Raw genomic sequence first — 65,575 nt, 5'->3', positions numbered from 1 at the left:
ACTATTGTTAGATTTTGAAGCATCCGAGAAGAGTAAATCCCATTCCTGCCACTTAGTTCTTACTGAAGACAGGAATCTGTCATTGACGTCAGTCGAACTACGGTTGACGCCAATGTTCACTGATTTCTGCTGGAACGTGAGGGCCTCGAAAGGAACTGTATAAATGGGGATCTTAGAGAATTTAGTTAAGGGAACCTCAATATTATTTAATCTAACTAGACTGGTAACAAGATTTGGTTTTGGTCTTCTCAGCCATAACCGATTCACATCAACATGGGATTGTAATATTTGAAGCTTTGGGAAGATAGGGTGGTTTTCTAATTGAGCAACACGGAATAAATATCTATCAGCTAGATACTGACGACGAATCTTTAAGGGGGGATCAGCGCATTCTACTTGAAGCGCTCTAATGGGGGAAGATCTCATGGCACCGGTAACTATTCTGAGGGCTTTAGATTGGATCCTATCTAGTTTCTTAAGATCTTTTTTGCGACACGGCTCAATTATAATAGAACCGAAATCGAGAAGAGACCTGACTAAGGCGTTATATAATAATTTCTGAGAATATGGGTGGGCTCCCCACCAGGAGCCAGATAGGGCCCGGATTATATTTAAATTTTTTTCACACTTTCCAATTGAACTTTTAATATGTTCGATCCATGATAATTTGGAATCAAAGATAACACCTAGAAATTTTACATTACTATGGACCGGGATGATTTGAGAACGAAAAAACACATTAATAGGAGGGCAATTTCGGCCTCTGAAAAAGACTAGAGCTGAGCTCTTAGAAGGAGACAAGTCTAAACCATGGGCCTCTAGCCAAAGACCCAGAGAGGCGAGAGAATTGTTTATGTAATGGGTCGCATCAACGACGTTCCTATGAGCCGAATATATTGCAATGTCATCCGCATACTGGAGGATATTGCAATGCTGATTGATGGACTGATCTAAGTCAGAGGTATATATACTGTAAAGTAATGGACTTAAAACCGAGCCCTGTGGAAGACCTCTCCAAACAAGTTTTGAATTATCATGCATGTTAATTACTCTTAATGAAATTTTCCTGCCTGATAAGAGATTATTAATGAAAAGAACAACTTTCTCCGGAATTCTCATGGAACGCAGTTTCCTGCAGAGTACCGGGAGAAGAACATTGTCATAGGCAGAGGATATGTCAAGGAAAGCAGCAACAACGGCTTGCTTTTGAGAAAAAGCTATTCTGACATCTGTTGATAATAGAGCATGGCTATCAGTAACACTTCTTCCTTTTCTAAAACCAAATTGGGTCTCCGAGAGAAGCCCCGAGCTCTCAACATACCATTCCAATCTGTTTTTAAGCATATGCTCAACTATCTTGCATAGAACCGAGGAGAGAGCAATGGGACGATAAGAGCTGAAGTTCTCAGGATCTTTTCCCGGTTTCAGGATAGGGAGAATGATTTGAAGCTTCCACAATTCAGGGACATCACCTGACTCAAAAGTTTTATTAATTAAATCCAAATAGAAATTAAGGCACGCTGGGCCAGCTTTTTTCAAGAAAGAGTAAACAATACCATCAGAGCCTGGGGATGAGTCAGTTACTGCAGCAAGAGCCGTTTTGAGTTCATCTAAACTAAAATCCTTATCCAATAAATTGTCCGATTTGTTAAAAGAGTAAGTAGCTGGAATATCGAGCTCATTAGGAGCAGTAGGAGGAGCTAGTTTATTTAAAAAATCATTTGTCCAGTTGAGAGACGATCCAGAGGCTGTTACAGGAGCAATGCCTCTGCGAAATCTTCGTATATTCCTCCATACTGTCGTAGAGGGAGTGGAGGGGGAAATAGATTCGCAAAACGAGTTCCAACCATCAGATTTCTTGGTTGAGAGAATTTTACGACATTTCGCTCTAATTTTTTTGAACTTGATGTAGTTTTCAATAGTTATATTTTTAGCGTATTCTAATTCAGCCTTATTTCGTTCTTTTACCGCGGCAGAACACTCTGAGTCCCACCATGGTTGAGAAGGTTTATTATTACGACGGACAAAGGGTTTTTTGAGAGGGATAGATTCCTCTGCTGATTTGTGGATAGCAGAGACGAATGACTCGTGAGCAGAATTTAAGCTTGGGTGGGTGACAGAGAACAGGATCTGAATGTTGTCATCCAAAGTGGAAGAATATTTATCCCAGTCTGCTTTCCCTAGTCTATATTTTAGTAACGGAGGAAGAGAGGCTGAAGGATTAAGGTTTCCGGGTAAGGAAATAAATATAGGGAAATGATCACTATTGTGAGATAGTAAAGAGATATTCCATGATAATTGAGGGGCTAAATTGGAGGAACATAGAGTTAAATCCACTGCTGAGGAAAACTGATTTGGGGCCGTACGTCTAGTTGGTCTGCCATCATTCAGACAACAAAGGTTCAATTTATCCAATAAACCAAGTAAATACCTGCCATTTCTATCAGAAGTGCCTGAACCCCAACACGTATGGTGACAGTTCAGATCACCCATAATAACAATCGGATTGGGAATATTCTTTATTATAGAGTAGAATTCGTTCAGATTGGCTATAGAAGGATGTGGAATGTAAATTGAGACATAAGAAATATTATTAATGCTGGCTGCAACAATATAAATGTCGTTAGAGTGAACGGGAATTTGTATGTGGTGGAAGGGGATTTTGTTATGAATTAAAAGGGCGGAACCATCCCACCCATCTATCCTATCATCTCTTAGCGCTAAAAACCCCGGCAATTTAAAGAATTGCTGGGGTTTAAGCCAAGATTCGCTTATGGCAAAAAGCATTGGATTATATTTGTTGCAAAGGAATGATAATTCCGATTTTTTGTTTAAAATACTACGCGAATTCCATTGCACTGCCGTACACATCTTGTAGTCTTTTGTTAAGCAATACACACAGGGATTCTATTTTAGGAGCAGCGTGGAACGGTAAATTGTCTAAACTAAGGAGCATTAGCAAGGTAGTTAAAAGAGAATCTAGAATTTTGTCATCTAGTTGAGCTTTCCCGCGGAAAGCGTTTTGGGGTTGACGGATAGTCGGAGGAGAGAAAGAGTTGGCACTGTCAAAATGATTCTCTAGCTCTGCGTTCGGCTTTTCGCGGAGAGCGCAACCATTTACAGGATCAGGGATTCTGTAACTATTTATTAATGCTTGATGGGCTACCTTGTCATATCCCGGTTGAAGAGGAGCTCTGGGTTTCCTGGTGATAGTAACGGTTTTCTTGTAGGATGATGGAGTAGCAGATTCGGCAATTTCAGCGTAGGATCGTTTTGATGAGGGGAAGAGATGAGAGGCTTCACTGAATGATATGGCCTCCTCCGACATAGCAGCTTTGATTTTATGTTGACGGTTGTATTCTGGGCATTTTTTATCGTCAGCTGAATGGGCACCAGAGCAGAAAAGGCATACTACATCATTAAATGAAGTACACTGCGAACTTAAATGTGGCTGGCTGCATTTTGAGCAGCGGGGCTGAGATCTGCAGTGAGCCATAATATGACCATATCTGCAGCATTGCCGGCATTGGATTACCGGCAAATTGTATTTTTCGGTAATAAAAGAGTTGTGGAAAAGGTACACTCTCTGGGGAATTTTTTGTCCATCGATTGTTACGACTACTGTTTCCGTGGGGACCCATTCGTGGCCTTCACTTACCTTTTTTTTAGCATTGAGTCGCCTCGCCTTAATTATTTTTCCAAATCCTTCGGGCGTTATCATGCCCGCTACTAATTCTTCGATGGTCAGATCTTTGGGCACATGTCGAATGATAAACAATCTTGCCACGTTGAAAGTCGGGATAAACGCAAGGTAACGAGAGTTCTCTTTATTAACTATTTCTAGGAACCTGTTAGCAGAAACACCGTTAACAAAGTCAAGGCATAACCGATTCCTGCCCACCTTACGGATTCCCCCCTCAAGCAAACCTTTAACATTAATAGAGCACAAATATTGCCCAAATTTCACGGGGTGAAGTGAAACGTCATGTGTATTATCGGGAGATAGATCTGACTTCATTTGCACGTGAATCACATACGGACCAACGTCCGATTGGGTGTAGCACTGCCTACCAATGGGGGGTGATGCTGATGCTTGAATCTTCGAAGATTGACCTACTTTTGTTTTTTTAGGAATGTCAGACGAGATCTCTTTTAAATTAATCGCGGATCTTTTGAGGGAAGACGATTTGGCCATTACGTATTCTTCTTCCATATCAGGAGAGATTGATGCTTCACGGTCTGCCGCCGGAGGACTTTGCGGGGAGTTTGACGCAAGATTAATGGCCGCCATGGCCGGCCCGGGTGATGGGTTAGAAGAACCCATCACTCTGCCGGCCATATGAGAACAATCTGAACCCAACAAAATGCAATAAATATATAATAATTGGACAAATAAATAAATAAAATACTATTTGCATAAAATCCGCCCCTAGAATGAATAAATATAAAAATTTGGGCCGAAAATATTTTAAACGTCACTACCCTTCCCGCACTCCAAAATCGAATTCCTTTTCACAAGTTCTCACCCTTTCTTCTTTTTCTGCTACAGTGTCATGTCAACACGTCAATGTCAGGCGTTTTGACTTTGACAGTGGGTATCACAGATAAGATAGTCTTAAAACTTAAAAGCCATAACTGACTATCACACCAACGTCGCAGTGCGGTAGTCTGTTAAGGCTTTAATTATCCGGGCTGTAACATTTTTCTCTTTCACTCTTATTACGCCTTCATTTGTGTAAAAAAGAAAGATCCCGCAATTTGCGAATTCCGGTTTTTGCGGTAACCCCTCTGGAGCCCCCTCCACACTCGCGTTCGCGGCTTCGCCCGCGATTCACGCACAAAGTCTGGAGGGGGCTTGGTGTGGTACAACGCTTTGTCAGTAAAAAGCGGCAAATAAAAAAATAGACGCATGAATTTTAATTTTGCGATTATTCTACTGGCATGTTGGCAGATATAGCTGGTCAAGCAAATCGTGTCAATAAAAAAAGGCGCGAAATTCAAATTTTCTATGCAACCATATTCTTTCGCACCTACATTTTTCAATTTTTTTTATTATTATTATTTATAAAGCAGGCAGGCAGTTGAAATATAGATGGTCAAGCAAATCTTGACAGTAGAAAAAGGCGGCAAATTTGAAAAATGTAGGCGCGAAGGGATATATTATACTACTCTTTGGGGATATCGTCCCATAGAAAATTCGAATTCACGCCTTTTTTTACTGACAAGATTTGGTTGACCAGCTATATATACTCAAACACATCCAGTGCTGGCAAGCACTGGCTAGTAGTTTGTCAGTAGAAAAAGGCGCGAAATTCAAAAAATTATATCAGATATATGCATGATAGCCAATTTAGACTCTCGCGCGAGCCACGAGACGAGCCGCGAGCCCACCGCTTACACTCTCGTCTCGTGGCGCGGCTCGTCCAAAGAGTAGTATAAAGAGAGAGAGTTTAAAGTTTTAAACCGGCTATGATACTTGGATCAACCCTTCGCGCCTACATTTTTTAAATTTGCCTCCTTTTTCTACTGACAAAGTTGTTTGACAGACTATATATTTTGTTTGATTGTGATACATATTTTTCAGAATTGAAATAAAACAAGTATTATCAAACAGATTATTTATTGAAAACAGTATAAGAAATAAGCCCAGAGAGCAGAACACTATTAAATTAATGATCTATTAATATATTTATGTTATAAATTATAGCCTTTTCTTCCATATTCCTTCTTTTAGTTTATCTATGCGTTTTCGAGCAAGTTATTTTGTTTGTTTATTTGGAACCCTCTCTGGGTGAAGGCCTCCTCCAGTTTTTTTCCAACTTTCTCTATCTTCCCCTGTCTCCGTCCAATGTTTTCCGGCTATTTGGGTAATGTCCTAATGTCTTCAAGGCAATGATCTAATAATACCAAATTTAATACCAGGTGAATATAGTTTACTATTTTACAGTTTAATTATTAAAATGTTCAGTTAGCATAATATTAGCCGAGAGGGTGATAAAATGTCACTGTCTGCAACTATGTTCAATGATTATTTACTAAAATCTTTTTGTTCTTTGCAAACGTAACATTTTTATAGTATGACTAGGTTTTCATCAAATAATTTCCTAAAAAAGCACTAGTCAAATACAAAAATTAGACTTTATATATTACTATTAATTTCCAAGTACTTCAATCACAGACTTATTCAGACTTCCTTTCAGCCAATTTACATTTTGCTTCCTTCAGTTGTTCTTTCAAAGAAGTTACTTCGTCCTCCAACTGTTTGACTCTGTTTTGTTCATCCAGCAACTGCCTTTCCAAATTTTCAACATTGTTAGAATCCCCCGCGGACTGCAGAGCTTGTGTCAATACAGTAGTCTTCGCGAGGTCCTTAGCAGTTTCAGCTTCTCTTATTATCCTTTCTGATTTATCCAATAGCTCTGCTTGAATTAAAATCATAGTAACAAGGCGCCTTATGACGAATGCCAAGAAAATGGCAAAACCAGTGATGTAAAAGTTCCGCTGAGCTCTAAAGAGTTTCACATTGCCTTTCATTTCAGTGGAGAGATGCACGTGGCTATCAGTATGTGAGTATTTCCTCATCTCCCGGACCGCATCCATGAGGAACAAGCCGAGTACGCCGAGTAGAACGTAGAAGTAAAATGCGGCATGCTCGCGGAACATGGCGAACAGCCGCGATCTGAAGAATTGCTGCCATCGTCGCGGACTGGCGATGGGCAGCATCATTATCGCCACTATTGCAATTTCAAAGTACAGGTAGCCGGCGATAAATGTCCATTGAATAGACATGTTTCAAGTATTAGTAATTTCGTTTTCAATTAAACGGACACGATATTGAAATTAGGACACTTTAACGAATGAATCAAACTGCTCTATAAATCTGAATATTTCACAATATCGACTGAAAATAGAAAAAGAACTCGAACACAAAAATAGCATGTAATCATTTCAATAACAACCATAGACAATTAGACAACATTTAAATAATTTTATTGACATTGACAGCTGATGAGCTGATTCGTTCGTTTTTCATTCGTTCTCTGATTAAGTTACACACACACAAACTACTAAGAAGATACTACGTATCCTATACACCACCGGATTAAGCTGTAATGCAGAGTTTAATAGCGTAATACACTACCGCACCGCTCCAAGGTCACGTCACGGTTCGCCACACCCATAAGTGAGAGCGAGAAAGAGTTATTTGGGTGCGGCGCACCAAGGTTGGGGTGCGGTAGTGTGTTAGGGCTATAAGAATAAATTATATTGTCTATGACGTACTATGACATATCAATAGTCTATACGTAATCGCGAACTCTATGGCAGTACAAAAAAAAGTTTATTGAATGTTAGCAAAATTTCCAAAAAATAGTTTTTGAATAGATTATTTACAGAAAATAATGGCAAGTATAGAATTGGATATATGGAGAGGAGAATGGGGTCTGGCTTCGATTGATTCAGAATGTCTTAAAGTTTTAGTAAGTGTTCTTCACTCATTTTATAATAAACATTATAACCTCCCGTCTCGCGAAAGGCCGGTGTATGTGTAATAATTTAATTTCTCTTCGTCCACAGACCTATATGAAATTTATCGGAGTGCCAGTAAAAGTGCGGGAATCGAACAATCCGTTTTTCACACCCAAAGGCAGGCTACCAGTCATGCGCGATGGACGCACCGTCCTTACTAATTTTGAAGAAGTTGTTGATCATTTAAAAACCTTGGTAAGTGAAGGAATTATTTTAATAGAGAGATCTTAATAACCATAATTTCTAAACTGAACTTAAAATAGTTGATAAGTGGTCATTTTTATTGATCAATATTTCACCAGCATTACAGCACAGATGTCCACTTAAACACCATGCAGGCAGCCGAAGCCAGTGCCTTTACGCAGTACCTGAGCGAGAAACTTTACCCGGCATACCAGTTTGCGTGGTGGGTGGATGAGAAGAACTATGCAGATTTGACTCGGCCCACATATGCTAAGGCCTTGAGAATTCCCTTCAACTTCTACTATCCCTCCAGATACCAGACAGCAGCTAAAGAGATGGTTGATGCACTCTATGGAGAGCATACAGACCTTAGAGAAATAGAAAAAACAGTAAGTTTGTTTATAAAAACTACATTTGACCATTTAAATGTTGTAACAGAAATACTGGTAAAAATAGACCTTACAACAAGGTTCTGCCATTAGAAAAATTTGTAAGAAAGGTTGTAACTACATTTTACTAGATAATAAGATAACTTGTTTAAGATGTTATTAAAAATACAGCTATCACCATTGTCTACAGGCAATTGCCACTTTAAAATTTCACTTGACAATTTCAGATATACGGTGAAGCAGAAAAGTGCCTTAAAACCCTGTCAGACAGGCTCGGAGAGAGCGAATACTTCTTCGGTAACCGGCCGTCCTCATTCGATGCCACTGTATTCGCATACCTTGCTCCTCTGGTCAAAGCTCCCTTCCCAAATGCAACGCTTGCTAACCATGTTAAAGGCATTGCTAACCTCACTAGGTTCGTTGCGAGGATAAATCAGAAGAACTTCAGACATGTTACTGATGGTGAGTGTTTTAACTGTAGAAAAGAAATTGGATAGGCTAGAAGTAACTAGAGCAGCGGTCACCAATTAGTTTCTTCAGGGATCCGGTTCTTAAAATAAAATGACCATCTTGGTCCGTTTCTCTTTGAGTTTATTAACACATTCATTGCCACGCAGCCCACCAAGACATTCGCGCCAGGCCAGAAGAATGTCATGATATAGAGCTGTAGTCCCGATCCCGACTATCGGGTCGTCCAGCCTAGGAATGAAATCATAAAATACCCGATAGTCGGGTTTTCGGCACTTTAAATAAGCAAAAAAATAAGATAGGTCGGCGGGTCAGGATGCGGACTGCGGTCCGCTATTTGGTGACCCCTATATAGTTTGTTTACAACAGTGCTGCTCTATCCAGGCTCAATCCTCTAGCAACCCAGGAGCCTATAAAGGTCATTATGTAAAAATTAAAAACAGTTCATAAGTTCAATATAATTTTCAGAATACAACAGACAGAACGCAAAGCAGCAGTCAACGGGCACTCAGTCCGACCGCGAGGCAGCCAACTTCCCGCACCAGACCCGCAACAAGCTGCTCGCGGCGCTGTTTGCCGCCATCGCCATGGCGGGCTACGCGGTGGCCAACGGCATGTTCCAGGTTGGTTACATATACTAGCTGTTTACTTACTAATACCAGAGAGATGTAAATTAGCAAAGAGCAGTGCCAGATTAAAAATGGAGCCTTAAATATTTTTAGACCATAGCAAATAGGTTTTTCATTTGATCAATTAAATTAAATCTTGAATGATTTCTGAGATTTTTTGGGCCCTCCGAGGCAGAGAGCCCTAAGCAAGTGCTTCATTCGCTTATTGTGACAATATGAAAACTGACATTGCGCTTAGGGGCTGTTCATAAATTATGTCATGTATTTTTGTCGATTTTTGACCCCCCCTTAAAATCATCAAAAATCATGCTTCAAATAACCCCGTTTCCTCCTACGTCATTCTACCATCATCCGATGTCCAGACCCCCCCCCCCCCCCCCCCAATTTGAAATGACGTAATTTATGAATAGCCCCTTACTGCGTGCTTGTTACAGTGCGTATGACGGCAAAAAGCTAAAATGCACACAAAATAGATAACTGGGGTTAATGCTCTTTATTAATTTACTTTTTAGCCAATATGCCAATATATATGTACAAACAAAATGTTTTCTAGTTGTCGTAAAACTTTCCTAGAAATCCGATATTTTCTTTGTTCGCATGAATATTACCCCCCCTTCCCCCCCGCACTTTGCTCGCTTGCTTAAAATTGTATTAGCATCACACAACCGAGTTGTATTCTTATTCATTCTCACTTGTCTAACACGATGGCTATATCGGCTGTTTTTTGTTCAGGATCTGAAAGATTTCGAACACTCCCAAGACTACAGCGAGATGTTTGAGAATGACGAAGACGACAACTGACGCGCGTGGGAGCGCTAGCGGCGCCGGCGACGCCCTAGCACCCGCTCTTACCGCTCCTGCTGCGTTAGTCAACCTAGTATAATGGCAAGCCGACTTTGTCAGTAAACAATCGTCAGTAAATTAATATAAGTGATCAAATTTACCGCCACTTTCTACTTACAAAAGCTAGCTTGGTAGAGTACCTATAAGTTGAAAACTTAACAAGTGCTCTTCGTCTATGTCGGTCTTTACATAGACACGGATCCGCAAGGCACTACACACATAGCAAAGTTTCACTCGCACATTGGAGCAGTGTGTAATCGCTTAATCAGTGCGAGCGAGCGAGGTAGCTGTGCGCCAAAAAAAGGGGGTAAAATGCCTAACTGGTAAGAAAAGAAGACAAAAAACTTTTTTTACATGAGTTGCTAAAAGTGGGAAGTTGGGAACCACTGCCAACTCGAGGGTACAGAAGACACGCACCTCCAAAATTGCATGGAGGAATTATGATTAGGTACTATGAATATTATATGATACGATATGTAAGAATTCATTGATAAATTCGCCATGCACTTTTACGGCGGAACCTTTGTATGCTATTGAGGAATTGGGGATATTATTATAAAAAGTATCTTTTTTCTTATTTCAATGTAGAACGAAGGCACTTCTTAAGTTTTTAAGCTATTAAAGCTTTTGTCAACGATTTTGCAAAGCAATAATTGAGATAAATAGGATATATTATGTGTGATTATTATTAAAATGGATCTTTATGTTAAAAGTCAAATGGACAGCGGAGGTCAAGTCATTTTAGTTCCTATAATCATTAGTTTTATTCGAAAATGTCTTGTATTTATTCAAATTTTAATATTGAGAGACTGGTTTTAACGGAGATGACTTATCTGCCGTTACACTCCATATTTTTAACTGACTCAAATTTAATAGAAGGAGGTTCTGTATTCGGTTTGGTGTTTTTATTATTTAGTTGTTTGAAGCTGTGTCTTGATTGGCTCAAAAATATTTTAATGATGACTTATCTAACAATGCATTTATAATAGTTATAGACGTTGTAGTGTATTGGTACATGCCTCAATTATTTAACTGACATTTTTATTATACCGTTGAAATTATGTTTAACGTTTAGTGTGTATTTTTTTAATATTTTAAAATGCATATTATCTATATCTAAAGTACAATTAATGTTGTGACCACAATTGAGTGGTAAGTACTATTACATATAATCACCATGATGTTGTAGTACAAGCAGGGAAGCAATAACTATTTTATTTTTAATTAACAATATATTTGACCATAAAGTAAAATAAGTTATTTAGTACACAGATTTATTCTAAATTAAAGGAAACAATTACAGAATGGTGTTACATGTGTATTTCAATGTGTTTGGTTTGTAATGTACCTATGTACAAACCAATTAGTGTTTCTACAATTTAATTTTTTATTGACTTTAAAGGTATTCATTCCCTTGGAGGCATGTACTTGTACTATGTATGACTTCAGAGTGCTTTGTGTAGATGTTAGGAAACGTTAGATGTTATAATTTGAATGAGAAATATTGTTGGTTGTTAACTTATTCGATAACGCATGAATAAATACATGCACTGTTGACTTGGTGTTTGTATTTGCCCTTTAAACATCTAGAGCGTAAACCATTGCTTCCCCACTTGAACCAAACTACACTCCATATATTGAAGAAAGAATATATATTGACTGCAATCGCAATAAATCTACAACAATATTTACTTAGGTTCAGAGAGGCTCGCATCTACATATTATGTTCAATTAGGATTAATCCATAAAACAAAATATCTAAAATTTGCCAGTGAAATTATAACTATAAGTAAGAAACAGTTGATTGTGCTTTGTTTCAAAATTATAATATGACATGATTTTCGGTAACAACATTGTTGGATTTTGATGTTCCCATCGATGTAGAAAATAAACCAACTTATTTTTTCTACTCCAGCCTTGGAGGATATAATCAAACGGAGACGCCATGTCTGTAATTTTCTGTACAAAACAGTCTGCCGATTTTTGCGGGGGAGGGGAACGTCAAATGTATGCGTAACGTAAAAATAGCCATGTCAGATAAACGTCAGTCCATACATTGTGTATGACCGTTGGCCGCCTATTTTCGACAGAGGGGAAAGCCTGTTAATGGCTACTCCGTTTAGTTGTATCCTCCAAGACTCCAGCACTTAAATGTGTCAATTAAATGACTGACAGTGATATCTAAAGCAATGTCATTTGAATGCTTTGTCTATAGGCTCATAAGATGACTGCTAGCAGTCATCTTATGAGTATAATACAACTGCTTTATTTTTTTTAAAGATACAAGTTCCGATCATCTTGATTGAAAGAGGTATGTTTTCATTTACAATAATAACTCTTTTTTTTTTAAATAATAACTCAATTTTTTTTAAATAATAACTCTTTTTTTTTTAATAATAACTTTTTTTTTTTTTTTGCTGCAGCTGTCATAGAAAAAGTAATGTATGCAACAGCTCATAATTGGTTCTTAAAATTCAAGGGTCGAAGTTACAAAACGAGACGTAGTCGAGTTATTATATCACTGTTGCATATGTCCTTAAGTGGTTGATCTGTGTTGTGGCAGCGACTCGCGGGCTGGAGCTGGCGGCGCACGCGGATGCTGCACCGCGTGAGTGCGCTCAAGAAGCGGCTCGACCACGCGCAACTCAAGCCCAGAGCCAACGACGATGTCAAACCGCCGTAAATTGGACTAAGCGAACTCTCTGTCCCCATATAACAGTGCCAGTAATAGCCGGTTTAAACTCTCGCGCGAGCCACGAGACGAGCCGCGAGCGGCGCCACGAGACGAGAGTGTAAGCGGTGGGCTCGCGGCTCGTCTCGTGGCTCGCAAGCTCGTCGAGCTAATATAATTTAAACACTAACGGCACGGCATAAGGTTTATAACCGAATGACAAGCCGAACGCGAGTGTAAACGGTGGACTCGCGTCTCGTGGCACGGCCTGGCTCGCGGCTCGTCTCGTGGCTCGTGCGAGAGTTTAAACCGGCTATAACAATGTGTTGCACACTGAGCAAATTACCTATGTCTACTACGAATTGATAGTTATATGTATTGGTTATAAGAATTGATGTGAAGCTAAATGGAAGCTAACGATGCGAGTTCAAGTTGGCACCACTTATGTACTTAGGGCGCTTCCACACCCCGACTTTTAAACGCGCCGTTTAAATGTCGCGGTGTGCAAAGTCCCTTAATGTTTCACTTTCATAAGAACTATTGTTTAGTAGTAGACGTGTCTCCATTTAAGAAACGAAGTTGTTAATAAAAACTCGTAGAATACGACGATTAGTGTTTCTATGTTAACTAGAATTATACGAAGATATTAGATTAGGCAGATAGATAACTTTAATAATGTTGATTCTAAATTCATCCTGAGGGGTCATCCATTAATTACGTCACACGAATTTCTAGGTTTTTTGACCCCTCCCCCCTCCTTGTCACTCTTGGTCACATTTGGCAAACCCCTCCCCCCTAGTGTGACGTCACATTTTTTCTATGAAATCGCCAAATCGAATTAAGTAAGTACCTAAGTATTATTAATATTTTATCAAAATATTTTTGACGATATTAGTAATTTTATAACCCAAAACTGCTTAGGAAAGAAAATTAAACGAATAAAAACGATTATCGTTTTAAAAACTTGTTATTTAAATGTACAGCGAATAAAATAATTTAAATAAATTTTCGGTTACTGATGAAGTTAAAGTGACGTCACAAAGTTTGTGTCTCCCCCTCCCCCATGTCACAATAATTGTCACACTTTTTTGACCCCCTCCCTCCCCTAAACGTGTGATGTAATTAATAGATGACCCCTGAATAGTTTTTGCAGAATACGTCGGCTTAGAGCAGATCTGATATGGATCTGTTTAGCAGCATAGGTATTGAAAATGTTGTAAAGCTACAATTGAGCAATTTAAAAATTATAGATAAGGTAACAGATATATAGGAAAAGAAAACAAGTAAAATCGTACAATATCTTTTTATTTTCATTTCCATTCGCGTTGGGACCCTCGAGCGCAGTTATGCCGTACAATTTGCACTGGGAGGAACTGTCGACCGCGGCCCGCGGCCCGCGGCCGACCATGAAATGGCACCGTTTCACCATGGCGGGCATACTTGCGCACCCAGGGTACCCTACATTTCAACTTTACCGTTTATGACGACATTACAAATTGGTCCTTCCAAAAGCTTATGTAGAGCATCGAATATCATCTAAAGCTCTTCACACACCTTACTTAATTTAGTAACTGACAACATGCAGAGACGCAGCAATACATAGAGTAAGAAAGTGAGATACAGGTCTACCGTGTGACCGTGTCTAACGTATATTTGCGTCCTTGTCGTGTCAGTTATTGAATCAAGTAAGGTGTGTCAAGCGCAAAAAAATCTTAAAAATCTGTCGAATCGCATAATTCAAAGTTTGCGCACATTGGGCTCTATTTCAATGCCACGTAGATTCAAAATCATATATTTGCGGTTGACGACAGTTTAGTATACCTACTCTGTTGTCTGACGTAAGAGTTTGTTTAGAAGTGCAATGAATATATTCGATACTGACTACATAATTACAGTCACGTCTTTCGTAATATGTACAATATCTGCTGTTATACACTTTCCAATGATTATTGATACTGTTTTTTATTAAATAACAGACGATAGAATTATTAATTACATCAATATTTTACGTACAACTTACTATGCTACATAATATACAATTATACACTCAGATAACAAGTCAACAAGTTATTTTCTATGTTAATTCTATTTCTAACTTGGCGATTAGAAAACCTGGACCACAAAATTTACTTTTTTTGAAGTCCGTAACTTAATTTGTACATGTACATCGATGTTTTCGAACGTAAATCAATCTGAAATTGAATTTTATCTAGCAAACACAGGAAAAATATAAATCAAAGTGAAAGAAGGAAATTAAATGGAATTAAAGTGAATTCCGGTACAAATCTAGCCAAGTTAGAGTCGAGGAGCGATCGTAGAAACCATAGCACGGCTTCTTCAAGTCAAAGACAATTCTACAGGCAAGAACTTGACGCCCGCTTTCTCCCTTCGGTACTCTTTTTTTGTCTTCGTTATGAGTTTTTATTAGACGAATAAAAAAGAAGGCTGACTGTGTCGCGTCACGTAAAAAAGAAGGCTAAATTAGCGCCATCTATTGAACGGAAATTGAATTATTTTGACAAGATGTCGAACAAAATGAACGGAACTGAGACCTGCCCTAGTAGCACGGTCGCATTTTTATCGTTTATCACCATGCCTGTCACGTTCTAACAAGTATGTAAGTGCAAAAGTGACGGGCATAGTGATAGTCGATAAAAATGGAACCGTGCTGAGCCCGCTGCTGCATTAAGCTTTGGTTTCCTCCGATAGCGGTGCCGTCATATAGCGGCCGTCTCCATACAAATACTACGACATCCATATTTAGCCGTATTATTTAGTATGGAGACGGCCGCTATATGACGGCACCGCTATCCTAGAAAAGCCGATCTTTAGTGACACCATCTGGTAATAATAATAAGCTAAATATTGGAGGAACGCGACTTTGTATAGCCTCGTGCCGCCCAAGGTACATCAGGATGTACACTTGGTGAATTACAAAGTAGGTAGTATTTCATTTGTCTCGTAAAATTTTCGAACAAATGAATTTCAACCCAATTGAAAATACAACAAGATTCAAACTTCCTTGGCTGCAATTTTGTATGGTGGGCGGCACGAGGATAGAGGTTGTCGGTCTTCTTATTTAATTTGTCCATGATGCTATTTTATTTTCTATCTGATTCTATAGTGCAAGGCCCGTGGAACCACGCTCGATCCTCGAGGAAGTTATCATCAGTCCAAGAGCTGCCATTACTATAATAGTAAATTATATATTATATGTATACTAAACAACTAATTTTATTAGCGAGATGCCAGACTACATAATATGGTTGATTTGGGGCCAAATTTGACTTGAGAATGTAACAGCAGATGACTTGACTTCCATATTTCGTTTTCACATCACAACCGGATGTCAATGATATGGTAGCTACGTCACCTTCTATTTATCGAGTCAAATGGCGCCCTTTGGACCCCGACCATATTATGAATTTATGTTCGAGCCGGTCTCCATCAAATAAAAGCGGTATAACATTTTCAATTGTACGGGAATAAATGTCTTTGTATACAGTTTAGAGTCTGTGCGGAAAGAGAAGAGTCGTGGTATGTATGGGGCCCAATACATTCCACGACTTCTCTTTCCGAACAGACTCTAGAAGTAAACTACTTACTAAATCTGATTGTAATTTTTTTTAAATAAGAAAATGTTTAAAAAAGGCTTCTGAGAATATTTTTACTAAAAATTAATGAAAATAAAATGTGTTATTTCAAAGTGGATAGTACTTGTTTTGTGGATAAGACTTTAAAGGACAAATATAAGTAGTTTTGTACAAAAAATAATAATACTAAAGAAATATTGGTTTAGGTACAAAAAAAACCTTTACAATTGAAAATTCTTCATAACGATAACGTCGAGAACACACGGTAGCTGCCGTATTCACAACGTAGTGTTCATTACTTTATGATTATTTTAGGTTACATAAATATGTTATTATTAAAATACAATTAATACATTTCAATGGTAACAAATATATTCAAAAGAAATCTCCGAGACTAATGAAACTTTCCGACGGCAATTTTCGCTACAGATTTTACAAATAATTTACTCAACGGGGGCATTATCTATGAAAAGGGACCTTATTGTCGATGGCGCTTACGCCGCACAGCATCACGCGGCATTATATTTATATCGGAGCATCGTTAATAATGTCGTAAGCGCCATCGACAATAAGGTCCCTTTTCATAGATAACGTCACAACTCAGGTCCGATGAAACCCTAAATTGAAACATTATTAGTTAGGTGCATTGGGTTAACTTCGAATTTTCGAAAATCACTAATCTTGCACCTTATAAAACAAAGTCCCTACCCGCGTCTGTCTGTCTGTATGTCCGCGAAAATTATTTTTCTTGTAGAGTAAAATAGTATGCATAATAATGACCAAAATACTTAAAGCCACTTTTGGCTTTATTTAAATACACTCAGTAAGTCTCTTTTAATCTTTAACTATCTTTAAATACCTATAAGAAAATAATGGCTACAGAATTTACCATTTCACAAATATAAAAATATCACTATTTTGTTCAATGGAATATTACAATACAATCAATTCGTAACTTAAGATAACTTAAAAAAATAATTCACACTCGCTATAAAAACTATACCTAAGTCCATTATAGAACTTGTTAGAATTTGCTCTGTACCGATATGACAGTTTCTCTAATTTACATAGCTATATTATAATTCTAAGACTTTTTACACCCCTTGCTTTATGTACGTCATTGCTAAATAAAAGAATACACATATATCTCATTAAATTATATTTATATTCTCCTATCAAATTTTAATAAAATGGCTTATATACAAAAGTGTTCGTAAAAACAAACCGCTTGTTCTATAAAAGCATGTTAAACTGTAGGTCTGCAGAACGTTAATTTAATTCGTTATGAGGTTATGACGCTTTCTCAGGGCCCAGGGGCTAAGATGACAAACGAAACGCTATCATTTCCGTACATTATTTACGTTTATCTTAGCGTTTCGTAACTTGGTAAGTTTGTCGTTTTCTGCATAACTATGGTCAATTTGGTATATGTATACAACACGCTACCTTTTTGCAGCCCCTGCTAACAAAATAATAATACTAACTGAAATGGCGCTTAATATAAACTAGATACTGGAAATCTTCAGAGATGTGAAAAATACTTTATAAAAAGTATTTAAATACAAAATACAAATACTTCCTTGATATACTATTTCAAATGCAAAATACAAAATAGTTTTTGAATTTGTATTTAAAATACAAAATACGAAATAGGTATTTTCAAAATACTTTTTAAAAATACAAATACTTTACGATAAAAGGTACTCTGAATAGTGAATACCTAGTCTGAATTAAAAAGTATTACTCAGAATATCCGAATTGAAAAGACTCTATTTATTATTTGAAAACAGTGTGTCAATCAGTCCTCTATCTAAAGTGCAAATTTCTAGTTGTTTGCTCATATTAACCGGAAGGATGGATGGATGATGGTTTATAACGGACAATTTTTAAAAGCATTAATTTCGATTTTTAATGTTTTACAGCTAGTATAATGCCTCTCGTTAGTGTGATGAAAACGTCTCGTTTGTGTTTCATCAGGGCAGAAAAGTTTGTTCTCCTCTCGTACCTTGAAACCCTCGCAACACTCAAGATTCCACTTTTTTAACCACTCGCTACGCTTGTGGTCATGTGCGACGTTACTAAACAGATTCAACAGTTCCATGTTAAAAGAATGAGAGAGTTGCCAGGATTGTAACATCAGAAGAGATTGTAACTCCTACCTACATTACCTACTATAAAGTATTTTGTATTTTGAAAATAGAAAATAGGTCCCAAAAACTATTTCAAATAAAATACAAAATAGTTTTCTTCAAAAGGTATTTAAATACAAAATACAAAATAGGTATTTTGCATTTTGTATTTGCATTTTAAATACAAGTATTTCAAATAAGTCACATCTCTGGAAATCTTTTCGGTATTTCTTTGTAGTGACGAATTATAATTCTAGTTTATGGGAGGAAACGTCACTTTACTTTATTAAATGGATACAGGGCCAAAACATGACACAATTTTGGCACTTTCACCCCATCAATATAAATGACCTTACTAAGGTTCGTTTAAGGATCAAATTCTGTAAGCAACTAAGATGAGGTTACGTTGAATAAGTTTATATTGCATAATGACATCCTTCTCTATCTTTCGCTTATATATTCCGCAATCATGGAAATGTATACATAATACATAGAGCACATTTTGTAGCAACTTACAGGTAATTTGGGGAATTAGTCCGGGGCGTTCAGCAGAGACTGGGAGTCCAGGAGCTGTGAGGCGTCGATGAGGCTCACCTGTTTGATATAACAATGTTTGTACTTGATGGCATCTTTTCTTTTGGAGGTATTGTTGCAATATTTTCATACTGTCACTGCGACAAGCTACGACCTAAGCGCTGGTGGCCTAGCGGTAAGAGCGTGCGACTTTCAATCTGGAGGTCGCGGGTTTAAACCCCGGCTCGTACCAATGCGTTTCTCGGAACTTATGTACGAAATATCATTTGATATTTACCAGTTGCTCTTCGGTGAAGGAAAACATAGTGAGGAAACCGGACCAATCCCAATAAGGTCTAGTTTCCCCTCTCGGTTAGAAGGTCAGATGGCAGTCGCTTTCGTAAAAACTAGAGCCTACGTCGATTCTTGGGATTCGTTGTCAAGCGGACCCCAGGCTCCCATGAGCCGGCATAACGCGAGGAAGAAGACTGCGACAAGCTACAACATCAAATTCCCTGATTGTACCAGGAGGCCAGAAGTTACAAGGAGTTACCTGCATGCAGTCGAGCGTGCTACGCGAATTGCCGCGCGCCACGCTGAAGGGGAAGTCCCAATAAGGTCTAGTTTACCCTCTGGGTTAGAAGGTCAGATGGCAGTCGCTTTCGTAAAAACTAAAAACGTCGATTCTTGGGATTTGTTGTCAAGCGGACCCCAGGCTCCCATGAGCCGGCATAACGCGAGGAAGAAGACTGCGACAAGCTACAACATCAAATTCCCTGATTGTACCAGGAGGCCAGAAGTTACAAGGAGTTACCTGCATGCAGTCGAGCGTGCTACGCGAATTGCCGCGCGCCACGCTGAAGGGGAAGTCCCAATAAGGTCTAGTTTACCCTCTGGGTTAGAAGGTTTGATGGCAGTCGTTTTCGTAAAAACTAGAGCGTACGTCGACTCTTGGGATTCGTTGTCAAGCGGACCCCAGGCTTCCATGAGCCGGCATAACGCGAGGAAGAAGACTGCGACAAGCTACGACATCAAATTCCCTGATTGTACCAGGAGGCCAGAAGTTACAAGGAGTTACCTGCATGCAGTCGAGCGTGCTACGCGAATTGCCGCGCGCCACGCTGAAGGGGAAGTCCCAATAAGGTCTAGTTTACCCTCTCGGTTAGAAGGTCAGATGGCAGTCGCTTTCGTAAAAACTAGAGCCTACGTCGATTCTTGGGATTTGTTGTCAAGCGGACCCCAGGCTCCCATGAGCCGGCATAACGCGAGGAAGAAGACTGCGACAAGCTACGACATCAAATTCCCTGATTGTACCAGGAGGCCAGAAGTTACAAGGAGTTACCTGCATGCAGTCGAGCGTGCTACGCGAATTGCCGCGCGCCACGCTGAAGGGGAAGTCCCAATAAGGTCTAGTTTACCCTCTGGGTTAGAAGGTCAGATGGCAGTCGCTTTCGTAAAAACTAGAGCCTACGTCGATTCTTGGGATTTGTTGTCAAGCGGACCCCAGGCTTCCATGAGCCGGCATAACGCGAGGAAGAAGACTGCGACAAGCTACGACATCAAATTCCCTGATTGTACCAGGAGGCCAGAAGTTACAAGGAGTTACCTGCATGCAGTCGAGCGTGCTACGCGAATTGCCGCGCGCCACGCTGAAGGGGAAGAAACGTGAGACGGCCGCGGGACGTGTCGGCTCGTCGCAGTCGCCGTTGGACTGCCGGTTGCTCATTATCGACAGGGAAGACAGCTTCTCGTTTAGTCGTTGTATCTGCAAACAATTGGTCTGTTATAATGAAATTCACACAAGCATCTTTAAAAGTTAATATAAACTAAGTCTTATTAACATAACTTTCAATCTACTTTACGTATCTTTTATGCCCTTTCCTGACAAAATTAATTATTTGGGCCCTAATGAATTATGAAGATTTATCAAAAAGTCTATCAGCTTCTTGTCAGTGATCCTTTCCGCACCCCCTCATTTGGGCTGCCCAGCCCACTTTTTCTAAAAATTGAATTAGAAAGCCCTGGTATCCTGGCCTGGTTAACAAACATTTCTGTAGAACCTATAAAGGGATCAAAAGTAGCTCGTTCGTGTAATATTACACACGTTCGCTGCGTCGCTAATACCCTTTTCTTTGAACTTGGCTGGACACGCGACCGTGTGTCTAGATTGTACTTGGCGTATGGGTCTTCTGCTTTCATAAGTAATAGTTTTTGATTTTTAAAAAGCGTTTTTCAAATAAAAGACATGTCAAGATCGCTTACCTTCTTGCAAGTTCTTTCTAATGCTAAAAAAACGAACTATAAAACCTAACTCGGCAAAAAAACAAAACACGTGCGTACTTACCTGGCCGAGAACAGAACAGTTGAACACGTGGTACTGCACGGGGCCGGCGTACGGCGCGTCTAGTGGAAGGAGCCAGCGCTCGTAGCACTGCGACCAGAGCTCCATGCCGGCCACGGACGTGCAGGGCTCTAGCCGCTGCAGCTGCCGAGCTGCCGGCTTGCCGGGCATTGATGAGGTTGCTGAACAGAAAATATGTCAAATCTCATTTTTGAGGGTTCCGTACACATAGATTAAAAACGGGACCCTATTACAGGGGCCACCATCGGCGCCGAGGAGGGGGGCGGGGGGGGGGGGGGTTGTATCTGGTTGCTGCTGTTAGGGCTGAAAATCTGGAGCCTGGCTCCCGCGGGTCGGATTGGAACGCTTCGCGGGCCGGGATTGGCCCGCGGGCCGGGGTTTGGAGCGCCCTGCCCTATTAGATACTAAGACTTCGAAGTCTGTCCGTCTGTCTGTCACCAGGTTGTATCTCATGAATCGATATAGCTAGGCAGTTGAACTTTTCACAGGTGATGTATTTCTGTTACCGCTATAACAAATATTAAAAACAGAATAAAATATTTAAGTGGGGCTCCCATACAACAAATGTGTTTTTTGCCGTTGTTTTCGTAATGGTACGGAACCCTTCGTGCGCGATTCCGACTCGCACTTGGCCGGTTTTTTACACAGTGCTTCTGACCTGGTGGTGTGGGGTCGTCTCTGAGAGCACCTGGCGGTCTAGCACAACTTGCGTCCTCGCGCGCGAGTCCATACTTGAAGTCGCGCGCGAGAACGCAACTCATGCTAGACTGCCTGTAGTGGGCGGCGAATTTATCAACAGAAGTATCCCTTGTTGACGTTATTATATATTCATAGATGTCACTCCCAAACGTCAAGTTTCCCTTTTGTCCGCGCCCCACGTGATTGCCGTCATACATGAGGCGGGGACAAATGGGAATAATTTAAATGAAAACACCTATTCCCATATGTGCATATACTAATAAATCGTGCATTAAATTGTTATAAAAATATTATGGGACTCACATATCCTTTGTTTTGGTGTCATCACTGCTGATTTATCCGAAATGTAGAGAGGATTGTAGAACAATGCCTTGTCTTTTTCTGAGAACTGCTCGCCCCAATCCCAAACTGGCCTTTGGACGAAATTCTGGAATGAAAGAAGATGTTTAGAAATATACTACTGGAATGCGTAATATACAATGTTTAGAAATATACCAGGTATTGAAATGCGTAGGGAACAAACGATCTTCAGACAGATATTTTTTTAAATTATAGATAAACCAGAGATTAATACAATAATGCAACTCCACTGGTGGTTATAACTGTAATTTTAAGAACCTTGCTCACGCAAATAACAAATGCTTTGCCGACGCGCTTACAGCGCATACCTATAAGTATATAGCGATGTTTAGTGTTACCTCTCGTCACTCTATAACGATTCGGTCTTTAAACCGGTCAAGAAACTGGTCAAACAGCTTTTTTAAAGACGGTGGTAAACAAGCGTACGGTCAGGTACGGTAAGAGGACACCGTAATCTATACCCGTTTCTTATTTCAGCGCTGTCACAAGCGCGTTGTCGACCCAAAACAAGCGCGGCACCGATCAGGGTACTAGGAGTTCAGAAAAGACAGAAGCGCGGTCAGGAGTGTTACCTTGGCAACAGCGAGCTCGCGGTCCCTCGGGCAGTTGAACAGGAACGTGTCGAAGAGGTGGTTGTGCGCGCAGTCCCACAGCGTGGTGAGGTAGGTCTTAGTTTCATAGGTTTACAGGTTACACTAGGAGTCCAGAAAAGACAGAAGCGCGGTCAGGAGTGTTACCTTAGCAACAGCGAGCTCACGGTCCCTCGGGCAGTTGAACAGGAACGTGTCGAAGAGGTGGTTGTGCGCGCAGTCCCACAGCGTGGTGAGGTAGGTCTTAGTTTCATAGGTTTACAGGTTACACTAGGAGTCCAGAGAAGACAGAAGCGCGGTCAGGAGTTACCTTGGCAACAGCGAGCTCTCGGTCCCTCGGGCAGTTGAACAGGAACGTGTCGAAGAGGTGGTTGTGCGCGCAGTCCCACAGCGTGGTGAGGTAGGTCTTAGTTTCATAGGTTTACAGGTTACACTAGGAGTCCAGAGAAGACAGAAGCGCGGTCAGGAGTGTTACCTTGGCAACAGCGAGCTCGCGGTCCCTCGGGCAGTTGAACAGGAACGTGTCGAAGAGGTGGTTGTGCGCGCAGTCCCACAGCGTGGTGAGGTAGGTCTTAGTTTCATAGGTTTACAGGTTACACTAGGAGTCCAGAGAAGACAGAAGCGCGGTCAGGAGTGTTACCTTGGCAACAGCGAGCTCGCGGTCCCTCGGGCAGTTGAACAGGAACGTGTCGAAGAGGTGGTTGTGCGCGCAGTCCCACAGCGTGGTGAGGTAGGTCTCCGAGAACTGGAACTTGTCGGGGAACTGCTGCAGCAGCTGCCACGTGCAGTCCAGGAGGAGGAGGAACACCGGCGCTGTCTGCGCGGCGGAGGTGTCTTTGGAGTCTTTGGGGTTCCCGGGCCGCGGCAGGCCGAACCTGGGAAAAGAATTGGTGTATACAAATACAAATAACTTTTGCATGAAATATGGTACAAAAGATGGTCAGACAATAGTATACATAAGTAACACATATTTCACCAGCATCTGGCATGCAAAAAACTAAATTTACAACTAAAACTAAGTTTATAATAATATAATATAGAAAATATGAAATATTTATTTGTGGCATAAAACAACAATTATCAGTTTGTGGCAAAGTGAAGCCAAGAATTGCCGAAGGCTCTACTTATTAAAGAAAGATAGATATTGTAGATTACTTTTAAGTCAGGTACCCACTGAAAATCAGCGTCATGGCTTGCCGTGGCATTATGCTGAGTGGGGATCCTGTTTAGCATCTAAGTTGTTTGTGTTACTTGTATTGTGTGTTACTTGTACCTGATGCTAAATAAATGTATTTCTTCTTCTTCTTCTTAAAGAAAAAAAGAAAATATATTTATTTATGACAAACACAGATAAAACACAAACTTGTTGACAGATATACAATGTATATATAACATTAGTGCATTTTGCCATAAAAGGGTCACAACTCAGCATGTAGCTGGCAAGCCGGCGCTGTTCTTCCGCTGTGACCCAGGCGTACGCCGTTCGAAGACGAGGCGGCTATGCTTTATTTAACTAAACTTTTTAGAACTAGAAGGAACTATATTAGGGAAGTGATCAACCCTTTCAACCAAACTGGGACTTGGGTAAAATTCGAATAGATTCGATTTTCTCCAGGATGCCCTAAATTGGATCCTGGCGTGATCTGCTGTGAAATTACCAACTAAGTATCAATAAAGAAATCGAAATCGGTCCAGACGGCAAGCGGGAAACATTAAAAAATCCGAACAATCCGAACAAAATAAAGCAAAGCCAGGCGTGGCTCACTCCGCGATTTCGTCGCTTTGCTACAGGTAGCTAAAAGTACATCCGTTCCACACCAATTTTGGTGGCTAGCCATAAGCCGCGCGTGGCGCTGTCGCCACCTAGCGGCCACATCTGTGCTGATCGTAACAGACGCGTTTTGTTAGAGAGTGAGTCTTCTGTACCTAGTACTATTATTTATTCTGTGGCAAAGCACCATATTTTAAATGTTGAAGATGTCAAAAATGTCTTATTGAGTTAACTATGGGACTAAGTCAATTTGTTTAAGATTGTCCCATAATATTAAAAAAAAAAGTGACAACGCCTGACTTATGGACCTTATGGTGAGCTTCTGACCAGTGTACAACAGTGTAAACATCATACCTGTCGCAGAACGGGTGTCCTAGCGCGACCCACTCCTTCTGTATGAGTGACTGGAAGCCCGATATAGTCCTGAACTGTGGATCGAGTAGCAGTTGCGTTAGGCACGACACCACTGCGCAATAGTCGACGCCATCACCTAAATAAAAAGATAACATTGGTAAAATACATATATAAGTTAAACACAAGTACTGACAATCCTAGAACGCATATCATTTGTTTGTAGTTTAAAGTATTAAACCTTTTATGTCATAATGGGGTTGGCCGGTCGAAGTATTTAGCAGATGGAGCCATCATAGCTTGCCCTGTCAATCCCTAGAATTGTGTCAATTTTTTTTAATGCCCCGGATACCTGCCAATTAAGCCAAATCTCATAGAAAAACCGGCCAAGTGCGAGTCGGACTCGCGCACGGAGGGTTCCGCACCATCAACAAAAAATAGAGCAAAACAAGCAAAAAAACGGTCACCCATCCAAGTACTGACCCCGCCCGACGTTGCTTAACTTCGGTCAAAAATCACGTTTGTTGTATGGGAGCCCCACTTAAATCTTTTTCTACTCCAGCACTTAAATGTGTCAATTAAATGACTGACAGTGATATCTAAAGCAATGTCATTTGAATGATTTGTCTATAGGCTCATAAGATGACTGCTAGCAGTCATCTTATGAGTATAATACAACTGCTTTATTTTTTTTAAAGATACAAGTTCCGATCATCTTGATTGAAAGAGGTATGTTTTCATTTACAATAATAACTCTTTTTTTTTTTAAATAATAACTCAATTTTTTTTAAATAATAACTCTTTTTTTTAATAATAACTCTTTTTTTTTAATAATAACTCTTTTTTTTAATAATAACTCTTTTTTTTTAATAATAACTCTTTTTTTTTAATTTTTTTTTTTTTTTTTTTTTTTTTTTTTTTTTTTTTTTTTTTTTTTTTGCTGCAGCTGTCATAGAAAAAGTAATGTATGCAACAGCTCATAATTGGTTCTTAAAATTCTCGGGTCTTTTTTTACAAAACTCGACTACGTCTCGTTTTGTAACTTCGACCCTTGAATTTTAAGAACCCTTATTATATCACTGTTGCATAAACTACTATTATTTTATTATGTTTTTAGTATTTGTTGTTATAGCGGCAACAGAAATACATCATCTGTGAAAATTTCAACTGTCTAGCTATCACGGTTCGTGAGATACAGCCTGGTGACAGACGGACGGACAGCGGAGTCTTAGTAATAGGGTCCCGTTTTTACCCTTTGGGTACGGAACCCTAAAAAGGGGCAAGCTATGATGGCGTCCAGTCCTGGCCTAAGAGTGTTGCTGTACCTACAACAGTGAGGCTCGAGGCGTGTGGAGGTTGTCAGCCTCCTGTTTTTACTACCCTCTGATCCCGCTCAATATGAAACGCGCTAAACCATAGACAAGAGAAGACTTACCCTCCTGTAGTACGACGGTGACGTTGTCGGCGAGGTGCTTGGCCGCCGAGTCCGCGAACGCCACGCAGCTGCCGACGTGACGCAACCACCGGCTTGCCTCCATGAGCGAGTAGTATTGAGAATCTTGTACCTAGAATAAAGTTGCAATTAGTATTAAAAAAAAAAAAAAAAAAAAACCGAATTGATAACCTCCTCCTTTTAGATTTGGAAGTCGGTTAATAAAATAAGGGCATGTTAATGTTTTTGCACAGTCAGCATCAGATAGACATCAACCAAAGTAGCCAAATATATTGTAATTGTAACACATGATTGTTTCCATAGAAATATGGTTGTGTTCTGACATATTTGGCTACTTTGGCCGTCACTATCTATTCGATACTGAATGTACTAGGAGTGTATAACTATCAAGTCTCACCCAGAATTCGCGTAACGCCGTTGGCGTACACAACTCGCTACCTCAAACGCCCCTAGGATCGGTAGAGGGGTTAAGAGCCCATCAACGTGCACACTAACGCCACTGCTAAATAATCGTGATTATTTAAATTTAACGAAAGATATTTAAAAAAAGGGGGCCGCTACGTACTGTATCTTGTATTAAAGTACCTTTTGAATACATCAAACTAGTTTCTATGTTGCTGGATTCGTCAATCTATAAACTCAAAACAAAAACGGCCGTTTTAACTTTGGACGCGTTTGATGTATTCAAAGCGTACTTTAATACAAGATACAATACGTAGCGGCCCCTTTTTTTAAATATATTTAAATAATCACGATTATTTACCAGTGGCGCTAGTGTGCACGTTGATGGGCTCTTAAGGCAGTGTTAGGACCCGCGGCGTTGCTCGGCCGTTGGAAGCTGTTCCAGCATTGATAACTTTGGTAAGAGTCAGTCAAGTACTAGGAGTGTATAACTATCAAGTCTCACCCAGAATTCGCCTAACGTTGTTGGCGTACACAACTCGCTACCTAAAACGCCCCTAGTATCGGTATTGTTAAGGCAGTGTTCGGGCCCGCGGCGATGCTCGGCCGTTGGAAACTGTTCCCGCATAGATAACTTTGGTAAGTGTCAGTTAAGTTAAGTACTAGGAGTGTATAACTATCAAGTCTCACCCAGAATCCTCCTAACGTGGTTGGCGTACACAACTCGACTAGCTTCTTGTACGAGGCCTGAAGTGCCCCTAACGTAGGCAGGGGAGTTATGGCATTATTGGGGCCCGCGGCGTTGCTCGGCTGTTGGAAGCTGTTCCCGCATAGGTAGATCACGTGCGGCGGGGTCAGCTTGGGGTGGGAGCGTCGGACCTAAAAACATTTTTTTTTTATATATGTAATTTACATACATGACAAGCGGATAACTTTAAATGTCAATTGACGAACTTAAAACACGAAGAACATATTTCATATATTTCACAAAATAAACGAAAAAAAATCACTGAATGAACTGAACTGCTACCACCGAATTTCATAGGAAATTTTAACCCCAAAGTCCAAGCTTCGCGAGGTAAATAAGGCCATACTGAACGACTATTACTTTTTAACCAACCCGACATTTACTTTAGTATATCCTCCCAAGGCCTAAGTCCTACCTATAGTACCTATTCAGTTCCATGTAATTTAAGCCATGTTCAATTGGAACAGAGTCGCCTTTGCTTTGTTTCGTTCAATTTTCTAACAACGCAACACCAACTCTATTTCCTACAATTTAGGTTCAAATTTCAGTGGCAAATTTTGGATGTTTCGTTTGTATGGCTGGGCCTTAGGAGTATAATAATATACAGTGTGGAAAGATAAGTCGGGCCCTGGAGGGAAACTACCTTAAATCCTTAAGCTGGCTCATTTTACTTAATGGAGACATTCCTTTATTTTTAAAAAGAAACAAAAGTGCATTCAAAGTATTTTTCTTTTTTTCTTCGATTTGGTTTGTCTAAAAAAATTTTGAGTACTAAATATTACATTTTATGGATATTTTGTACGACAGACGAGTTTAAGACCTAATGTTTCTTGGAGAAATGTTATCATTAACATTAACTGTATCGACTAGTAGAATAAAATTGCGAGTTTTTATTTTTTGGAATTTTTAGTCGGTTCGAGTCCCGGGCGAGGCAAGCAAGTTTTAGAAAATCTTTGAATGAAGTATTGTTTCTTTTTAAAAATAAAGGAATGTCTCCTTTAAGTAAAATGAGCCAGCTTAAGGATTTAAGGTAGTTTCCCTCCAGGGCCCGACTTATCTTTCCACACTGTATAATTACGTCTCAGCACTCAGTATAGGTAGGTATGCTTTACCTGTTCGAGCAGCACGCTCTCTGCGGTGGCGGCTTGTTCCGTCGGCAGCAGTTCCGCGCTTCTCAGCAGCGCGGCCCCGGCGCTTCTGCCCCACACCCACACCGGCACCCGACCTGATCTGAATGACAAAACTAATTGGGTACTTTCCTCTACTTAAAATAAATTATTTGACACTATGCACGAAATATAACACCAGATAATTATTAGAGAAACATAGATAGCAGTTATTGTTAAACACAATTTCTATTTAATAAATCGGATTGAAATATAAAAAGTAGGTGAGTTGACCGTGACGTCCCTACACATGTTTTCATATAAATTCTATATTAGCAAATCGTTTTGACATTTCTAAAAAAGAAGCCGATTTGACTAGTAGGAAAGTAGCCAATTAAACGCAAAGCATTTATCTCATTGACACGTGCCTTAGAAATCCGCAAACATTTGGGAATAGAATTCAATGTTTGAAGTCCCGATAAGACTAGCGTGGTAACTACAGGGTTACTTTCAAATTAATCTGTATATATATCGTATACCCTCTTGTGAGCATCACATAGTGACAATATGGCTAAATATATTGCAAATACACCCTTATTCCTACGATAAAAAAGATTTCTTGTCAGTGACAGTTAACATTGATAGCAGACCTGAATAGCAGTGGGTCGTTAACGTTAGGTTGGTGAAGATAACCTATATCCATACTAGTATTATAAATGTGAAAGTGTGTCTGTCTGTCTGTTACCTCTTCACGCTTAAACCGCTGAACCGATTTAGGTGAAATTTGGTATACAGACACTTTGAGTTCCGGGAAAGGACATAGGATACTTTTTATCCCAGAACTTACCCCTCAAAGGGGTGAAAAGCGGGGTGGAAATTTGTATGGGGAATCAACCGCTGAACCGATTTAGATGAAACTTGGTATGCGGATAGTTTGAGCTGTTGGGAAGGATATATAATAGTTTTTATTCCCGAAATCATCCCTTAAAGGTGTAAAAAATGAAGTGGAAATTTATAGAGTGGACCAATTTGGGGATGAAAAGGATGAATAAAAAACAGATTTGTTTAAAAAGTAAGGTACAAAAATTACTTATTCCACGCAGACGAAGTCGCGGGCAAAAGCTAGTAAAAAAATATATCAAACCTGAAATGCCTCGCGCTCTCCATGAGATTGTAGTCCAGCACAGAACTGGGCACTATCAGCGTCTCGCCCGCCGTCAGCATGAAGGCATCAGACGTCCCGTTGATACTAGTAATCCTCCAATGAGGGCAATCACATCTTTCTAGTTCCCTCTTCCAATCCGCCGTTCGTATGAACATATTTAGGTCCGAGGGTAGGGCGGGGTAGTAAGGTTCCTTGTACTCGAAGGCGAAGAGCAGATCGTGCCGTTTTGGGAAGGCGTGGTGGACGAGCGCCATGGCGACTTTGCGGCCGTGGCCGATTGGCGAGTTGGCGAAACTGAATGTTAGGACTTTCATGTTCTGAAAAATAAAAGGTTATTTTGTAACAAACAAGGGGCGTATAAAAAAAATATAGGACTTTTTAATGCCCATGTTTGTGATAGGTTTATTGTTTATCTGAGGCAATTGGTAAGAAGTATAATTGAGGAGTGTCTTTTCAAAAGGGTTTATTTTTTTCTTAGCGGTACTTCTAGAGAGAACCTTGCTCAAGAAAACTTAAGGTCCAATTTAGAAATAGATTCCCAGAAAAAATAAACCCTTTTGAAAAGACACTCCTCAATTACTTCTTACCAACTCGTCAGCTACGGAATGGTTGAGGGCTTGGGAACTCGAAACTGATTTGTAGTTAAGGATATAACACTTTAAATATGTGTAGTTAAGTATGTAAAGATGAATTATATATAAACTAGACTAGTTCCAAAATCAGCTAGAAAATCACTGCGCAACTTGTTTACCTGAGCTGAGATATAAATGGTGGATTTATTGGGCGCTTTGGTCGTCTACCATGGATCGACAAAATTTATCGTCACGATAAAACAGGGGACGTAAATGTAACAGTAAATCATGGACGATAATGTCTAAAGTTAACAAAATTATTTTCAATCATAGATTAATAAAATAACTCGTTGTTTTTGGTTGCATTAAAAACAGTTATCAAGTTATACAAAAAAGTTATCAGGTGAATCATAGTTATTTGAGAGGACTAACGTACCGCATGATAATGAAACCATACATTGCAATGGCACAGTTAAGCTGATTAGATAAATCGCTGTATCGGGTTACTGAACCGGCATGTTTAATAAAACCTTTCTACAGTTTCTACTAGTAACACGTTTCAAAAACTAAACCTACTATGGATTTATATCTAATGTATAAATAATAATAAAATAATAATATAATGTAATGTAATGTGTAAGTCGTTAAAATTGTATAAATTTAATGTTAGCATTTTTCAGTAGTGGCGAAATTACGGTGGAATACATTATAATATTAAACCATAACCTTCATATTCGAGGCCATGAACCAGAGTAAGATAAAAAGTAATGCACTCAAAAATAAGTACGTTTTCAATGTAAAAAAAAAACAAAATAAGTACCTATCTAAGGACTAGCACAAATATAGAAAACCACAACCAAGTACCTACAGCGAGCTACAAAACTTCATGGACACATTATGAATAGAATCACTACATAGTATAAAATTATTTAGATCTTTAAAACTACGCAACGGATTTTGATGCGGTTTTTTGCCCCCGTGTCGCTAGTTCATTCATAAAGTGGCCATGTAATTTGGTAGATCGATCAGTTGGTCGGTTGGAATTTTTTATACAGATTTGGTCGCATCCTGTAACTTTTCTAACTTTTTAGCGTGGAGTTTAGAAAGTAATGTACCTTGCATATGACTTGTAGTCCTTTAACCTTCCCCGGCATGTCTCCCTTGGGCAGCAGCCGGCGCCTCCGCACCGGCCCGCCGTCCGTGAGCCACACGGCGCCGACGCTTGTGAGCGCCGCTTCGTATGGACCGAGGAGGTGGTTGCGTTGGCTGCATTCCTGGTACATAAAAATTAAAAATTAAGATCTGAGTTGCACTGTTTATAGTTAAATTTATCACTACATAGTATAAAACAAAGTCACTTCCCGCTGTCTGTCTGTCCCTATTTATGCTTAGATCTTTAAAACTATGCAACGGATTTTGAGGCGGTTTTTTTTAAATAGATAGAGTGATTCAAGAGGAAGGTTTATGTATAATTTGTTAACCCGTGCGAAACCGGGGCGGGTCGCTAGTTTTAAATAAAAGAAATACAACGAAAGGCGATACCGTGTACATTTAGGAAGATTGTATAAATACCTATGTACAGTTATTTGGATCCGTAACTTAAATGCAAGTTAGTGCTAGATCGAATCCAATTTGTTACGGCTACGGTCAAAATTGGGCAGGAGACGTGCGGCAAGAAGCTGAATTGAACTTTTAGACCGCATTCAAGTTGTTATAACGCACCGGTAATCATTGATAGCGTGTAAATAAGATTGCTGGAATAAGGCCTCACTAATGGACTTTATCGTATAGTGTCCTACCATCTCGTCTGGTAGATTATCAGGCGATCTTGTTCAATAATGTGACCATAGAATACAAACCATAAAGACCCCTTTGAAACTGAATACGCTTATTATTGCACAGCATGTAGTGTAGATACATACATTACGAGTAATAAATCGGAGAGCCCTGGATGATATACCAGCCATAGTATAGTAGTGCAGGATATGACCAAAATCTTAGGGCAGTACGAATCACATCGTCGACAGACTTTTCGAGGGGCACGCACGAACGCGAGTAGGTGACGAACAGCAAGCCGAAGAGGCCGTGGTCGCGGTCGCTGAGCGGTGCCAGAAGCACCACGCTGTGCGCCGCGCCCACTATCAGTTTCCCTGACGCTGTAAGGACCGTCGGAAGGTAGAGAAGGACTCACATCGTCGACCGACTTCTCAAGCGGCACGAACGCGAGTTTGTAGTTGGTGACGAATAGAGAGCCGAAGCGGCCGTGGTCGCGGTCGCTGAGCGTCCTCAGCAGCAGCACGCTGTGCGCCGCGCCCACTATCAGCTCACTGACGCTGTAAGGACGGTTGGTAAGTAAGTAAGGGACTCACATCGTCGACTGACTTCTCGAGCGGCACGAACGCGAGCTTGTAGTTGGTGACGAACAGAGAGCCGAAGCGGCCGTGGTCGCGGTCGCTGAGCGGCGTCAGCAGCACCACGCTGTGCGCCGCGCCCACTATCAGCTCACCTGCAGAAGGAAAATGTATATTAATTCAAGATAACAGTTAATTTCAGCCGTACCATTTCTATGTTGCGTTATGATAGCGTGCAAGTTCGACTCCTCTCGGTTTCGACCGAATAACTTTAGAAGACACATTTCATTACCTTGAAATACAAATAAATAAATGCAACATGTTAAACGTAAATGGATTGGTACGTGTTAAAAATAAAAATATGCATAGGAGGGATTATCCTGACCAACCGTGATACCGTTCACACTAGTATGGGGGTCAGATTCCTATTCACTCAATAAAACATCTTAGAGTGTAATAGTTTTCTAGTAAAGTACTGTAGAAGTACTTCATCAACACTCGACACAGACAGAAGCTATGCTCATTTTTAGGGTTCCGTACCCAAAGGGTAGAAACGGGACCCTATTACTAAGACTCCGCTGTCCGTCCGTCCGTCACCAGGCTGTATCTCACGAACCGTGATAGCTAGACAGTTGAAATTTTCACAGATGATGTATTTCTGTTGCCGCTATAACAACAAATACTAAAAACAGAATAAAATAAAGATTTAAGTGGGGCTCCCATTCAACAAACGTGATTTTTGACCGAAGTTAAGCAACGTCGGGCGGGATGGGTGACCGTTTTTTTGCTTGTTTTGCTCTATTTTTTGTTGATGGTGCGGAACCCTCCGTGCGCGAGTCCGACTCGCACTTGGCCGTTTTTCAGGATAAGATTAGACAGTGAGACAGATGTGGCATTTATTGACTATGAACCACACCGGGTAAACAAACATTAGATACCTAATATTTGTGGAGGTACACAACACATGATTAAACACATGATACTAAAACCACAGAATAAGTATACTTAATTTAAAACGAAACGCTCTTAATATCTAACGAACTAATAAAATTCAATGACTGGTCATTGAGTCAGGGTGATGTGCCGAAGCCCCGAAAATGTAATTACGTATTTTCGATTCGATTTTCTGTTGAGCGAGCGATCATACAAACAGAAGACCGAGTCGAACTAAAATACGCAAAATATTTGTTAGGCCCAAGATACACTTGTAAGTTTTACTTACGTAAGTAGGAACACAGCTATACGACAGAATGATATATGAATATCGTTATCTAATTCTAACAAATAGCTTTGTCCTTACTTACGTAAGTAAAACTTACAAAAGTGTATCTTGGGCCTTACACGTAGAAAAATTTGTCCAGTGACTTCGGGCGGTGGTCTCAGACACGTCACATAAGTATATCTGCATCAAGCACGAGATGATTCGCGGCGCTAACACAAAGACCCTTATTCCAGTGAGTGACTAAGCTCTCACTAAACAATGACCTACGCACTATAATGTGGCCTACAAAACCCAGTGATCCGGCTCGTAGGACCAATTAAGATGACGGGTTAATTACACGCGCAATAAAAGTACAATGACATGACACGTCGTGTCACGGCTGTCGATACCTCCGTTACAGAGCGGAATGTTAGGACAGACTGTCCTAACATTCCGCTGGACAGTTAGGAAATCATATTTTACCTAGTACAATACAATACAAATACTCTTTATTGCACACCTCATTACAGAAAACAATACGGATAATACAGGAAGAAGAGGTTAAACAACAGGCGGTCTTATCGCTAAAAAGCGATCTCTTCCAGACAACCTTTACCTATATCTAGCTGACTGTACCTATGTACAGTCAGCTAGATAGATAATAAGATAACGGTTAAAGTGGCAAAATATATCGGAAGTATCGGTATAACACATCGTTTTTTCCGGTAACAAAGGTGTGTTGCGACTTGTGAGACATTTGGCCAGTTTGGCCGTCACCATCTATTTGATGTAGCGTACGACATCTCTGTATACGCATCATGGTGGTATTTACAGGGTGCCTGAGTCACCTTGGCTAGCCTAAACATATCCTATAGCTATAGTACGTATAGCCTAAACCCACTTATACAATACAATGAGAGCAGATGAGTTGGGCCCAACACTGGCGAAAATGATCTTCTATAAATTAAAAACTAAATTTACCATAATTATTACGGATCTGAGAAAAGGAAAGTGAAGTCACATCGTTCCGTATTTACAACAAAGATAATTAATTATTTGTTTAAGTGTAATCTTTTGTTTCGAGTATAATAGCCGGCGCTGTGAGAAATAGTTGCTAACTCCGTTCTTTCGTACATTGCAAATTTGTAGCGATACGATGTTATCACTATCGCTAATCCATGGACTTGGACTGTACAGTCAGCAGCAATAGTTGCTAAGCGGGCGAGGTGTTCAAAATTACCTTGACGCGCTCTTATTCTCTTAACAATAAAGTCGCGTCACAGAATAAATTATAGTACTAGGTACAGAAGACTCACTCTCTAACAAAACGCGTCTGTTACGATCAGCACAGATATGGCCGCTATAGGTGGCGACAGCGCCACGCGCGGCTTATGGCTTTCCCCAAAATTGGGGTGGAACAGATCTACTTTTAGCTACCTGTAGCAAAGCGACGAAATCGCGGAGTGAGCCACGCCTGGTCGCGTCAAGATCATTTTGGACACCTCGCCCGCTTAGCAACTGCTGACTGTACATGACTCGAGAAAGTGACAGAAGGTGATGATGATTTGGACAGCATTAGGTAGTAGTAGTAGTAGTGATCAAAGACTGTTGGCTATGTGGGAAGTTGGGGGTGGGGGAAATACAAGGAACGACTTCTACATACTATTTGGCAGCTGCCAAGTGTCAAATAAGCAACTTTGCAAGTCACTCTTTTTTTTTTCCTTATTTTCTCGTAATGCATGTTAATTATAAGATGCAATTCTTTTTTATACTGGTTACTATATTGTTTAACTTAGATTTTATAATGACGAAGCCTGTTTCATTTCATTTCATTTATTGAATGCCGCCTGTTGCGGATATCATCCTTGGTTATATGTTTGGGACGAAGCATGTTGCTGATTTGCATTTGTAGCCACCGGACGAAGCCTGCGTTGCGGATTTCTTACATATATAACTAGTTTATTATTTTTTTGAAAACATGTATCCCGCCGAGTTTGTTGTCGGTCCCATATTGGGATACCCTCCTCCAATTGAGGGGGGATTTAAATCTTCTCGGGGGAGAGGTGTAGGGTTGGAGCCGGTTAGCTTTATTTGACGTCCATAAGCGCATTCTAATTATGCCTACTTGAATAAACTATCTATTTTATCTTATCTCTAGCTACAATAGGTGAGAGTTTCTTTTATTTTTTTGCCATTTTTATATATTGTGACCTTTTTTGCTAATTTTGTGTTATTTCTACTCAGAATAGTCAGAATCACGAGCTCTTTCGATCGTAATGGGATAAAAAATGTCCCAGAGTTTTTTCCTATTGTGTTACCATTTTCCCATATACTTTGTATGGCGGTAACAAAAAGGAAAGTTTGAAAAATGTATGGAAGTTTAAGGACACTTTTTTTCTCCTATAAGGATGAAAAGTGCTCGCGATCCTGACTAGAAAAGTGTAACACAAAAGTAATAACACAAATGTGTAAAGTAATAAGTAAGTAATAACACAAAAGTGGCAAAAAAGGACACAATTTATAAAAATTGCAATAAATAAAAGAAACGCTCAGGTACCTTTCTTGAATCAGATTGGGCTCTCATTGCTACCATTAGTACCATTAAACCAACTCCAAGTCTTCGAGCTTATTGGCAAAACTGATTACCAAAAACCTTTGCCGTTAATCTTAAGTAGGTCAACTTGGGTTATTATTGAGACGTTATATTTTAGGAATCCCCGAGCGCGGTTAACCCCCCAGGTTGAAGAATCGAACCAACTTAGTAAAAATAAACATGACTCGTAATGTTAGGTGCCCATCTGCAGATGGCATTTCATACAAGGTCTATTTATTTTACACTAACGGGTAAAAGCTTGAATTTAGTTGTGTTTTATTTTCACCCGCTTGTGTTTTAATTGTTTTTCTTTTTTGCTGGAGAGACGAAGTGCAAAAAGACCTTGGCGAACTCGGCGCCGTCGACTGGACAGAAACGGCTTAGGACAGAGTAGCATGGCGGTTTTTAGTGTCGGAGGCCAAGATCCACTTCTGATGGTCGTTGCGCCACAGCAATAAGTTTAATTTCATAATAAAGCATCTTGCACCAACGCCGTTGGTTCTTCATGAGATTCTACTACCCGTTAGGGGTCAAAAACTTTTTTAGCACGAATTATTATTACCTCTCTACCAAAATGTAATTATAAAGCGAACTAAAACTTTTGACCGGTATACTGTATATAAATTAGAGTGCGTCATTTTTCCGCGCTTCGTCACGAAACTTATCATACCTAGATGGTGACTGTTGACTGCTCCGGGGTTGCGATTGGCCCGACTGACCTCATGTTTGCCGGTAATAAACGCGTTCCTGCCTACCACTAGTCAGTTTGGTAGCTAAAGATAAGTAAGTTAAACTTTGCCAAAGATATGTCATTTGTAAAGACTAAAGAAAGGACGCTTTGCACCAGAAACTTCGTATATTGACCCAAATTATATATATTAGCTGCACCGCTCGCACAGTGTCATTTAGGCCTGCTTATGGGGCATTATCTATGAAAAGGGACCTTATTGTCGATGGCGCTTACGCCGCACAGCGTCGCGCGGCATTGTATTTATATCGGAGCATCGTTAATAATGGCGTAACCGCCATCGACAATAAGGTCCCTTTTCGTCGATAACGTCACATATAGAGGTAATATTACGCGCGTGCGCTACAGATAAGAGGCACCGGTGTCACTTTTTGACATTTATATTCTTATTGCATCTAACTTTAAATGAGGAACGCGAGTTTGTATAGAGATTAAAGGGGCCCACTGATTACCAGTCCGCCGGACGGTATCGGCCTGTCAGTTGTTCGGAGCTGTCAACTTTTTGTTCTGACAGGCCGATATAGTCCGGCGGACTGTTAATCCGTGGGCCCCTTTACAGTCTTTACTAGTTACTTGTCTGTAATTTCTCAGCGTCAGGGGCACGAACGCGCTGGACCGTTAACTTCTTTAACTTCTTTTATCATTCGGCGCTTGCGTAGTAGCCGCGACCGTGAAAAGTTTACATTGACTCATTTCTGTAGAAACAAAAACATCTCCAAGTGCAAACAGTGTTGCGGAGTATGGACAATATTGTCTGTAGACTTTATAATTTTTAACGCAGTAAATTGTAGCCGTGTTCCCTATCTACAGTTGCTATAAAAATATGCATTTGCTTGCAGCAAAGAAAGGAATACTAAAATATGCGGTAGTAATTAAAAATATGTCACTCACAGTTTTGAAAGTAACAGTAGATGGCGTTGTACAACATGTACAGTCATCTGCAATAATATCTTGCACAAAACGTGCAAATATAAGACGCTGTTATTGGCTGTTTGTACTTTGAGCCTAAAAGTCTAAACGAATATTATGTCAATAAGGTTGTTCCCCTGATTCCAAGGATGAAGTGCTCGGCGGGTAAGAGGAGAGGATGGACGCAAGTAAAAGCTTCTACCTGATCTCAAAAAGCTCATCACACTTACACAGTCCCAATAAACTGACAAATCACAAAACACAAGTGAATAAAAAGTTTCCCATGCTTCCACAACCGAGGAACGAGATGACCAGCGACTAGAGATGGATATAGTTAAGAGGATTATAAGACGCAAATCAGGGTAAAAATCACTCCTACCTGGTCTCACGCCCATCACACCAACAAAGTCCTGAACTCCTGAGTGTCTACCGCGAACCACGGTCGACGTGTTGCCCCCCTGTCACACTTACGTACAAATTTACAAGTGCAACAGAGAGGCAACACGTCGAACGTGGTTTGCGGTAGGTAGGTTCTGATGATAACAAAACTAGATGATGGATCGAGGATAAACTGGATGTCAATGGAATGCTTGGGTGTTTTCACGGCCGATACAGATGACCAGAGATGGCGATACAGTTAAGAGGATTATATTACGTTAGGCAGAATAAAAAACTCCTACCTGGTCTCAAAACGCCCATCACACTTGCTTAGTCCTGATAAACTGACAAAACGGATGTCAATGCTTCCCGTACTTCCGCGGCCGAGGTACAAACCCCATCGACAGTTAGTTGATCATTCGTCAACCTTATTACGACGACATAAGGTTCACATTACTAGAAGTACCAGACCATAGATGGCGATACAGTTAAGCGCACGTAACGCATACGCAATGAGCGCATTATCGGCAATTGCGTCACCGACACGCAGATCTAACTTATGCGTCAATGAAGTCTCAAAATTAAGAAATGTTATGTTCATTAACGGCCACCCCACACTCCAGTCTAGTCAGCGCTATGGAGAATGGCGTCGCTGCCCTGTTGCGCCAACGTTGCGTAGAGCAGCAGAGACGCCGACGCTCAGGAGACGCTAGTGTGGGGTGGCTCTAAAGGTTTCGTCACACAGGCGCGTTTTCCGGGCGGGGCGTGAGCGTTTTATATGTAAAAGACGCGCGCCCCGCTCACGCCCCGCCCGGAAAACGCGCCTGTGTGACGGAGCCTTTAGTGTAATAGGTATATTGTATTTGTAAATTTTTATGCGTAATACATAATTAATACTCGCAAGCCAAGCAGGCAAGCCGGAGTATATTGGCCTGCTTTATACTTTATAGTTGTAGGATCATGTGCTCAATTAAGGCAACCAGTGGGAACAGAGTTCTGTGGACGTTCCGCCTCTGTTTAATATGTATAATTACTTGTTACGCCTTCTTTTCGGTTTCTTTAAGTCTCTAGGGTATTTAGAAAATATACTTGCATGCTTACTATTTTTTCGCAAGTAGGTGTGTTTTTTTAATACTATTTTACATCCAAAACAATTAAAGAGATGAACAAAACGATTTCGTATTTCGCAGGAAACGCACAAAACGCAATATTTGTAATCTGCTTTAAGTAGATTTTGATCATCACGTAGGTATAAATATATTATACAATTTTTATACACATATTATACACATTGTGGCAGCCACACCCGTATAGCGCTTCTGACGTCATTTAAGGGGTCAATTTTCCAGTAAGATGTTGGCGTAAGTATTGGAATCGTATTGGACAGTCGTGCATCCGCTTACGCTAACGCGTAACGCGAGGGCGACGCATTTAGATATAAATATTTGTTATTGTTATGTGATGTGTACAAGGTTTTATTTAACACATTCACTGCCAGGAACCAGGCGCTCGTAAACTTTGCTCAGATGCCGGAGTGAATGTGTTAACTTGCAATGTTCGTTTGGGTCAAATCTTGCAAGCTATGAAATTAGACCCACTTCCCATTATTCGATCAAGGTGAATTCGTCATTGTAGTTGTTGTGTTTAGGTTTGTTAGAAATGTATCAATGAGTATTAGTGGACTGTGGAAAGAAAAGTACATTCAGCGATAACATTTTATCACAATTAGAATTTTAATATACATATAAACATTATAAAGAAAACAGCACAATTTGTGTCTTTTGCCCTAACACAGTGGTTCACAAAGTTCATATGCCTCCGACTCACCTAACAAAAACTGCCAACTTCAGGACCCACCTCTTGACTATCTTACAAAGGGGGATAAAATATTATTGGTAACCCTCAGATTTCTAGCAGTTTCAGGGCCCACTCAATATTCGCTTGCGACCCACAAGTGGGTTGTGACCCATAGTTTGGGAAATCCTGCCTTAACATATTAATATTTAGATCAACCTTTGATAACTTTGGCCACCTAGCAGGATAATGTCATAATGAATAAGATTTTGTACATATGTAGTGCATAATTATTTTCCATCATATTTTCATGGAAACATACGAACATGTCTTGCTATATCAGTCAGTCTCGGTACAAAAAATACTGACGTTGACTGAAGTAGCATGACAAATACGAAAGTATCCGAGAAAATACGATGGAAAAAAATTATGCACTACATTTGTACAGCTAACAAACAAAGCAAAAAACTAGATCTAGACTAGAAAATCAATAAGACTCACCATTTAGCAGTTTGGGTTTCACTTCTTGAACTGATCCATTTCTGTCCCCATTGTTCTGCAAATTTATTGAATAAATATATAAAGTCTTGACCTTACCAAGGAAAACACTTGTTAAACATTCGTTATGTTGACTTTAATCATTAGCACAAATTAAATTAAAAACTGCAAGATATAAAGGCGCAATAAGAGTAGGGTTTTAACTCAGCGGGAGGTTAAGATCGGATAGCAGCGAAACTGATGTACTTATTCAGAAAATGTTACCTTTGGTGGAGATACATTGATGTAGCTCTTGAAGGTTTTCTCCGTTTTCTTCTCATTCATTTTTAAATAACGTAGTTTATTCACTGGACACACACACACAAACGCGGGTCATAACGCCTTTGGCTATAATTAGACAGTGTTTACAATAATTCACATGATTTGTGTAGAATTCACATAGATTTGATAACAATCATCCCGCAAACACTCTTCACTCACACTTCGGCACTGTCCTTCTAGTCCTTAGTGCTGGCCCAAACATTAAACTAAACATAATTATTAACAAATCCAATCTAATAATTAATCCCCAAAGGGGAATTTACTAGTTGTAAGCAGGGATAAATAATATTTCTCCAAATCCTCATTCCATGTCCCAATATGCTAACGAAAACGAAACGACAGCGACAGCGACAGATAACTCAATAGTTGCCAGATGTGAAATTGAAAGGGTGGCCATTTCTCACATTGTATTTCACAAGAAATTAAAGTAATTTGATGATAATTTATTTTAAGTGAACCGTCCCAAGGAGAGAAATCTAATGTATAAATATATGACAAAATATAATTTATTTATCATCACATTTTTCTTAATAATATCACCATAGACTAGCAATGTAGCCATTATGTAAGCAAATAAAAAAGTAGTGCATATTTTTCAACATGTATCATCCTTCTCTTTTACTCTTATACAAATTACGTATGTATCAGTAGCGCCATTATAGAACATCGAGTGACTTTTTTTTTACGTAGTGTTCATGACTATAATCAGCCAACCTCTATAGTCCATCACTTTTCATCAATTCAAAAAAAGTTGGACTGTGCATGTCTCAGAAAAATGGCGATTGATAAATTTTTGTTCATTATTTGAAAGTACAGTCCTAGGATATACAATAAAATCGTTTATTATCTGGTTGTAAAGCTGTGAACAAAACCAGGGAATGGCTGACGCTGTGGTGGAGCGGAGACCTCCCGCTCGCTTCTTTTGCCACAGGTGTAACATAGAATTTGAGGATGTTTTGCAGGTAAAATCAATAGTAAAGTTATTATTACCATTGTATTCTGTTCTACATCCATATCGCCTCGTCCGGGGCTTGTAGCAGTACCGGCCAAGGTCATTGAACGCATATCCGATTGTTATTTTGTCGGTAAAGTCAACATGGTTGTGCGAGTAACGTCTGCAAATCCTCGCAGGCAGGTCCCTGCACCTGCTGAAACAACTAAGCCACTGGTCTCTTTAAATGCCGGAACAGAGTTATCACAATCGATATCATAATTGTTGGAAAAATTCATCATGTTGGAATGTCAATACTCAATAAAAACTATTTATGGATATAGATAGAAAGAAGTTCAGAACATCTTTTTCTAGTTAGAACTGCAACATTAAAACCGTCATATCATATTAGGATTATATTGGAAGGAATGGAAATAAAATGAAAATAATGTGAATTGTTTATTGTAACTGCTAGTTTCCTTTTTTTTTAATGTTATTTTAACAAAATTATGTTGCTTTTCAGGATTACAGATGTCCATATTGTGCGAGTGGGTTCATTGAACAGCTTGAGAGTGAGGCAGAGGGCTCGGCACTCTCCGGAGATGACTTCAGTGATGCAGACATGAGCAATTTAGATGATTCAGACGATACACATCAAGTATGACCAAATCTTACTGATTATTTTCCTTGCAGGACTTTCTCAAAGTCTACAAGGTAAACTTAGCAATTAAGATTAAACAAACATAACTAGTACACACAGTGGTGGCCCTAGCAATTTCTTTAGGTGGTGCAGGTACTGATTTTGTCAAGTAAGTCCTTTCGGCTGGTTGGCGCCCAATTCTTTCAGAACTGCCAAAGTCCACAGTTCCACATGTTGCACCACCCTAGGGTGGCTCCTGATTACACAGAGTTCTGAGATAGGAATCTAAATATAGATATAACTACCATGCAATACAGTAAACACAAATAGATAATCCTATTCTCAAACAGTATATGGTTATTATTCCTATTATCATAATTTAATTAAGATTTCTACTCATATGTGGCCTTTAAAATTCTATGCTCTCAAACAGGAAATTAACACTATCAGTGCCAAGCTTCCCATTTTCAGTATAAAATGAACCCGTCTAGCGGGCTCTTGGCACTGAAAGTGTTAATTGACACAGGAATACCAAGAATTTTCTAGAAATATGTTAATATTAAAAGAACATGACATTCATTATTATTATGAAAATATAAACATACCTACACTTGCCAATCTACCCACAATATATCACATAATAACAGGTCCATGCTTTCTGTTATCAGTAAGTAACAGAAAATAAATACATACCTAACCACAGTTCCTTATCTATCATACATATGCATGTTTGCATTTTCTTTGCCTAATTGAATATTATTGCCATTTCTGAAGAAACTGGATTTGAGTCAACATCAAAGGTATGTTTACATTATTCGCCTTATTACCAAGGAGTGAGGTGCAAAAGTGTAAACATATCTTTGATGTCGACTGTATACAATTTTTAAGGTATGTCTGTGGCAGAGATGGGCATTAATCGATTAATTTTTTAGTTAACTAATCAATCTATTAAAAATATCAATCATCATTTTTTAATCGCGATTAATTTAGTTGCGATAAAATTAGTTGTGAGAATGTACAACTAACAACTAAATTAGTTTTAGTTTCAATCGACTAAATTTCACGGTTAAATCTATATTAAAACTATGTCATCGCTGGTTTTTGCATTTTTTATTTAACTTGCAATATGTAACTAAAAGTTGGTATGTATGTACATTGGAGGTACTCGTATGTTGTACCTGTGTTGGTTTGGGTAGAATCATGCAGCTTTTTTCGAAGCAGATACCTTCAACCGATTGAGCTAAAATTATGTATACACGTTTAATTTGAAATGCTTGAATGACAATGTAATATTATGGGCAATAATATAACGATATATGTGTAGTATATATCGTTATATTATGGATACAGGTAACGATAAATAGCGAAAAACTGCAATGTTTACAAGTCGCAAACAATAATGTAGATTGGTAATACTTAAGTTGTACACGATACTGAGTAAATCTTAGACAAAAAAATTATCATTATTATGCTGTCGCTATCAATAATAAAACTCTTTTTAGTGTCACGCGGCGACAAAACAATGGGATAATCCTACTTACCTGGAAGTTGTTTATTGCATTTTAAAGCAAGTGCCGACGCATTTTCTAAAAAAACCACGTTCTATTTATTGCATGAGACATCTGCATGTTGTTTATTATCTATGCGGTCTAATTTGTTTTCAACGTGTGGTCATTAAAAATATTTCAACCTCTTTGTAAAGAACTCTCAGCGTGAACTATTGTACATTTTCCTTGCGTCATTCTACATTCAAATATATCAATCAACATACATATTTTATTTATTAGGGCTATTGCCAATATATTGAAGCGGTAGCAAATTGATCGATCAGGCTACTCGATGTAAGACTCATACTTCATAAATTCATACTCATAGATGGTTTGAGGTCTCTAGGTCATATTATATTATATATTGAACATGTTGTCATGAATCATTTTAGATTCTAGGTGCTTATTTCGGAAATTTTATTTACCCTTAGATAAGAGAAATTTTACACTCCATAAAAATGGTCAAAATATCGCAAGTAACACATGTGCTATTTCATTTTTATACATGCGTTAAGATCTCCTAATCTGCTGGCTGTCAACATAGCCATACCGAAGTTTTCCATTTAATTTGCTTCTAACATTAGTCGCGGAAAAAATAGTCTAACTAATTAGTCGATTACAAAAATTAGTTGTCCGTAATCAATCGGCAACTAATTTAGTTGCAACTAAATTAGTTGCACTCTATACAACTACGATTGATCAGTCGTCGTTTTCAATCGTCAGTCGCAATTAATTCTTTTAGTCTTAATCGTTAATCGTTAGTCGATTACATTTTGCCCATCTCTGGTCTGTGGCATCATAGCTCGCAAACAGATGAACCAACTTGAGAGCATTTTTTTAACCAAATTCTTGTCTGTCAAGTTCATACTATATTTAAGTTGTCAGGTTTTTTTTAAATTTCAAAATTGTATTTATCTAAAGTTCAATTTGTTCAAAATTTTCATTGTAATTAGTATGAGTGTGAACTAGGGCATCGAAATATTGTAATTGAATTATGAATAAATTTAAACTCTCCAACTAAACAAAAGTAAGCAAGGAAAGTTAAAAAGTCTGTCAGTTCTACCTTATAATATATGTAGGTATATTTTATTTACAGTTTATAAACTTATTTTAATTTTGACTTATTACTGACAAACTCATAAACAATTTATTTAATTTCAAGGCATACAGACAACATATTTGTTTTGGTCGTTTTAAAATGTCCCTCATTTTGTAGTATAGATGCATTCAAAATTAGATTTCGTAAAGTCCGGAACGACATTCCGAATGTTTGAGCATTGTAGTTTGACACATGGGGCCCACATATTGGTCACGGACACGTGACCTTGAGAGGACAGCGACCGCTCCGTTACGCGAATAACTTGACTGATTGACTCATGCTAATATGGACCAAGTTGGTCGAAAATGGATCTTATCTCTTTGCAATAAAATTTGTCAATGAGAAATTCCTCGTTGTTAATAATATGATATGATCTTAAAACTTAGTTGAGTACATAGTAAAAAAACATTAGCGGTTCGGTGTGTGGGTTACACCCATTACCCACTATTCCTTAATAACTTAGTCGGCTGTGAACCTACTCCATACTATGTAATGAAGGGTAGGTCGTACGACGTTCGTAACTATGTAGTTAATGGGACTTATCGAACGGGAATTACTCGTAATAGGGTAAACTCCTGTTATTGATTTTCATTGTTCTAGTCTAGAATCTAGAGGGCTTGGTATAAGTTCTCACGTATTCATTACCTTTCACATAGCGTCTTGTGTTGTCTATTAGTTCTCTACCACTACACAATGTATGATTAGACAGTTTGAGTTATAAAATCAATCGACACTTCATTCACCAAAATCGGCTCGTAAGTAAGTCTTCACTACAATGGAACACGACTTGATTTCTATTCAGTATTCAAATAGGAGAAAAAAGTGTCCCAAAATTTCCATACATTTTTCGTTTTTTCCATTCCGTTACCGTCATATAAAGTCTATGAAAAATGTACGTGTTTGGGTGGCTGCCGTTCCTCAAGCAACAGTGCGGCAGCTGACGTTCACAAGGGTTCATTACATTACACATCGCCCTTAACCGCTTTACGAGTTACCTATCGCCTGAGATGCGATGACTGACGAAATTTGCGCCTGGCACGCGGTCAATCATATCATGAATTAAATACAAGACCTCTGAACTTCTGAAGACCTAAAAGCGTGTGCGTTTCAGGGTGATTATATCCTAATGGATATATCTTATCTTATCTTATTATTTTCGGGGGCCCTTACGGATACATTTCGACCCATAGGGATCTTTTGTGCAATTACCCCCTCTATATATCTTAATATTCTTAATATAAACGGGTCAATCAACTATTTCTTGTTGTTATTCTGTCCCATCTGCGAGGAGACAATAGTAGCATAGATTGTTAGAAGAACTGCTGTACCATGTTCTACTAACATGCTCAGTAGATGTCCCATTATGGAAAGGTCTTATAACTACCATAAAATTCAAGTTTGGTTCATTTAAATACGTAAAACCTAGAATTTTAAGAGTGACTCAGGAGACCGTAACCATAGCAACGTGTGACAACAAAAAGTTGATTAACCCATATAGTGACGGCCTAATTACTATATAAAGTTTTCTCTATTCTAAAAACTTTCAGTTTGCACCACGTAAGTCCACCTATGGTCAGATAAGCGTGTTTAATACAACTAGTACAGTCACCATCAGATTTATAGGAGCGGCCGAGGTGCTCAGAAATATCTGAACAAGTACTGTAACTCCTTGACACTAGTGTCGTGTTCAGATATTTGTCAGCACCTTGGCCGCTCCGATATATCTGATGGCGACTGTAAAAGCAACAATAGCGACAGAAGACAGACTAAAATAGTATTAGACACACCACATACCTACTGCGTAAACATTATTGTCGCGACCTTGTCTTTTGCTTATCATTTCGCATCAGGACTACGTCACTGATTAACTGATACGTTTGTTGTATGGATGCCTCAATACAATGTATCTATTTGAATTGTGTTGCCGATACAATAATGCACGACTAAAGATCTTCATGGAGTATATCTGTTGATGAATATATCTCATACCTACGTCACTTACCTACATGAAAATAACATTAGGTAACACCAAATTCCAGAAAAAAGAACCGTATTTGGGCAACTTTTTAATAACTGCCAACTCTTTTCAGTCCAGAATTCCAGATACACTGCTACTAATACCAAAGAGAAATGAGAAATTTTGCAGTCACAGTAAATTTACTGCCATCTTTCGACACAGGATTAAAACTTTTAGAACGCCATATTATGACTTTGATCCATGTTCTTTCACTGATATTGGTTCTCATGATTTTCTGAGGCTTTATTTATCTTATACACTTCATAGATTTTTGCTAATATACTGCCTGTGTTTTGAGTTTGAGTCGCATAGATGTTATTGCCACCTAACTTATTTTTGGGACGTACCTAAACGATTGTATTGTAGCCTGTACGTCTTTGCACGTTTTTCAAGTCCTTCCTTCTCGAGATTTTTAATGTGTAGATAGGTACTCAAGCTCAATGTGGTTGTTCTTTTTACTATAAGGCCACGTTTTGAGCGCATTAGAGTTAAACAAGTGAATATACGTGTGTATATGTTACTAATACTATCGTATGTACTTGCAGAGCGCCAGCCACCCGATGCTGAGTGACTTGGCGTTTCTTATGTCAGGAGGGCGACACCGGTAAGCGTTACATAACACCTTACATTAAACAGAATTTCATTAGCCGGGTCCACACAGAGCGAGCATACGCGCAAGGCAATTTCCTTGCGCCCAAAACGGCCAGTGTAGACGTGCCTCGGCCGAGGCAATGCGGCCAAGGCACGTCTTCTACACTGGCCGTTTTGATTTCTTGCTCTCCGAAGTGTGTAAATGTTTAATTCTCTCTCGAATTTAAACTGTTGTGAGACATACTAACATTGAATAATTTCACGGACATTTTTTATGTCGCGCGAGTGACTAAAAACAAGTGAGTCTAAACCGTAAAATTATTCAATGTGTAAATGTTCTTTAGGTGCGTCCAGATCTGGTGAATGCGCATTACGGTACTGCATGCGCCCTGTAAATCTTTTTTACGCGAACAGTTGCATTGCATTCGTAGCGTTTTCGCCTATAAGGTTGGCAAAGTCAAAGGTTTGCATAGATGGCGCCAGCATAGGTTTTACCTGTTTGTCCTATGAGATTTGTCTTAAAGGGTCCGTCTGTCTCATCCAGGTCCAGGCCACAAAGTTGCAAATAAACAAGAATTTGACAAAAAGAGATTGACAGGTAAAACCTACGCTAGCGCCATTTGTAAAATACTTCAACCGGTCAACCCCATTATGGACGCACCTTTTCGAGCCCAGGGGGGTTTCTCAAAACCTTGCAACTTGTGATACAAGTGGAAGTCCCTTTCTAACAATTAAAGCTGTCAAAAAGTGACGTCCGCTTGTATCACAAGTTACATTTATTTAATCGTATGGCATGCATGATTCCTTCCGATGTCGCCCTTCTCCAGGATGACATTGAAAGGCTTAGTAAATGGTGTTCAGAAAATGGTATGTCTCTTAATGCCAAAAAATGCTCCTCTATTAGTTTTACTCGTAAGATCAATATAGTTTCTTCGTCATATCATATCGCTGGTGAATGTCTTCCTAAGGTGCAAACCATACGTGACCTAGGAATTATCTTTGATACAAAACTTACATTCGTTCCTCACATCGATGCAATAGTAAAAAAAGCTTCATGTATGTTAGGATTCGTCATAAGAAATGGAAAGGTATTTCGTAGGATACAAACCAAAAAACTTCTCTATTATAGTCTAGTATGTAGTCACCTAGAGTATGGTAGTATCGTCTGGCGACCACATTATGCAACTCATTGTCTTCGGATTGAAAGATTGCAAAAAAGATTTATGTGGCACCTTGCTCGATCGGTAGGTCTTGCGAAAAGATCTTTCTCTTATAAGGATAGGTTAAAACATTTTAAAATGTTATCTCTTGAGAACCGTAGAGATTTACTAGATTTAAAATTTCTCACTAAGCTTATAAGAAACAGTATAGATTGTCCACAACTCTTGAGTAGCTTTCGTTTCTCTGTACCTAGAAGAATACCGCGTTTTGCTATCAAACCAATGTCTCGCCCTCAGCGCCGAACTGTGTTAGGGTCAAACTCCCCAGTACCACGCTTGAGCAATTTACTCAATAGATATAGTGATAACCGATAATGAGCTTTCGCGAGTGCAGCCCAACAATCGGTATTGGAAAAGGTCACATCACTATACCGCGGCGAGGACTGACGGATGAGCATCGCCGCAATGGCGGCGTCGTAGTAGAGTTTCCCGAGTTATGTCTGTTTTATAGTATTAAATCCTTTATTTGATGATGATTGGTGTTTTAGTTTAACAGTAGTAACAGGTTTGATGTTCACTTTGACTCTCTGACAAAAATTAGAAATTTATTCATTAGTAGTTAGTATATTTAGTTTTAATTCCATATTTAGTTAATACCTACTTAACCAGTCTACATCGTGGTTGCGCTTTGCTCCTTATTCTATAGTAATAAGGTGTTCAAATGTGTCGGCTTTGTTGTTGAATTTGCTTTTTTAATTTTTGCATGTGGTGTTTACCAGTAATTAGTTATACATTCAGCATGTTATTTAAGTTTGTATTGATGTACTTAAGCCTCAATGTAATAACTGTTGGTGAACCTTAAAATAAAATAAAAATAAAATAAAATGATTAGGCAATCAGAGTACAGCTTTGAGGTTGCTAAGCCAGGCAACTACGTCGGGTGTCAGGGCATCCAGATCCTCAGCTGGGCCAGGATAGGAGTGAAGAGGGCAGCGCCGTATTCCTTCTATGTTCAGTTGCAGGATGCGTACCGAGGGTCCGACATCCCTTGTTCTAAGACTCAAAGGAGTACACTTTTTTAACAAGTTACAAGCTTTTGATAAATGGGCCCCTGTTCTGATGAGGATGTGTTTACAGCGGCGGCGGGCGGCCGGAGACCCTACTGGAGCAGCTGGTGTATTCCATCAGCGGCAGCGGCCCGCTGGGCGGCGCTGCCGTCACCGCAGGCGCGCCCTTCGTGCTCGTCGGAGCGCCCGGCGATTACGTGTTCGGCGGGGAGGGTGAGTCAACCTGGCTACTGGCTATACCCTCCTAAAGTGTCATTCAATAGAACTTGCTAACTATGTAAACAAAAGTTACTAGTAAATTGACATTCAGTGTCAATTTTACTATGGCGGTTTGTTTACATAGGTAGCAAGTTCTATTGAATGACACTTTAAGGCCCAAGGTCCTACCCATAGTACTTATTAACTTCCTTATTCAGACCCAGCTCCTACAACAATTGTGTAGTCATAGCGTACAACGGTCCTACCCCATTAAAACCCATTTCAAATTTTGCGCTTATCGAAATTGGCGTGTACGAACTTCTAAAGGACTGTTTTGTTTTGTCTGTGAGCCCTTTAACAAGTTCGGAAAAAAAAATCAAAGTGCTGTACAAGGTGCTGTATAAGTACAATAACATTAAAAAGTCTTTTAAGTACTTGGGTCTGAATGAGTATAAAACAATAGTACTACTGGTAGGACTACGGGCCGTACTGACTACATACTCAATTTTTCGTTGGGCCTTAGGAGGATACAGTGGTTTAGTTGTTTGACCATACTCTTAGCGCCACTTGCACCATTCCACTAACCCGGGGTTAACCGGTTAAACCATGGTTACCAGTACAATTTGACACCGAGTCAATGGTTTAACCGCTTAACCCCGGGTTAGTGGGATGGTGCAAGTGGCCCTTAAGGGGTGATAATGGTGATATGTAGCTCGTACTGAACAACTGTTACCTGTCATTGTCTGAGAATATGTCTGCGAGCCACATTAGGGCATTTCATAATCCTGATAAGAGTTGCTGATGGAGTGGCTATTGCCGGATACGGCAAGGAGGATTGATGATGATGCGTCTAATTGCCACGACTCTATTCAAACATTTTGTAAGGGCCGCGGCAATTAGACCGCAGACACATTTTTTGAGAATGACCCTTCCCATGGAGCCAACCCGAAAACGCACCCCTCAGTACTCTGACCTTACTAGGACAGACATAACAAAATCACCCTGTAGGTATAGACAGAGATGTGAAAAATACTTTATAAAAAGTATTTAAATACAAAATACAAATACTTTCTTGATATACTATTTCAAATGCAAAATACAAAATAGTTTTTGAATTTGTATTTAAAATACAAAATACGAAATAGGTATTTTCAAAATACTTTTTAAAAATACAAATACTTTGCGATAAAAGGTACTCTGAATAGTGAATACCTAGTCTGTATTAAAAAGTAGGTATTACTCAGAATATCCGAATTGAAAAGACTCTCTTTATTCTTTGAAAACAGTGTGTCAATCAGTCCTCTATCTAAAGTGCAAATTTCTAGTTGTTTGCTCATATTAACCGGAAGGATGGATGGATGATGGTTTATAACGAACAATTTTTAAAAGCATTAATTTAGATTTGTAATGTTTTACAGCTAGTATAATGCCTCTCGTTAGTGTGATGAAAACGTCTCGTTTGTGTTTCATCAGGGCAGAAAAGTTTGTTCTCCTCTCGTAAATTGAAACCCTCGCAACACTTAAGATTCCACTTTTTTAATGATGAGCGACGTTACTAAACAGATTCAACAGTTCCATGTTAAAAGAATGAGAGAGTTGCCAGGATTGTAAGTTGTAACATCAGAAGAGATTGTAACTCCTACCAACATTACCTACTATAAAGTATTTTGTATTTTGAAAATAGAAAATAGGTCTCAAAAACTATTTCAAATAAAATACAAAATAGTTTTCTTCAAAAGGTATTTAAATACAAAATACAAAATAGGTATTTTGCATTTTGTATTTGCATTTTAAATACAAGTATTTCAAATAAGTCACATCTCTGGGTATAGATGACTCGCCGTCAACGCAGAGCATCCTCGGGAGCTCTGGTGACGTCACGACAGGAACACATTACTACCATTGTACACACAGTTACGGACTGCTTGTGTTAAGTGTCTGCTAAAGTCTCCGTCAATAGAACTTGCTAACTATGTAAACAAACCGCCATATTGAAATTGTCTCTGAATGATGAATTTACTAGTGATGGGCAAGACTCTTACTTATTACTTTACTAATGTCAACCCATATCGAATAATAAAATACCAAAAGACAAAACAAGTAGTTACTTATTTTTAATTTGTTTAATCACGATCAGAAGACAAATTGGTACTTAAGAATGATGTATTGATGTATTTTACAACCGCGGCGGTAGGTACAGAACGTGTGTTGGGTAGTGTGTAGCGGGTTTATATCACAAACTTTAGTCGCAACACTACCCATCATAGACAATTGTAGAATTTAAAAGAAACAAAAACGTCATTCCATCAGGACCTAATAACCTAACTTATGTAACCATTTTAAACTTTTAATTAAATATCCAAGATACAGTTATATATGTATGTATTTTACGGAACGGACCGTTTCAATAGTGTATATGTGTATGGTTTCAATGGGGTTTGATGAGGTGGTATGAAAATTCAAAGAGAAACAGTGATAAAACAAAGTTACGTTGTTTGTTTACATAGTTAGCAAGTTCTATTGACGAAGACTTTACAATGATCTAAATGAACAGCTTAAGGTGACGGTAGAGGTGGGTAAAATTTCAGATTCTGTCAATTTACCCCATTTCACACAGAAGCGCACTTCACGCACACTACCTCACTTTACTGGGACAGGTCATTGACCCATCAAGTTTTTTTAAGATAGCGTTTTGAGTTTAGTGTTAACCACTGACCTCTTTTGAGGAACAGAAACTGTAAAAACGTTCCATTGAAAGAAGAAAGAGAAACAATACATTAAATCTTGCTCTCCTTGTCTGTTCATGTCACACGTGACGTATTTAAATTCTAATTTAATTCATTTGATTGTTAACTATTTTCTGCATATTATGGCTTTGTCGAGATACGCGTTTTGTAAAGTTAAACCGAATAAACCCAGATGTCATTAAGTCAGATGTAAAATGTTATTTACTACTCTATACGGTTATTCATAAGGCGAAAAATCAATTCAATTAAAAATTTAAATAAATAAAGTTTCGGCAGGGTGGAAATTTAATTAAGGCCGACAAAATAAAATTTAATAATATATGTCGGCTGATGTACCCCTAAGATCTTTACAGATTTACTTGTACGAGTATCGTATATTCGCTATTTATTTTGCTATTAAATTTATAAAATTAAAATAAATAATTAAATATTATACTGGCATTCCACCGCTATTATTTCAGTGCTGAACTGATTATCTTCGATCGTAGCCTTGATGATGTAGTTGTACTTACACTTACGGCGGTAGGAGCGGCAATGAACCCCGCGCAGCGTAGAACGAGAGGTGCGTTGGGATAAGTGCATATACATATAATTCTTCGTGCGTCTGTCTGTCTGTCCGTCCGTCTGTCACAGTCTATTTTCTCCGAAACTACTGGACCAATTCAGTTGAAATTTGGCACACATATGTAAATTTGGCACACAAATGTAAATTTGTGACCCAAAGATGGACGTGTAACGTAAATAAAATGTATTTTAGAGAATTTGTAATACGGTAGCCATTTTTGGGGGGGGGGGGGGGTAAATGAAAAAATGAAAAAATATGTTTTTAAACTATATAGTGTTACATTTCAAATAAAAGAGCTCATTGTAAGAATCTCAAAGATATATTTTTTTTATAATTTTAGGATTAATAGTTCAGCAGTTATTCATGAAAATAGGCAAAAAATGATCATTCTCCGCCCACTTTCTCCGAAACAACTGGAACAACAAAATTTTGAAAAAAATACACAAAGTAGTTCTTTACCTATATATGTCAGGAAAATCTATAAGAAATGTGCAGTCAAGCGTGAGACAGACTTAATATACGGAACCCTTAGAATGCGAGTCCGACTCGCACTTGTTTTTGTTTAGCTCTTATTAGGTTTAAGGAGTTTTATGAGTGAAAAAAGAAGTTTTTTGTTTTATGTGCCCGCGTTATTGCCGATCGATTGTGTTTTAAACGATAATTAGACAAAAAAACTTGTTTTTCACCCAACGAATATAGATCCCCATGACACATCTTCCAAGTCGCCTTTGGATAGGCTTAATTTTAAAAATAATTGAAATAATGTTCTATATCATTCATACTTGCAAAAAAAGACTAAAAATAATTTACGTGACCAATGCTTATTATTAGTAAATATCTTACAATTTAATATCTGATATATCACACGATACAAAAAAAATGGCCGCAAAGTTAAAAGTTTATTTATTTACGTTACTAGTTCATCTTTGGATCACCGACTCTTTGTCATATGTGAAAAATGTGTACCAAATTTCAATTGAATTAGTCTATTAGGGGCAGACACACCAGTGATCTTAAAAGGGATTTTTTTCTTGAATGATTTGTATGTACTTACCCCAACGCACCTCACGTTCCACGCGGCGCAGCGTAATCAGTAAGTACCTAATAATTAGTGTCCGACCGAAACACAAATTTCTGTATATATAAATATTGTTGTCCTACTTGCTCCCCAACTTTTGGTCTTTGTCACATAGTTTAATTTCATAATACGAAGTACTATTTCGTATGTTTCGGCCAGGCCGATAGATTCGGCCGTTTTTTACTGAAACCGAAACTACGGCCGAAACCGAAACCGAAACCGAATCTTCGGTCGGACACTACGAATAATCACAATGGTCTTAAGTACCACAGACCCTACTGTCGCTTAAGTCCTTTATGACAATCTCTGCCTATTAGAACTTATAAAAAAAAAGATACCGAGTAATTATATCCAACTACCGAACCTGCTTACAAATTTTCTCGAGATATTTGAGAAATGTGATATGCAAAGGAGAACATTCGAACAAACGAAAGTATTTTTGCCCAAGCTGAAACGGACACCTTCGCCTACGCTCGGTCAGTGATGGTTTAGGTACAGTCAGCTGCAGGTCACCCCTGCATAGAAGATTGTATGCAGGGGTGGTACCTTTTCTCTGCAGCTGACTGTACACCTATAAAAAATTGTTGTACCTGCTGCAATTTTATACCGGTACCGTACTTTATATTTCAACAGGTATAGTACCTTCAAAACGAAGCGGTATTGATAAATAATAACGGTACCGTACCGCCTATAAATAATAATAATAATTCAGCCTATATACAGGGTGGTCCAAACCTTGACGTCCAAAAATTTTTTTTTAGATTCCTCACATCGTGGGCTATCAGAATATACCCCATGTATGTTAGCCGATTTTTCGTAGTTATCGAGTTATGATTTTTTTTACTTTTAACTTTTCATATGAAATTCCGGGGTTCCCATACAGAGTGGCTAAAAAATAACTGCATTTCCGTTGCCAGGGAGGTTTTGGGATTATACTGAGCAACTTTTACAATGGGGCCAACCCCGAAACCGCGAAAAAAAATTACCCTTCCATAGAAAATGGACTAGCCAAAATGTATAAAAAGCCAATTTTTTTTTCGCGATTTCGGGGTTGGTCCCATAATAAAAGTTGCTCAGTATAATCCCAACACCTCCCTGGCAACGGAATGCAGTTATTTTTCAGCCACTCTGTATGGGAACCCCGGAATTTCATAGGAATAAGAATAAGAATAAGAATTGTTTATTGCCACATACATGAACATAAAATAGAGTTAGAATTACTTACATAATAAAATAAAACAGTTGTTATCATATACAAAACAAAAGTGAGAAGATCTTTGTATTAGGCAAAGGGTTCCAGTCTCAGCGTGTGCCGGGCCTAGGTGCCCGGCGCTGGTTTTCAGACCGGTCCCAGACTAAGGACGGTCGGAGAATATTACCTACATAGGAAAAGTTAAAAGCTTAAAAAATCATAACTTGAAAGGTACGAAAAATCGGCTAACATACATATGGGGTACATTATGATAGCCCACGATTTTTGGACGTCACGGTTTGGACCACCCTGTATAGACAATAATCTCAACGCTAGTCCAATGCGGATTGGGGACTTCACACACAGCTTTGAATTTCTTCGCAAATGTATGCACTACGAGTATGCAGGTTTCCTCACGATGTTTCCTCCTTCACCGAAAAGCTAGTGGTAAATATCAAATGATATTTCGTACATAAGTTCCGAAAAACTTATTGGTACGAGCCAGGATACCAATGAGTTTTTCCTTACCGCTTATACCGTAAAGAAATAATGCAGTCTCTGCTTTGCACGATTATTGTGTGGACATAATTCTTATAATCACCGAAACATACATACCTCTACGCACAGAATGTCATTGAAATAAAACATTGTTTTTTATAGTAAATTAATATAACATTCGATTTATACACATAACAATAAGCAGGCCAGGCCGCAGCGATATTGGCCTGTAAGCTTCATCTCGGTCTCCAAATCCGCAAAACTCGCTGGTACTAAATGCTGGTCTTGCCGTTATTAATTATCTTGATTCTTGAAGATTATCAGAACAGCACGTTACGTAATCGCATACATAGACGGAACGAACGTCAACAAAGTAGGTGTAGACACTGCAAGTCTTTAGGTATTAAACGAATTACGCTTCGTATTAATAGATGAGTAATATTTAAATGAACATATAATATTCTCTAACATAAATACAAGATTACAATTAGTTGACATCAAAAGTCATTGACGTACAGAAGTCATATACATTTTTATAATGACGCAAAATTGATACCAGCATAATGAAAATCAATCCCAATCAGTAAAACGAGTCTTTAAACTTTTTTCATTTTAAGCGGGTTTTGAAGGAACAAGTTACTTAAATTCGATTGTAATCGTATTGTTTTAGGATAATTTACTGCTGATTTCGACCGTTACGACCCGTAAATAACAACAACTCACATTTAAAATTTGACTGGAGCTCGACGTGATTATATTTATTTACCCTATTTTATGAAATACAATTTATCTACTGGTATACATTTTCGTATGCGTATATGATGAAATGTCTTTATTAATGTCAAAAACGAGCTATAACGACGTACACGTCTGCTTCGATGCAAGGCCAACGGCCATCTGACTCGAAGAAGAGTTTTGAGTGATGTCGTCAATGTATGGAAATTATACGAAAGTTTACATTTGGGATTGAACTTCTGTGTTGTATTTGTGAGTAAAAATATAAGTAGATAATAATCTGGTAGTTTAGTTATCTAGCCTTCAAAATCCCACAACAACTCAATTACTGTCAAAGACAAAACTGTAATGCGTCTTGCTCAAACGGAACTCCATATTTTGATTTTTGGACACTTTTAGTGTCGATTTGTAGATAATTACAGGAAATAAAAAAAAATATGGCGTGAAGAGCCGGTACACGGCTTTTTCGTGAACAGATTTACGTATAATTTAATGCAGTTATTAATCATTCATTGAACAAATTGATTGCACAAAGTGAGGTCTAAATCGAAAACGTCATATACCGTCCCCTTAAATGTGACATTGACATTTTACACCAAAGTATGTGTCACTTTCTACCTACTGTTCAAATTTACCAACTTGCGCTCTGGTCGGTCTGTCACCTTGTGCTACAAACTTCAACTTGATATTGATATTTTGCGCGACCATAAAGAAATATAGTAAGACAAGAGTGCTCACTCCATACATAAGTTTTGGTACCAATAAGACTATTATTTTCATAGTCGACATCTAGCATCAAGTAGCGGAACTATCAGCTCCGCTACTTGACAATAGATGTAGCACCCAAACGAAAACTGATACCTATATGGAGTGAGCAATCTATGTATTTTTAGGGTTCCGTACCCAAAGGGTAAAAACGGGACCCTATTACTAAGACTCCGCTGTCCGTCCGTCCGTCCGTCCGTCACCAGGCTGTATCTCACGAACCGTGATAGCTAGACAGTTGAAATTTTCACAGATGATGTATTTCTGTTGCCGCTATAACAACAAATACTAAAAACAGAATAAAATAATGATTTAAGTGGGGCTCCCATACAACAAACGTGATTTTTGACCGAAGTTAAGCAACATCGGGCGGGGTCAGTACTTGGATGGGTGACCGTTTTTTTGCTTGTTTTGCTTTATTTTTGTTGATGGTGCGGAACCCTCCGTGCGCGAGTCCGACTCGCACTTGGCCGGTTTTATTTCTCTATGGCGCGACTGAACACGAGGCTCCTGTGCTGTTCCCTACTATAGTATAATAATGGCATTTGTCAGGTTTAGACGCGGTGGTGACACAGTTACTAGGACAGCTCGAGAACGCGGGGCCGCCGCCGCTGCCTCGGGAACAAATCGCCGCCATCCCCAGTGAGGCCATCACGGAAGAACAGGCCGCCGCCAACACATCATGCTCAGTGTGCTGGGAGAACTTCCAGTTCGGTGAGACTCTTGCTCACATATGTGTGCCTGGTACTTTTTAACACACTTTTATTAGGTTGACCTGGGGTCTATTTCTCGAACATTAGACTAATATTATTAGTCCACGAACTGTCAAATCGTATAGGTTACTATGTAAACACACTAATAATATTAGACTTATTAATTAGTCTAATATTGTCCGTTTGAGAAATAGGCCCCTGTATGTAACTAAATTGTAATGGAATCTTGCAAGTTAAATTTGATCCACTTCCCGGTTTCCGATTGAGCTGTAATTTTGCATACACATGTAAGTCGGGTGACAATGCAATATTATGGTACCATCGAGCTGATCTGATGATGGAGACAGGAGGTGGCCATAGGAACTCTGTGATGAAACAACGCAACCTAATTGTGTTAGGGGTTTTTAGAATTGTCTCGATGAGTATTAGTTGTCTGTCGTAAGAAAAGTACAGTCAGCGATAAAAGCGTGTAACAAAAACGAAATTTTTGCCAAAAACTTATATACATTAAGCTGTAACATTAGCAGACGTTCTGTTAATTTGTAACAGACCGCAACGTATCCTAGAAACGTCAGAACTTTCAATCTCTTGGTTAGATATTTGTATTATTTGTGTCTGGTAGTATTATCACTGTTATACCTATTCAGTGAGGTGTTAATTTGTTGAACTAGCATTGTAAAGTGAATTGTCATCGTGGTGAAACAGGTCTAGGTGGTCGAATACCCATGGCGCTCCTTAAACTTAATTAGCGTTTGCGTGTCGGACATTAAACCAATAGGGATGTTGACACATGTTGAATTTTATAACAAAATCTAGTAAAATAGATAGCAAACGAACAATTTATCACAATAATGTGGATATTAAAATAAAATATTAAAAAATTACAAAAATACAGGACCTGAAAATTTCAAAATTTAAGTTTTTTTTTAACTTCCAAAAACGATAAAAGTAAGGGTACCATTCGATTCCTTACATTTCACCAAAAAAAATATTGTATAGCAACTATATACATAAACGCAATATTTTACCGACAAAAACGCAATTTTCTTGTTTTGTCCATACTACAACGTGGGCGGTGACGTCACGGCCTCTGGCCGTTTTGTATAGGGCGTTTCGCGAGTGAAGCGCGACTGTCGGACTTTGACTACAATTTCTGACTTTTGTGTTACTTTAATGCAATGGGTCCCATATAGACATTTGATCCTAAAAACAAACCCGATCGATTGATAGCATAAAAAAAATTAGTCATGTAGCCTATTGTTTTGTTCGTCGTTTTCAGGCGAGATGGTGTCCAAGCTGCAGTGCGAGCACGTATTCCACTCGACGTGCATAGAGCCGTGGCTGCAGCTGCACGCCACGTGCCCTATCTGCCGGCGCTCGCTGCTCACGGAGGAGCCCCAAGCCGAGCCCCAAGCCGACCAGGAGCCGCCCGCGCCGCCGCCGCGGCCCAGCTCCACAAGTCAGTATTATTGTGTCTAATCTAGGTATTGCCCTGGTATTATTCGAGTTCTTTTTCTCCACATTTCACATGGGATTGGAATGATAATCGAGCGATTCGTAGATCTGCGATCGCTAAGTCTGTTAATACAAGACCCCGCCGGTTGTCGAATCCATCAAGGTTCAACTTGTTTCTCGAACGCTTACGGTGTGAAAAGTGAGTGATTTGGTGTATAAAGTGTCATTCTATGGAATTTGCTATGTAAACACCGCCATATTAAAATTGTATCTAAATGTCAATTAACTAGTGACTTTTGTTTACATAGTTAGCAAGTTCAATAGAATTACACTTTACAGGTTTTTTATTTTGATCTTTATTGTTTATTGAACTTGAGAGTTTACCGGTTGATTCTCGTTTGTTTACTCACGTCCTACCCACGAAACGTACGCTCCGAGCGTGCACGAACAATGCTGACGCCGATCGCAATGCACTATAGTTCGTTTTTTTTAGCATTAGAAATAAGGTAAACAGTCTTGATGAGTCTTTTAATTGAAAAACACATTTTAAAAATAAGTTACGGTAAATATGTAACAATTATGAATCTAATACGATCTTTTATAGTCTTCTGCTTTCATAAGTAATAGTTATTGATTTTTAAAAAGTGTTTTTCAATTAACCTGTTAGCTCCCGAGGGCTCGAATTTGCGTCAGAACGCTTATGGGTGACGTCATATCGTGGGAAATGAGGGGTGACATGAAGGGGGAAGACATGTCAAAATCGCTTGCCTTCTTTCAAGTTCTTTCTAATGCTAAAAAAGACGAACTATGGAAGTGTATGGCGTTTCGCCGATCGCAACACACTCGGAAGTGTATGGCGGTCAGGTGGAGCGTCGGGCGTGCACGGTCGGGCGTCGACCGACAGGTATAGTTTGTAGCTTTCTAATAGAGCCCGAAGGCTAATCCTATTGTCTATTGTTAAGTAAAACCGCTCGTGCCACGTGCCACAACCACTTGCATAAAAAATCGGTACTTCGGTTACTGAGTGCCGGCGAGTCGAACGCTACAGAACCAGTCTAAAATGTGTCATCGAGATGCGTAACAAAGGCGCGTTATCGGAGAGCGCACCTACACTGGTTTTTTGAGCGTCGGACTAGCCCGCGCTCAGGTGCCAAATAGAATAATTAGGACCCTTTTTTGCAGGTAAGTAGCACGTGCGGTTTTACCGAACAATAGGATAAGCCTTCGGGGTCTACTAGAAAGCTACAAACTATACGTTGTTCCTTCAGTGGTCGACTTGCCGCGGGTGCGGCTGCGGCGGCTGGCGCGGCGCCGGGCGCCGGGCGCGGCGTGGGACGCGGCCGCGGACTCGTCCTCGTCGTCAGACGCGTCCGTGACGGCGGGCGGGCTGTGGGCCGGCCCGCAGGGGGGCTCCACCTCCACCTCGTCGCTCAACTCCCCCGCCACAGACGCGTCGCGCGACAACATGTACAACATGGACATTGACTTCGACTAGGGGCGCCCCCGGCCGAGTGGATACCTGTGCAACTGTGATGCTCCCCTGGTACGTTCGAGAGACGGGCCCGAGATGTTTGCTTTCCCAGAGTAGAGAGTTCCGACGCCGAGCCGGGAAAAAAATGTTTTTGTAATCGTAAACGTTGAGATATTAAAAACTAGAAGATATACGGAACGAGATGCCCTAAGAGCACTAAAATATCCGTACAGAATTGTTTTAGCGAGCGTCCTAACAAAAAAAAAACTCGCAAAAGAAACGAACTCTTTATAATGGCGACGAAAAACTGACCTCGACCGAATACCAGCAAAAAAACCCCGAATTAGATAGAATGAAATGACTACAATTTGAATAAATATTTATGAATGCATATTTACGTAAAATATTAATTTAAAGAAACACGGCTACTAAAAACGAAAAATTTATAGTAAAAACATATGCCCCATATCCTATCGTAACAATCTATTTAACACTTTCAAATGTCAGTTTATCCTATCTAATTCTAAATATCATTTTAGATAAACAACATCCGTAATTATATGTGGATTTCTCAAACACTGCAAATGAAATGACGTCTACCTATAGTCTGTTTTTTAAAACTATTAAATACTACCATACCTACATTTTCTATGCAAGAAACGAATGAGCGTTGCATACTATTATATGTCTTACTTCATAGTTAAAAAAGAAATAGAACATTTTTTTTAAGAACCGCCCTCCCTAAGAACTCTCTGCTCTTTTGTTTTTTTTCATGCTTTCCTTTCTTGTTCAAAATTGAAAATCATGTTAGATGTTCAAGGAGGTAAAGTGTAAAAAGAATAGTAAAGTACAAATGTCGCGCAGGCCTACAACGCCCGCTCCGGTCGCTGGTACTTTAGCGTTAAATTAAACAAGATTCATAGTAATTAAACTTATTTAAATGAACGAATGCTGAACTATGAGTATCTATGGTTGTCTGAATTAATACTGTTGTGCGATCGAAAAAATATAAAGAGGTAATATTATTAACACATAGTTATTATTTAAATACATGAAACGGCCACTCCGTTTAATAAAGTTCCGTACCTTGTATAACGAGCTGCAGAACTGTTGCAAAATTGTCTTTGTGTATAGACTTCAGCTGTAACAAATTGTTTAATGCGTTATTTTCGTGTAAATTTTGTAAATAAATGTAATTGTAAGCCTTTGTTGCGTATTATAAATTTACGGGTTTACTAGCATTGCCTTGTGTGCCAGACACTTTTGGCGTTATTCATAAACGCCCTACAAGCCCCAATAAGTTACTGATCATTTTATCATATTCTGTCATTTTGACTTGTGTTAGAAAGGGATAAAAAATAATTTAACTAATCGAGGCTTGTAAGCTTTTATGAATAATGGGGTTATGTCGATTGCTTAAGCCGTGAGTCCTTCCCTATGCTGCCCTCCTAAGGTAAAAGGCCGTATTTTCATATAATTTTCTTTGAAAATACGGCCTTTTACCTTAGGAGGGCAGTATGTCTGTCGGAAGATACAATACGCTTGAAGCACTCTGTGTTTTGAATTTGTACTCGCGGACAATTAAAAATGTCAATGGCGCTGTAAACAGCGTGATTTTCAACCTTTATCATTAGTTATATTGTTTTTGTATTAACGATTTTAAATCTGTTTGAGGTACTTTTCAGTAGTTTCAGGGAAATGATACTTTTTGTCTAGATATGAACTCTGTCTTAGGGTGCGTCCAGATCTGGCGAAGGCTTAATTTTCTAACTGCTAGCGTGCATTGATAAGGAAGTGTAGAAATTAAATAAATAGAAACATTAGATTTCTTGTGAAAACGTCAAAACGAATAAATCGTCAGATGACAACCAAAATTTACTAACTGCAAAAAACAAATTAAACAAAAATCAACCTTGTTTTGGTTCTAGTACGGTTCACTATGGCTCTGAACTTGGGGGAGTAATTAGTGAGTTTTGGATGGCACTTGACTAAATATTGTTAAGCAAGGTTTAGACTATAGTTAATTTTTTTAGCATTAGAAAGAAGGTAAGCGAACTTGCCATGTCTTTTTATCAAAAATCACCATTGAAAAATAAGTCACAGCAAATATGTTAGAATTATAAATCATAATGCGATCATGACGTGGCTTTTAATTGAAAAACGCTTTTTAAATCAGTAACCATTTTATGAAAGCAATATAATGTAATTAATCGTATATGATTCATAATTGTTACATATCTTCCGTGACTTATTTTTCGTGTTTTTCAATAAAAAGTCACGTCAAAATTGTTTACCTTTTTTTCTAATGCTTAAAAAAACTAACTATCCTATCAGCCTCGTTCACATATTTGTCACATAACATTTATTTCATATTCACTAGATCTGGATGAATCTTTTATAATTAACTCATTGAACGAAATATGTATACGCGAAGAATTAGAATAGACTTCGGCGACTTCCTGTAAAGAAGCGCGTTGGAAAACGTAAACAAAGTTCTTTACAAAGTTATTCGCGTGTTTATTAATTACCGAAGCGTTGAGAGTTGTAACGATTGTGAGAGACTGCTGTGTTTGTGCTGCGGCACCAAGTTTGAGGCAATGTGAAATAAACTTACTTTGGTCACCCATTTACCGAGTTTTCCTAATTATTACTTAAGATCGGTTTTCCTAGGACAGCGGTGCCGTCATATAGCGGCCGTCTCCATACTAAATAATACGGCTAAATATGGATGTCGTCGTATTTGTATGGAGACGGCCGCTATATGACGGCACCGCTTTCGGAGGAAACCAAAGCTTTACCTTGTAGCATCTTGGACGAATAAAACAAGAAGACTGATAATGTCGCAAAATTGCGTTTCTCCAACATTCAGCGCCATCTATTGAACGGAAGTCGAGTTATTTGGAACAGAGGTCACGGGTGGTATTCCACCCACCGTTGAATAGATGGCGCTCTTGACCCGAAACTGAGGTCTAGAGCAGGGATGTTGCGGATGCTGATTTTTTGACATCCGCGGATGCGGATGCGGATGTCAAGATAGGTGCATAAAAAACGTCAAATATTACATTTTACTAATTTTTATTTCAAAAAAACCGACCAAGTGCGAGTCGGACTCGCGTTCCAAGGGTTCCGTACATTAAGTCCCACTCACGCTTGACTGCTAATTTCTAATAGGTTTTTTTGGCTAATGACTGAATTACCTAGCAGTCTAGCATTTACGCCGATGCTAAGACGTTCCTGTACCGACTTGTTCCACATCCGCATCCCCATTAAATCCGCATCGATTTTATGCGGATGCAGATGTGGATGTTGAAAATAATGCGGAAGTTCCGCGGTTGCGGATGCGGATGCGTATATTCGCAACATCCCTGGTCTAGAGTTAGACCAAGATAAGTCCGCAACGATTTTGATAGCACACGCAAGTGTTATTTACCTATACGTCATAATTTCATAGAAGTTTGACGTTTAAAATAACACCTGCACTGCGTGTGCTGTCAAAATCGTTGTATGGAGTTGAGACTGGTTGCGTTAATGACGCCATCTGTCAATAACCTGAATATTAGAGGAACACAATTTTATAGGTATACCAGTAGTATGTCTCCCACCATGGGGCTTTAAATGTAGGGCTCAATTCTACCTACCTTCCATAGAAAACATCGACATCTGATCAGCCAAATTCTATGAAAAAGCCAAAAAAGAAAATTCGCGATTTCGGGTTTGGTCCCGTAATAAAAGTAGCACAGTGAAGTGAGTAGAATCGAGCCCTGCATTTAAAGCCCCTTATGGGAGTCA

General features: G+C 39.2%; 4 protein-coding genes across 4 annotated transcripts; 2 read left to right on the top strand and 2 right to left on the bottom strand.

The window, feature by feature from the left end:
• Positions 1 to 6,156: 6,156 nt before the first annotated feature.
• LOC134656493 (B-cell receptor-associated protein 31-like) lies at positions 6,157 to 6,962 on the bottom strand. Its single transcript, XM_063512053.1, has one exon. The coding sequence runs from the start codon at positions 6,787 to 6,789 to the stop codon at positions 6,181 to 6,183; it is 609 nt and encodes a 202-aa protein (XP_063368123.1). The 5' UTR covers positions 6,790 to 6,962; the 3' UTR covers positions 6,157 to 6,180.
• Positions 6,963 to 7,294: 332 nt separating this feature from the next.
• On the top strand, positions 7,295 to 10,058 carry LOC134656500 (metaxin-1). Its single transcript, XM_063512059.1, has 6 exons — positions 7,295 to 7,478; positions 7,576 to 7,722; positions 7,830 to 8,099; positions 8,327 to 8,561; positions 9,036 to 9,190; positions 9,929 to 10,058. The coding sequence occupies exons 1-6, from the start codon at positions 7,401 to 7,403 to the stop codon at positions 9,995 to 9,997; spliced, it is 954 nt and encodes a 317-aa protein (XP_063368129.1). The 5' UTR covers positions 7,295 to 7,400; the 3' UTR covers positions 9,998 to 10,058.
• An 8,808-nt stretch (positions 10,059 to 18,866) lies between these two features.
• LOC134656195 (myotubularin-related protein 10-B) lies at positions 18,867 to 41,657 on the bottom strand. Its single transcript, XM_063511690.1, has 14 exons — positions 41,261 to 41,657; positions 41,000 to 41,054; positions 32,894 to 33,030; positions 31,640 to 31,798; positions 29,932 to 30,269; positions 28,794 to 28,911; positions 27,624 to 27,812; positions 26,514 to 26,643; positions 25,082 to 25,217; positions 23,597 to 23,831; positions 22,310 to 22,433; positions 21,290 to 21,468; positions 20,552 to 20,710; positions 18,867 to 19,026 (listed from the first exon to the last, which is right to left on the bottom strand). Exons 1-14 carry the CDS (start codon positions 41,318 to 41,320, stop codon positions 18,964 to 18,966), a joined length of 2,082 nt encoding a protein of 693 aa, XP_063367760.1. The 5' UTR covers positions 41,321 to 41,657; the 3' UTR covers positions 18,867 to 18,963.
• Positions 41,658 to 41,849: 192 nt separating this feature from the next.
• On the top strand, positions 41,850 to 61,824 carry LOC134656333 (E3 ubiquitin-protein ligase RNF115-like). Its single transcript, XM_063511848.1, has 7 exons — positions 41,850 to 42,279; positions 42,772 to 42,906; positions 48,097 to 48,155; positions 50,440 to 50,582; positions 58,700 to 58,861; positions 60,140 to 60,319; positions 61,584 to 61,824. Exons 1-7 carry the CDS (start codon positions 42,196 to 42,198, stop codon positions 61,808 to 61,810), a joined length of 990 nt encoding a protein of 329 aa, XP_063367918.1. The 5' UTR covers positions 41,850 to 42,195; the 3' UTR covers positions 61,811 to 61,824.
• Positions 61,825 to 65,575: the final 3,751 nt, after the last annotated feature.

The sequence above is a fragment of the Cydia amplana genome, chromosome 18 (genome assembly GCF_948474715.1).
Source record: "Cydia amplana chromosome 18, ilCydAmpl1.1, whole genome shotgun sequence".
NCBI classification, from domain to species: domain Eukaryota; kingdom Metazoa; phylum Arthropoda; class Insecta; order Lepidoptera; family Tortricidae; genus Cydia; species Cydia amplana.
The sequence above is the reverse complement of the archived record's forward strand: the minus strand, read 5'-3'. Positions and strand labels throughout refer to the sequence as shown.

Bases quoted from the DNA above. Each gene is read 5' to 3' on its own strand.
- LOC134656493 (XM_063512053.1), bottom strand. From the start codon at position 6,789: ATGTCTATTCAATGGACATTTATCGCCGGCTACCTGTACTTTGAAATT.
- LOC134656195 (XM_063511690.1), bottom strand. From the start codon at position 41,320: ATGAATGAGAAGAAAACGGAGAAAACCTTCAAGAGCTACATCAATGTA. The intron at 33,031-40,999 runs GTGAGTCTTATT...TTCCTTCTGCAG, and splicing joins GAAACCCAAACTGCTAAATG to GTGAGCTGATAGTGGGCGCG. The intron at 20,711-21,289 runs GTAAGTACGCAC...AATTGTTTGCAG, and splicing joins ACTGTTCTGTTCTCGGCCAG to ATACAACGACTAAACGAGAA.
- LOC134656333 (XM_063511848.1), top strand. From the start codon at position 42,196: ATGGCTGACGCTGTGGTGGAGCGGAGACCTCCCGCTCGCTTCTTTTGC. The intron at 42,280-42,771 runs GTAAAATCAATA...GTTGCTTTTCAG, and splicing joins AATTTGAGGATGTTTTGCAG to GATTACAGATGTCCATATTG. The intron at 58,862-60,139 runs GTGAGACTCTTG...CGTCGTTTTCAG, and splicing joins CTGGGAGAACTTCCAGTTCG to GCGAGATGGTGTCCAAGCTG.
- LOC134656500 (XM_063512059.1), top strand. From the start codon at position 7,401: ATGGCAAGTATAGAATTGGATATATGGAGAGGAGAATGGGGTCTGGCT. The intron at 8,562-9,035 runs GTGAGTGTTTTA...TATAATTTTCAG, and splicing joins CTTCAGACATGTTACTGATG to AATACAACAGACAGAACGCA. The intron at 9,191-9,928 runs GTTGGTTACATA...TTTTTTGTTCAG, and splicing joins TGGCCAACGGCATGTTCCAG to GATCTGAAAGATTTCGAACA.